Source organism: Coffea eugenioides, chromosome 5 (genome assembly GCF_003713205.1).
Source record: "Coffea eugenioides isolate CCC68of chromosome 5, Ceug_1.0, whole genome shotgun sequence".
In the NCBI taxonomy this organism is placed as follows: Eukaryota; Viridiplantae; Streptophyta; class Magnoliopsida; order Gentianales; family Rubiaceae; genus Coffea; species Coffea eugenioides.
In genome coordinates, this window is record NC_040039.1 from 35,306,349 (window position 1) to 35,378,437 (window position 72,089).

Here is a 72,089-nt window from a genome sequence, read left to right on the forward strand (position 1 = left end):
CAATAGAATCTTATGGTCACAAGCTCTGATAGGTGGTAAAGATACAGGCTGCTGGAAAACAAGTGAAAATTCTTCTAGTAGATCTTTGATATCCTTGGGTTGCTGGTTCTCATCTACTACATCAACTGCAATAGATGGGGTTAATTCTGCCCCAACCGTACTCATAGCAAAACACCATTTCTTATATTCCATGAAGTATCTTAGATCCTTGCCCCTTATTAAGTCTAATTCACAATCTTTAGAGCTCTCTCGTAGTTGAATCATTTCTCCTTGATACTCTATAGAGATCCTTAGGTTGTGGAAGTCGAATGTGATAGGGCTAAAATGTGTCATCCAATCTACTTACAACACAATGTGCCATCCACTCAACTCCATTACCTTTAAATCAAAACCAAACTTATGCTGATTGATTTCCTATCTGACTCTGGGGCAAATAGCTTTACTAGTTACACATGCCCCATTTCCCACAATAACAGAAAAGGGGGAAACCATTCTATAAGGAATATCCAAGGCAATAACTAATTCACTGTCAATGCAGCTATCGGAGCTACCTGTATCCACTAAGATCAGCACTTCCTCTCCATCTAGATGTCCAGTGAGTGTAATGGTTTTCCTTTTGAGAGATTCTGATAACGCATGTAAGGACATCTCTATTATAGGTCCTGGATTCCTTGTGTGCTCATCCTGTTCCCCAACTGCATCTTCAAACTTAGATTCCTCCTATTCTTCACCAATGAGAAAATTAAGGTGCCTTATTTTACACTGATGTCTAGGCTCGTATTTCTCCCCACACTTAAAACACAAACCATTGTTTCTCCTATATTGTATTTCTTGTGCAAAAATCTTCCTGGTGGCACTACTATCTAGGAATATTTTCCTTGAATTGGGGTTCTTGAATTGACTCATAGGGAGAACCTTGTACAGATTTCCCATAACTGCTTGTGAAGATTGGCTTTTGTGCATTCCAAATTTGTTTTCAGTTGAGTTTTTCTGTGTTTCCTTGCCCTATTTATTTTGTAGTTGTAAAGAATACTCTTGTAACTGAGCCATCTCATAGACAGCAGATAGTTCTGTAGGTTTTAGCATCCTGAGCATTGGCTTAATTTCTTCTTTAAGCCCACTGATAAAACTGAACACAAAGTAACTTTCATCTAATTGGGGATTTTTCATCAATATCAGAGGTTTGAGTTCCTCGAATTTTTCCTGATATTCTTCAACACTCCCCAATTGTTGGATCTTGTTAAACTCCTCTACTACATCTCTGCATATGTTATTGCAAAATCTCTTACATACTAATTCCTCAAATTCCTTCCAGCTCAAGTGTGTTTTTTCCATCTTAAGCCCCTGAAATCATCTATCTACTTTACCTTCTAAGAACATTTCTACATCTACCTTTTGACTATCAAGAATCTGATAATTCAGGAAGTATTTATAGCATTTCTTTAACCATTCCTGCGGATTATTCCCATAGAAAATAGGTATCTCCAGTTTGGGAGGGTTAGGTAAATAGATCTTACCTTCATCTTTCTTGAAGAAGCTCCCAGAGTTTTCTCCTTCTCCGTTAATTTTTTGCTGAGGCGGAGGTGTTGGCAGAATTGGCCTCTCTCTCATTTCTTCCACGGAACTTCTTTCTCTATTCATCATCATCTGTAGGAAGGAGTTGAATTTTTGCTCCAGTCCAATCATCGATGCTTCTAGTTTTTCTAATTTCTTTTTAGAGTTCTCTATTTCTACACTAATTTTGCTGCTAAAATCAACTCGAAACTGCTACGGAGAATTCTTGAATGTCTCCATAGCCTCTTGCAGCCTAGTTTCTTGTTTCTTGACCTGTTCCTCCAAGGATTTAAGCCGAGTACCTTTAGCCATTGCAACTTCCAAGGATCGAAAGCTCTGATACCAATTTGTCAGGATCTGAGCTAAATCAGAGAAGAATTGAGATAAGATTTGGGGAGAAGGAAGAAGAAGCAGGAGAGAGAAAGATAAGAAAGAAGAGAGAAGAAGATACAGATTTATTGTTAAAATTCAGTTATTACAATTCAGATGTCCTAACCAATCACAAGACTCCATTTTATATCTATAGTACCTGAATAACCACTTCAATAAATGGAACGACATCGTTGCAGTAGTTCATTTACACTTAGCTAAACGGTGCCGTCTTGCTTCCTTACATATCTAATCTCAAATTAGTGGATCAGTAGGCTCCGTGATTTTATTTGGTGCATTTTCATTGGTCAAAAATCAATTACTAAACTTGCTAAATAATTGGTCCGTACCAAAATAAAATTTCTCCTTCCATCACCCATCTCGCCTACTTAGCCCCCTTTTTTTCACTGCAAGTATATAGACTAGCCCAAAAGAGTGACTTGACAGCTCCTCTGAATGCTTTTCACTGCAAATAGGGTTTGAATCCTCGACCTACAGTGCAAAGAGAGACTTAGTCCCTTTTTGGTGGCCACTGAGGCGAAGTTCAATGGTTTCCTAATTAGCCCATTACAGTTGCCGTTTTAACCTCATCCTGCATCTCCAGTACTCCTCTATTGGGCTCCTCTTTAAATATTTCATTTTACAAAATTCATTCGTTGGAAATGTAGGGAAATAAACTAACAAAATCATACATAAAGAATATAAGGCTCATACTTTAATACGAAGCTGAATTTATACAAAATTACTGCAAAGTGACACAACAATGCAAACAAGTAAGTTAATAATTCAATTACCCAAATAATACACTTATACAACTTAACAAGAACCTTTGAGTTAGTTATTTGCAAGTATAATTATAAAATAAGTATTAGTGAACAGTATGGAAATCATATATGTCTACAATATCCTAGGAGGAGGATGGGTTGGACCTTGTATTTTTTTTTTTTTTTGTCAATTGTCATTATTTATATTTAGTCCTACTCGTACTTTAACCTATCCTAAGGGGGTGACTCAATAGGATCATGGGGAACCGACGGGATTGAACCACCATCAGATCATACGGATGCATTATGCACCCATATGGATGTAAGAGAAATCAACTACTTCTAGAGTAGTTGGCCATCACATGTCTTGTGGAGTAGGAGGTCAAGGGTTCAAATCTTGTCTCCCATTAAAATTGCCACTTAAATGTAGTTTCTCTTAGATCCATATCGGTGCGCGTTCAGTCCCCGTCAATTCGCTGTAACTCTGTTGGACCCCCCCTCCTTAAAATAAGTTAGAGTAGGTATAGAAGATGACAATTAATGAAAAAAAAAAAGATCTAAGAGAAGCCACATTAAATGGCAACTTTGATGGGAGACAAGGTTTGATCCATTGACCTCCCACCTTACAAGACATGTGGTGGCCAACAATTCTAGAGGTAGTTAGTCTAAAAAAAATGGTTGGATCTTGTACTGTTGAAGGTATGGAAATTCTCCCATTTCTCTACATGTCTAGGTCTTGTTTTGATTGTAGTTTACTTGAAGAAAAATTTTTTACATTTTTTGTGAACATATTTTTTAATTATCTTTTTATCTCACATACATGAAATTCCTATAATATATATTTTTTTACAAAAATTCAAAAAAATATCAATCCAAATGGGACCTAGCGTCTAGCAGGACGAGTGCCTGTGGCTTTGCCATCCCTACTTGTTTTATTGGGTAAATTTATTACCTAAACTACTCAGAAAGTTAAGTAAATCACTTTTCACTTGTGTTAAACATTGTCAGTCTGTTTAGTTATTCTTAAGATACTAATTGAATTGATCAGAATTTCGTAATCTATAATTACAATATTTTCATTTGCGATTGTGTAGAAAACAGATGCATGACTTAATTTTGAAAGGTCTAAGATGCAAATTCATTATCTGTAGACTAATATAAGAGTTATTCAACATTTTACGAATTAGAAAAAAATTATTGCTCTTGATGGTAAGAGCCAATTGCTAAATAAAAAAAGGTTATGGATCGATGTTCCTAAGTAAAATTTTCCTTGCAGCCCCAATCATGTTCCAATTTTGTAGCAATTGGTGATACCAGGATCTCAAAAATTGCACATTGAAATGTTAGTTTGTGATTCTTAGTATTTTCTTACATACAAAAAATTTTAGGAATAGTTAAAGAGCTTCGTAATAAAAAAAACTCAAAAATCCGAATTTTAACTAGATCTTGTAAAAGTGCAGACATTTCAAAAGCAGGATGACAAAATCCCTGCAGTTGTCGAAACAAAATATAAAAATCCTGTAAAGACTCCTGAAGGTTATTAATCCATAAACGAACAATTTCGAAATCGATTTGTTTTATAAACTTTTAAGAGCATATTGAAGTAGGGGACAAAGGACAGCGGCGGGTATGTCTACGGGTTTAAATTAGTGTGGATAAAAATTGAAACAATCGTTCAAAAGATTTCTCATATTTTGTAAAATGAAATTTTTTCACCCCTCATTTTTAAATTGCTGATGTTATATTCCTTCCAAAATCAAGTGGACCAAACTTAGTATCAATTAAAATTTTTGACTACTTTTTAATCTAAATTTACTGCGTGATTCACGTATGGTCTTTTTCTAAGGGGTAAAGCATAAAGCTTGGATCGAATCATTTGTTCGACTATAAATGGGATCTGATTTTATTTTTACCCATAAAAAAATGACCACATGTAGGCAACAACAAGCATCCATACTTCAGGGGCTTTGGCATCTTCAAAGAGAAACAAAGTTATACTCCAGCCATGGGTCATAAGAGAAACTTCAGGGATTTTGGCATCTTCATAAGAGAAACCTTTTTGCCCCTCATAAAGTAAGAGATTTATGGTTTGGAACATATTTTTGTGCTTCCTACAAGTCAGCGTTACTCAAATTATATCCATTATCCAATAATAACATCATCATTATTCTAACCTACCTAACCAAACTAGTTCTAAAAACAAAAAATCCAAACACTACCAGCATAGGTTTCTTTTTTTTTTTTTCCAAATTTCTTTCAGTAGATTAGGTTAATCATAGTGAATTTATTGTCAAACATATTACGCCTCTCTGTTTAATTTCAAGCTAAAATTAAAAACCAACTTAAACCCTCAATCCTTATTTTGCTTCATATAAATGATTCAACCTCATTTCATACGGACTATAATCCGCTCCCCATTGAACAAGTACAAGAATAACATATCAAAAGGGGTTTCTTTCATGCTGACAGATTAATGTCAGTACGTTCATAATCTTTCTTTGATTTTCTCATCAATCATTATTTGTGGGTTAGAAACGGTAATTTCTTGTAAGTGTTTATCTTTTTCTTGCCCCCCCCCCCCTTCCTTTTCCCCTTTTTAAGGTGCTTTATTTTTCCTTTTTCTTCCTTTCACTTTTTTAAGGTGCTTAAACTTTTAGTTGTTACGCAATTTTTTTGAGTACACCAAGTATTCATCTATACATCAGCATTATTTTATTGTTTGAACCACCAGAATTCATATCCAAATTATCAATGATATTAAAACCCTTATACTTGTGAACTTAAAAGGAGAAACCAAATGTACAACTTAATTATGAAAGGTTTAAGATCCAATCCATTGTTTATGCACTAACATATCATTAAAAGTTTAACATTTTACTAGCAAGAAAAAAGAACTATTGCTCTTCATGGTAAAAGATTTAGGATCGACAACAATTTTGAGCCTAGCAATAGTAGGGGAAAAAAAATGCAGCATGAGCATGCACGTGTTTGTTTTGCAGCAATAGATGATGCTTGGATGTCAAAAATTGTAAATTTATAATTTTTCGTTAGTAATTCACTAATTCTTAGTATTTGCACGCATAAATAAATATTGCACGTCTTTTGTCATAATAAAATGAAGATCTTTCTAGTCAAAAGTGGAATTTTTGTGTTAGATAAATTATTCATTTTTTTTATATGTGCCTACCAAATTGTGACAACCCAGGGAATTACAGCAAACAATAGAGGGTACGGATATTCAAGAATTTAAATGGTCTTATTAATTTGAAACTTAAAAAACTTGTGGTTCTTGTGAACTTTTATTGATTGCTGGAATAGTCTCATGTATCATATTCATTTGTGTTTTGGTTGAAGCACATAAATTTCTTTGTTGATTCGCTGCACCTGTGTATTTATCATCATCATTAGAAATTATATTTTGCTACAAATATAAGATTTTAATTACAAATTTCAAAGTTTTAGGTACTCAAAATATAAAAAATAATTGTAATTAGTATAAAAAATTTATTAATTGGTACTAATTTACTTTAAAGGACAAGAAGCGTATGATATAAACTATTGGTTTACTTAATATGCTCATATGTGGGATTTTGTAAAACTAAACAAGTGCTTGTTCCAAAAAAAAAAAAAAAAAGTAACTATTTATACTAGGTTGAGTCTCGTTCAAATCCGGCCCATGCTACCACTGAACCCATTTTAAGTCGAAAACTCGTATAGCCCATTTATGCAGAAAGCCTAATTATTAATTTCTTAGACCAAGCTCGGGCCAAGATGGGCCTTTTGACAGCCTTACTCACCATGTCACAGTTCAGGCTATTTAGATTATCATACGCTTTTCAGTATTTCAATTAGAATCAATGTGCTTTCACTATAATTAAAAAAAAAAATCTAGAGAGAACAAAAAAATTCTGTATAAATATCTCACATCCTTAAATTGGCTTCGATATCTTTTAAGAAAAAGAAAAAGACAAAACTCAAACCTATTTAACATATGCTTGACTTAGCAATAATTCGAGGAGTCAAATATTGCAAATTTCAAAATTTGTGACAAATAATCTGTCTACTGATCAGGGTTGAGATCCCAGATTCAAGAACTTTAGGTTCAAATTTCACAAGTTGTGAGTTTATTCTAACTTCGTGTTAAGCGTTTGTCTGACCAAATGTTGGTATTGGTTGTAAATTAGTTTACTATGAGTCTATGATCACTCAGTTATAAGTTACGTGAATTTTTTTTTTTAAAAAAAATCTTCATAAAAAATCCCTTAAAAATATCGGATTAGCTTTGTAGTTAAGGGTCTTCGTTTTACAATTTGAACTGCTCGATTCTCAGCAATGACTATAAATATGAGCAAATAGATGGTAATTATCTGTGTCAATGAGTATTCAATTATGGATAGGGTAAAAAATAAAAAAGCCCCATGTGGTAAACTAATACACATAAAAGTCCCCTATGATTTCAAAATATACAACACGACCCCTCATGTTTTGAACTAAATTGTAAAGGTGACAGAATCCGTTGAACTTAACGAAAATGGACAAAATGACCAAAATGCCCTGATACAATTAAGCAAAAGACAGCTCAAAAAAACCATTTGTTTTATACTCTAAATAGAGAAAATTGAGGGTTAAGGGGTAGAATAGGTATATTTGATAAAAATTAGGTATAAATTTTTTTTTTAGATTCCAATAAGTCATTTCTGTTAAGTTTAACGGATTCCGTCGCCTTTACAATTTAATTCAAAACATGAGGTGTCGTGTTGTATATTTTAATAAAGAAGCTGAGGATCTCAAAAAGTGTTATAGTAATATTCTTATAAAAAGGAAATAAATAGGTTATCTGTTTAATATAAAATAAATATTTTTTTAAAAAAGAAATGGCCCATAAAGTATTAATTCTTTATGGATTTCATCCATTAGATGAGTAAAGTATTGACTCTTTATGGGCATTTTATTCTGAATCATTTAATTTATATTAAATGTATAAATGTTTGTAACTAAAATTGAAAAAATGTTACATTAATATTTTTATGGAAGGGAAACTGATAGATTTTGTATTTAACAAAAATTAAATATTTGAAAGTACAAATATTTGAGAGTACTAAAATTGATTTGTAGTGCTTTGTTATTCATTGGACATGTAGTACAAAGGGCAAATCTAGTACAAAATTCTAATTTCACTTCATAAAATAATATTTTAATCATTTGGACTGAATTTGCAAAGGATTAGTAAGTTCAGGGGAGGTCAGTGCAATTTTTCAAACTACAGCTGAGGTCAGTGCAAGTGTCAGAAACCTCAGGAGAGGTTTCTGCAATTATCCCTAAAAATATAGTCGGGGGTCTAAGGGGCACGTGAATTAAGTGACGTGATAACAATAGAGTGATAAGACCCAATAAGGAGGCCTAATATAGGGTTGAGGATCTCAACCGCCGTCGAAGAAGGACAAAACCAAAGCAGGAGGGCAAAAAACATTTCTTGGGAAAGTTGAACATAAGCTGAATATAAAAGGATAGTGATCGTCATATTTGAAACTAATTAAAACCGGATAAGATTAGTTGGTTATATACCATAAATAATCACCATTGCACAACTTTTCCTTGTCCCATTAGGATGTCAAGAATGCTGTTTGATGTTTTATACCAGAAGATTCCAATTGCCTTAGCATCTAATTGAACTTTAACATTGACTAATCAATCACCAAATAGGAAAAAAAATATTGAGGAAATTGCAGAAATTAGTGCACAATTTACGGAATGATATTTTGGGATCTTTAGCTAATAAATTAGTGGATGTAATTTTGGTAGTTTACTATTGTATAGGAAATCTTCATTTGTACAGATATAGAAATTATATAGGTAGGATCCTTATTTCTGTATATAAATGCACCTTTGAAGTCAATGAGAAAGGTATCTCTTTTGATCCCAGTATTTCTGTTTTCTTCATGGTATCAGAGCAATGCCTCCCAAAGACGAAGGAAATTCTGGTTCAGATAAGAAAACTTCCAGTCCTTACGCTCTAAGCCCCAATGACAATCCAAGCAACATAATTACCCCGGTGCAGTTGAAGGGAGAAAATTATGAAGAGTGGGCACGGGCAGTGCGGACTGTATTGAGGGCCAAAAAGAAGTATGGTTTCATTGATGGAACTGTGGAATAACTGGCAGATGATTCGCCGGAAATTGAAGATTGGTGGACAGTTAATTCCATGCTGGTTTCATGGGTACTTAACACCATTGAACCCTCTTTACGGTCAACTATTTCTCTTGTGGACAATATTGGAGATTTATGGGAGGACATAAGGCAGCGCTTCTCAATTGGGAGTGGACCAAGAGTCTAGCAATTGAGATCGGACTTGACGAACTGCAAGCTAGAGGGACAAACCATAGTCAATTACTATGAACAGCTTAAAACCATATGGGATGAACTGAATAATTACGACAACATACCATTGTGCAGTTGTGATGGATGCAAGTGCAATCTCACAACTAAATTGGAAAAGAAAAGGGAGGAAGAAAGAGTCCATCAATTTTTGATGGGCTTGGATGAAGAACGCTATGGTACTGTGCGTGCTAATATTTTGAGCACAGAGCCATTACCCAATCTGAATAGGGTATATGCAATGGTCGTTCAGCAAGAACGAGTAAGGACAATGTCACGAACAAGGGAAGAGAAAGGCAACCCCATGAGCTTTGCAATTTAGGTTGGTGGATGAAATTCAAGGGGGAACAAAACTACAGTATGCTCACATTGCAATCGTGAGGGACACGATTCAAGCACCTGATTTCAGCTGATAGGGTATCCAGATTGGTGGGGAAATAGACCTCGCTCCAGTACTCCAGGATGAGGAAGTGGGCGTAAGTGCAATGGTGGTGGAGGCCATGACAGGGGTGGTGTACCACAAGCAAATGGGCTTTCCATCATATGACTGGGACAAGGGCCTACCTGAGAGATGTGTCTGACATTGTTCCATGTTCAGTCGGAATGCCAAATGGTGAAGCAACTGTGGCACTGAAAGAAGGAACGGTGCATCTTGGAGGAGGATTGAAATTGCAACATGTTCTTTGTGTGCCTAATTTAAAATATAACTTGATCTCTGTTTCACAACTTCTCAATGACTCAAATCTGGTACTGCAAATCACTAACAAAATTTGTACTATACAGGACCGAAATACGAAGAGGCTGATTGGAGCGGGTGAACAACATGAGGAGCTGTATTTTTTGAAGGCGGTGGCTTCGGCAAATGCTTGTAAAACTTCTGGAGTTTCAGACTTCAATCTTTGGCATAGGAGAATGGGTCATCCGTCGAGTAAGGTGCTAGAGTTGATTTCGGCAGCAAATAAATTTAGTAAAAATAATGATAATTTAAGTTGTGATGTTTGTTTTAGAGCAAAACAGACTAGAGAGATGTTTTATTCTAGTGACAATAAAGCTAAGAATTGTTTTGATTTAATGCATTGTGACTTATGGGGGCCTTATAAAGCTTTGGCTTCTTGTGGAGCTGCTTATTTCTTGACTATTGTTGATGATTGTTCTCGTGCTGTGTGGATTTATTTGCTGAAAGGAAAACATGAAGTTGCTTGTGTTCTTAAGAATTTTATTGCTATGGTTAAACGACAATTTGAGAAGGATGTGAAGACTATTAGGAGTGATAATGGCACTGAATTTGTGTGTCTACGAAAATATTTTGATGAAAATGGTATATTGCACCAAACTTCTTGTGTAGGAACTCCCCAATAGAATGGACGAGTTGAGAGAAAGCATCGTCACATCCTTAATGTGGCGGAGCTTTGATGTCTCAAACACTTGCCAATTGATTTTTGGGGTGAATGCATTCTTACCGCTGGTTACTTAATCAATAGGCTACCATCCGCGGTTCTGAAGGGAAAAATTCCTTATGAAATTCTCTTTCGACAACTTCCTTCCTATAATCATATTAGGACTTTTGGGTGTCTGTGCTATATGCATAGACAACTTAGAGATAAGGATAAATTTGCCAATCGAAGCCGTAGGTGTGTTTTTGTGGGTACCCTTTTGACAAGAAATGATGGAAAGTGTATGATTTAGAGACTTCTAAGTATCTTGTCTCAAGGGATGTGGTGTTTGTAGAAACAATTTTTTCATACTCTACAACAATGTTTACAGGTGAAAATTCCACTAAAAATGCAGATGGAGCTCATGAGCATAAGGATTGGGAAATTATTGAGGAAGATGAGGAGATATTAGAGAAATCTCCTGAAGGCTATCCTTCTACTGAGGCAATTGCAGAAATCAGTGTAGCTGAAAATAGGGAAGAAAATTCAGGAGAGGAGGTACTAGTGGGAGATCAGTTTGGTCGTGGACATAGGATTAAATAGTCATCCACTCGTCTGACAGACTATGTGACAAATAATGTGCAATTCAGCCCCTCGCAGAGTTCACAGCTTCAACTTGCATTCCTCAAGTATGTCTTATCCCATAGCCAATTTTGTTGACTATGATCGATTTTCTTCACATCGGTCCTTCTTGGCAAGCATTATTGCGGGTTCAGAACCAGTTTCTTATAATGAGGAAATGAGAGATGAATGATGGCGTGAAGCTATAAGAAATGAAATTCAAGCTTTGGAAGAGAATGGAACTTGGACGGTGGAAGACTTACCCGTTGGGAAGAAGGTTATTGGCAGTAAGTGGGTGTACAAAATAAAATATAATTCTGATGGAAGCATTGAACGATGCAAGGCTCGATTGGTAATTCTTGGCAATAATCAAAAAGAGGGTATTGACTATCACGAAACATTTGCTCCCACTGCAAAGATGGCCACTATACGTACTTTTCTTGTAGTAGCTGCTGCAAAGAACTGGGAACTACATCAGATGGATGTGCAGAATGCTTTCTTGCACGGAGACTTGAATGAGGAAGTTTTCATGAAAATGCCACCAGGTTTTGCCTCTAAAACTCTTGGGAAAGTGTGTAGACTACGACGGTTTTCGTATGGCTTGCGTCAGGCACCCCGTTGTTGGTTTGCTAAGCTGGCAGATTCTTTGAAGAAGTGTGGCTTTCATCAATCTTGCTCAGACTATTCATTGTTTGCCTTTCATGAATAGCATGTGCAAATACATGTTCTGGTCTATGTAGATGATCTCATTATTTCAGGTAATGATGCCACGGCTGTTTTCATATGAAATATTTGAACAGCTGTTTTCATATGAAGGATTTAGGACAGTTGAAATATTTTTTGGGTATAAAGGTGCAAGAAATGCTGAATGGATTTTTCTTTGTCAGCGAAAATACGCCTTAGATGTCATCTCTGAGGTTGGTTTGCTGGGAGCTAAGCCAGCGAAAACTCCACTGGAGCAGAATCATAAACTTGCACTTGTTGAAGGGGATGATGCTAGTGACCCTGCTCAATATCGTCGGCTGGTAGGCAGACTGATTTACTTAACTATTACATGACCTGAATTGAGCTACTGTGTCCATATTCTTGCTCAATTTATGCAGCAACCAAAGAAGGCCCATTGGGAAGCTGCATTACGAGTAGTTCGATATTTGAAGGGTAATCCTGGACAGGGAATCCTTTTGCGGGCCAACTCTGATATTAAATTGTATGCATACTGTGACTCCAATTGGGCAAGTTGTCCCTTGACAAGACGCTCCTTGACAGGTTATTTTATTTGCTTGGGCAGATCACCTGTCTCATGGAAAACCAAGAAACAACAGACTGTTTCACGCTCCTCTGCTGAGGCAGAATATCGGTCAATGACTACAGCAGCTTGTGAACTTAAGTGGTTAAAGGGTTTGATGCTATTTTTTGGTGTTGATCATTCTAGTTCCGCGCTTGTACTGTGATAGTCAATCAGCTTTATACATTGCAGCGAATCCTGTATATCATGAGCGTACGAAACACATCGAAGTTGATTGTCATTTCATTCGAGAAGAGATACAAAATGGGAACATTGAAACAACTCATGTACGTACGACTCTACAACTTGCTAATATTTTCACTAAAGCTTTGGGTACTAATCAGTTTCAATTTCTTCTTAGCAAGTTGGGCATCTCCAATCTTCATGCTCCAACTTGAGGGGGGGTATTGAGGAAATTGCAGAAATTAGTGCAGCAATTTATGGAATGATATTTTGGGATCTTTAGCTAATAAATTAGTGGATGTAATTTTGGTAGTTTACTATTATATAGGAAATCTTTATTTGTACAGATATAGAAATTATATAGGTAGGATCCTTATCTTTGTATATAATGCACCTTTGAAGTCAATGAGAAAGGCATCTCTTTTGATTCTAGTATTTCGGTTTTCTTCAAAAAAGAAAAAAAATTCTTGATCAACCTTGAATGGTATTTAGATACAAAACTATTTCAAATATTATTTTGCTTGTATCATAAATACAATTTCAACTCATATTTTTAAATTCTCAACTATCTTTTTATTTCACATACGTTATGTTACAAAACGTATTATAATAATTATTCAAAATAATATTTCAAATACTACCCTATCCAAACTACTATTTGTAATGTCGGAGATGACGATGCTTCGATGGCATTCAGGAGTTAAAACACTACTATTTAACTCTACTAATTTGACATACTACTAATTTCCATCACTACGGTGTTTTCTTATGTAGATTCTAATATTTGGAGTCCACTTACTTTGACTTGCACATTCTTTATTCACACCATAGGGTCCTCTCATCCAAATCTCCAATTCAATGATGACATGTTAATCTACATTGAAAAGTATTTCAAATGATTGAAACGATTCAACAACCTTGAATAATGTAATGATAATGTTATAATAAAAAAAGGTGGGGCTGATAATTCGGATGATTGTACCAAACAATTTCAATTAATTAAAATTTGTAATTGATTTTTTTTTGAACATCTGTTGTTTGATGAAAGAGAAGCTTTTGTGTTGAACAAAGTTTCTATCAAACTCCTATGGACTCTATTACCTTAATGGTAGGGATGTGAATTTAGAATAAGAAATTGTTGATTTAGCCCCACCTTAAAAAACAAAAGATAGTGTTATAACTAGGGATGGCAACGGGGCGGGGTTGGGGCGGGGGACCCCTCCCCCGTCCCCCGCCCCGTTGCCTATTAGTTCCCCCCGTCCCCCGCCCCGTCCCCCGCCTCCTGCTCCCCCCGCCCCGCCTTGCCCCGCTTCCCCCGCGGGTGCCCCCGCGGGGTTAATAAAATTTTATTATATAATTTTATTATAATTAAATTTTAATAAATAATCAAGTACTAAAATATCAACACATCACCAAATTATTATTCATTGTAATTTTACAATTGAAACTCATAAAAACAATCAAACATAAGTTATTTGAATACAATCCAATATGATGAAATAAATATAACTAAAATAGTCAAGTTTTCACTTTTAGTACAAATGCAATCACTAATTCATTATTGTGTTTGTGCTTTTTTTTGAGAAAAAAGTGTTATTCTATTAAGTGTAATTAGAAATTTAGTATAAATGTATTAGTAAATTTAGTATAACTAATTAATAAATTCTATTAGTAGACATGTAGAATTATTCATATAATTGATAATATCAATTATATTACATAAACTAATATACATTATATAATACATCTAACTAATAATATCATTATCATAAGTTTATAACTAATTAACTTACATATTATATATAATTATATATATACTTTTTTTTGTTTTGCGGGGGGCGGGGCGGGGGATGGGGCGGGGGTATACTCCCCCGCCCCCCGCCCCGTTTCTAAGCGGGGGGAAAAAATTCCCCCCCGCCCCCGCCCCAACCCCCGCCCCGAGAGCGCGGGCACCCGCCCCCATTGCCATCCCTAGTTATAACTTATAATAGGTCGATTGATAGGGAAACAAAATTTGGACATACTACTATTGCGTGCATGTGCAGCATGCACTATGTGCCCGATGTCAGAATCATATTTCGTCTTCCTGCCCATATATGTCTGGCAGGCTAAATTAGGTGTTTTCATTCATTGTTCATTTATAACGATAGACTTCTCTTGTTTGTGTTTAATTTATTTCAGACTGTGAATAAAAAGTTTTTGTTTGAAATATAACAGAAAAGTATTATTGGACCTAGAGTACTTCAAAAGTGATATAATCTGGTTTTCACTTGTACACAATCTTGTAAGTTTCATTTTTATTTTTGTTTTTTTGGTTCGGGATAAGAAAATAAAAATTCTGTTACAAAATTTGTTGAAAGTCGTCCAGCACAATTTGCTAAAAATTTGTTTGGTTAGTCTTGAGGTACGAAATGAACTCATAAGAATTTCGCAAATTTTGTTTCCAAAATTCTCTTAACTGATTTTGGAGAAAACAACAATAACTTAGAGTCTGGAAAGTATTTTAGTGGGAGCACAAATAAATTAGAACTATTAGAACTATTTTAATTATTTAAATGGTATGGAACAATAATAATATAAAGTGCTATTTTTTTTGTATAGAAATACTCACAAGTAAACTGAACTTCCTATAGCATTTGTGCTTGGAGCAATCATTTTTTTATTAAAAAAAATGCAATCAAATTACTCGTAGGTACATAATTGTATTGAATTTCTACTAATTATATGGGTAAATAATTTTTCTACAATACTTGAAATGTATATTTTACTTTAGTTTGTAGGGGCACATTGATAAAGTGATAGCAAAAATATATTATGTATAAAGTTTTATGCCTAAAATTGAAAATGGGACATATATATATATATTTAAAATTACAAATGTCAATGAAATATAGGATTTACTCAATGAAATATTCAGCGCATTTGGAGAAGAAGAGCTGCAGGTTTTTTTTTTTCTCTCTTTTTTTGCATTTCACAACTATATTTATCTATCTATTTATTTATTTATTTATCATGTAGAGCACGAGAAAAATGAAATAATTGAAGTTTCCATGATTTTTCACATTCTGACTTTTTTCCTTTACAATAAAATTTTCATTTTTCACATGCATGAAAAAATCAGTCTATTTTGAGTAAATTGTTTGTATGTTATTGAAGTTGAATTTTCATTAATTGCTGAGATTTTTTGCTTAAATGTATGTGTTTTATATATTGATTGCCCCTAACACTATAGAGGGTTTTATTTGTAAAAATGGTTTAAAGAATAGTATTTGCTTTTACCGTCTCTCTCTATTATAGAAGTAATTATTGGTTACAACATAAATTCTTGTCAACTTTCATTCCATTACTTTTAAAATGGTTCCAACTTAGTACTTTTTTTTTTTTTTCTGATTTGTAAAATGCTCATTTTTTTTGATAGCCTAAGTGTATTATGGGCACTAAAATATTCTCTCTCCTCTAATATGAATATTCTAATATTATTTTTGGATAGAAGGGCTGATAATTAACGCAGCCAAATATTCTCCCCTTTGACATTTAGTGGATTTAGTGACGTCACTTGGATGGAAAAGTTTTGAACGGGATTTACAAACCCAAATAAAATAAGAAAAAAAAAACAGAGAGATAAAATTTATATGGGCCCAAAGCAGTAGATTAGTTGACTATTATCATGGTTAACATGTTAGCAGCATATCCAGACGAGCAATTTTCTGTGGTAAAAGACAGACAAATATTTACAAAAAAAAAAAAAAAAACTAACAATAGAACAACTTATTTTGGATTTAATAAAAACAAGATTTTAATAGAAAAAGAAATTGATTACTCAAATGCACCCAAAAACTTTTGATAGAAAAAAAAAACCCCTTGAAAATAGTTATTTCATACTAATACACTAGTCTAAATAAATTAAATTGTGCTTCATAATTAACGGTCTTTGTTTTTCCATTTCAGAATTAATGAGAGCTTGAATATTTTCAATAAACATGGCGTGCACATCTAGATGATAAATCATGAACCTAGATGATAAATTATGTATGTTAACAAGTACTGCCTTATAAAAATCTTGGGTCTTTTTCTAACCACGTCTAATGTGCAATTGTTAACATATTTAAATTTCATATAATCAGTCATGCATATGTACATATAATTATTACCTTTCCTTGTATTTGTATACTTTTCTAAATTGATTTTACCCTTCCAAAAATCTAATACTTGAAATACATCTTAACCGGCGATTATTTAAAATAGTCTCTAAAATCTTTAGTAAACAAATTTTCTTATCATGATAGAATATTAGGTAAGAGCTTGTTGAATTGCTGGTCCAATAAGGAAATTGTCTTCATATATTTATCTTGCAAGGACGGCTTGACAAAACTAACTACGTAAAGGAATCCTCGTTGGTAATTTCCTCCAAGTAGCCGTTAACACATGCTTTTTTTGCCGACAAGAATTTAAAAGCTACCAAAATTCCCACACATTTCACACAAAAAAACACAGTATTCACATGCACCCCACCTCAATTCCTTCCCGTTATATTATATCACTACCTTTTCGGCCACTCTATATAGTATATATAATCACTGTGTGTACTGTGTGCAAATACTTTTCTGTTGTTTCTCTGATAAATCCCAAAATGCAGGATCCCACTTCAGGGTCTAACTTGTCCTAGAGGGTGTCGTTTTCTGAGCCACAGTCAAGCAGTTTTTTGAGTTTCTGTCTTCTCTTCAAATAGTCTTCAGTTCATCCTCAGAGTGGGAGGAGATTTCGAGGGCCCTTGACATTTGAGTATGAATCTCCAAACCCTTTTGCCTTTTATGCTGAAATGTCTGTTTTCTGTTTTCTTCAGCCATTGTTTGGCTATATCTGTGGTTAATTTGCTTGCCAGTGTGTGTTCTTGTGTTTGCTTTTTGTAACATGGTGAAGCAGAGTTTATCTTAGTGGTACTTGTTCCGTTTGGGATTACTCTCATGTACACCATTAATGTAATTAGTTTCCACATAGGGAGATTACAAGATTTTCAGTTAATGTGTTCCAGGCATGACATTTTATTTTGTATTCCAATTGAAGTTCTTGCAAGGAATTGTGGTTTCACTAATATTAGGACATAATAGAAGTAATATAGGTGTGGAAATCTTGATAATTCATAAATGATGCAACTAGTATTTAGGAATAAAAGTGTTTTATGTGGCGTTTTGTGGTGGATAATTAGAGTTGAATTGTCGGTTTAGGGGTTTTAGCTAGTATAGTTCTTTCAATTCCCAGGTCTATTAATTTGCCTTCAAGGACTTGGTTGTAATATTTTGTTTGAATGCAACAATAAACTGGACAAGTGCATGATTACATACACGAAACAACAAGAAGAATTTAGAATAGTGATATAGAAAATAGTGGTGGTTGGATATAGAAAATAGTTCAGGTATATCAATCATCTTCACTTGATATTAACTGTTTGAATTCACCATTTCCAAGCATCGATTTGCTTTTACTGCAAGATATATATTGCAAAGCCTCTATTGTATGTAATTTAGATATATGCTAACATCTTTCTAGGAATGATAAATATCCTAGCCAATGAGTACCTTTGTCCAGTTTATTCTTGAAATGACCTGTTGTTAAGTTTGGCCAATATTCTTTTAAAGGAGAGATGATCAGGGTGGAAATATAACTTGTTATTTTGCTATGTACATAATCTTTTGGTCCCCTTGTACTATATTGAATGGTAATGTGATTGAAAGCAGTATTTGAACTTGCTCTTGGTGCATAGCAGTTACGTATTTTTTTGATGTATGGGAAGGATGGTCAAGACCTGTTTGTAGTTCTGGTAACTGTGTATTAAACTTTCATTGTTTTTCCCTTTTGATCTAAAGTATTTCTTTCTCAATGTTGTGGAGATCTTTTTGAAGAATGCCAAATCTCTGAAGTCTTTCAGTATATACCTTACTTTGGGTTTATAGTTTTATCTTTTTGATTCAAGAAGAAATTTAAGATCTTTTAGAGATGAATTATGTCTTTCCCGGGATTTACGGTGCAAAATTACTGGAGCAAAAGGCAATTCGAGAAATGTAGTTTTTACATTGAAAACAATGTGAAAGTGTCTTAAGCGATGTGCATTTTTATTGTAGTTTGCTTTCTTAAGAAATCCCTCTTGGAAAGTGGTAGTGAAATGCTGAACATGCAAATCAGTACTCACACTTAGTTAAGAAAAATTAATGGAAGGGCCTGCAATTTTTGCCCTTGATTCCTCTACTTCAAACAAATTGCAGACAGACATGTCCTGCTACCTTGACTATCTCTGCTTTTCTTCCTTTCTATTGAACACTATTTTATTGTGTACATTTCTGTTCCCGGACTCTTTAGATAGTTTTCACATTTCATATGAATAGAACTGACTTAATGCTAGGTGCTTGCCTTATTAAGAAAGAAGGGTGTGATCTCAATAATTAGTTCATTATATTCTGTTTGTATCATTTTTGACATTTACATCGATAACAATATACAGAACCGCTCCAGTGTGTAAAAAAGTCCTTATTTTTATTAAATCAAATGTACCTTCTTCCTTGAATTTCACCTCAGATTTCTCTCATATTCAATCTATTGCAGCCTTCACCAATTTGCTTAGACCAGATAACTCCAAACCTCATAGTTTTATTCAGTAGTCTTAACATAACTAGGACTGCAGCTATCACCTGTTCGGCAATATCAGGTGAAATTATGCTTCCAAGCATGTATATGGGTGATTGGGTTACAAATGTAAGAAAATACAGACATAGATTTTCTTGATCCAAGTACATATTTTAAGGATGCAATTGGTAATTCAGGAAACTGTGTCTGCAGGATTTGTGTTTGAAGGGGTAAACTATATCTTTGTCCTTACCAATTTAAAAGATCATCTTTTAGAAAAGTAAATTACCCTTAAAAATGAAACTAGAATTGCTGATTAGGAGACATGGTTGCTCTCTCTTTCTCTTGATCTATCTATCTATGTACCTCTTCTGTGTCTTTCTGTGACTTATTGCATATGCACGTGTGAGGAATTCTTAAGCAGTTTTCTTTTGCAGGGTTGTATATAATCCTAATTGAAGCAGTATGGCGACTATTGCTGATATTTCTGTTGCAGCATCTATAAATATACTCAGTGCATTTGCTTTCTTTGTGGCTTTTGCGGTACTGAGAATTCAGCCAATCAATGATAGGGTATATTTCCCAAAGTGGTACCTGAAAGGTTTGAGAAGCAGTCCATTGCAGTCAGGTGCTTTTGTCCATAAATTTGTCAATTTGGACTTCCATTCATATTTGAGATTTTTGAATTGGATGCCTGCTGCAATGCGAATGCCAGAACCTGAGCTTATTGATCACGCAGGATTGGATTCTGCTGTTTACTTAAGAATTTACTTGACAGGGTACACTTCCTTTCCTTTGTTTAAATTCTAATAAGCATTGATTATGTGCTTATAGAGGCTGCCCACATCCCTGAGCTATGCAGGTGGAATCATTGAAAACTTGAAAGTTTTTTTTTTCCCTAACATGTATACTGAAGAAGATATGATAATTAGTTCACCTTTTATCTCACCATCTTATTACTCCAGTTGACGAATGGGTTGGTATTATTCTACAGACACAAAATTTATCTACCGAAGTAATTGAGTGCCATTAATTAGATAATATGTTCAGCACACAAGGTTGGCACTTGAAATTTATTTCATTATATACTTTTGAGGAAGATATTTTCACCACAAATAGACAGCAGAAATATCCACCAGTAACGTTAGAGCTTAGTCAGCATCAAGAATCCATATTTAAAATATATAGATTAAGATCTCGTTCACTATATTCCTTTATCATCATTCCAGCATTGATAGTTCATTTTGGATATTGGCTGCTTAATGATACTGACTTTGCTCTTAAATTATCAACTAACTTTTCTCTTTTCTTCTTTCTTTCTTTCTACCCTTCCTTTCCTTTTCACGCTGCAGGCTTAAAATATTTGTTCCTATTGCAGTAATTGCTTTCACAGTTATGGTACCTGTCAATTGGACCAATAGCACTTTAGAGCATTCCAATTTGACTTTTAGCAACATAGACAAGCTTTCAATTTCAAACATTCCTCATGGATCAAAAAGGTATCAAGTTGCCACACATGATTGGTTGCGGTTAACTTTTAATTTCTTTGTCTGATCTTTCCAAAGGAATTGCTTCAGATGATGCAGTTTGTTAACATGAATAGGATTTTTTCCTTCTCTATTTTTTACTGCCTCATTTACAGCATTGTATTTGTCAATTTTCACTAGCATTTATCTGACAATTTCTGTCTTTATATGTCTTCTCAATTCATTTTAGTAGTCACAGTCATCACGTCCAATTTTAAATCAACAGATAAACACAGGAAAAGAAAACAGTTCGTTACTCTGTCTAGATAACGCTTGATGACAATGGCTAATTTGAGGAAGAAGATAATTTTTTTCATGCATAACATTGTCTGCAGGAAGTTAAATTTGGAATATAGAGATCAACTATTAGATCCCTTACACTGGACTGCAATGGAGTCTCAACAATGATAGGCAAAAGTAATAAGTACCTCTGCAATGAGAGGTCAGATGCAGCGGTCTGTGGTGTGTGAATTACAATATGGCAATCCCAGCTTTGAGCAGAGAAAATTGACCAGCTTAGAAACATTCTATTTCAATGCTAAGTGTCCCATTCATTTTAGCAACTCTAAATATTGCTGAAGGAATAAGATTAAGCTGACCTCAAAAGATTGTCTTTTAACACGAATTTTGAATGTCTACTATTTTGAGTAGGTACAATTAAGTTTCAGGTGGACTTCTAAGGGAGTAAAACTATACTAAAATGTAGAGCCGTAGAAGGAACAAAAAGTCAAGAAAGTGTAGTAAAAGTTATATCTTAACCAAAAATCACAAAACAAGGATTATTCTAATAAGTCGTCTTAATCTTGTAGAAAATGATGCTCTTTCTTTATGAGTTGTATAATTTTACTTCTTGTCAGCACAGAAAGGTATAAAAAAAACTGTCTTTTTTATTTGGTACCTTGCTTGGTTTCTCTTGTTCATTTGGCTGGCTCAGAAAGAAACTGTAGTGAATTTTGACATCATCCATGATCTTTCAGAAGTAGTTAGAACTGAGTATAGTTTTCGTAGTGGAGCAATAAGTGCTGACATTAAGGTTTTTGCTTATAACTTATACCAGAAACTTTGCTATCTTAAATTTGACTAACAAAAAAAGAAAAGTTGCAACTACAGTGTCTTGCAGACCCATGATACATCCTCATTGGAAGTGTCAACCTGAAGATGCTGCAATCTAAGTTGTTGGAATTAGTTAAGAATTTGGAATACTGAGAAAGCATGCTTTGAAGTATCTCCTCAGCTTAAAATTTATTGAAAATTGCAGGAATCTAACATAAGAACCTTATATGAAGATGAATGAAGCAATCTGTTTAAGAATTGACTTTTAATCCTTAAACTCTGGGAATGGCATTTGCATGTACTATTGATTTTTGTGCCTTAAGAATCTGGATATTCAGATCTTCTTGTGCACACCCTTTTACGTGACTGCGAAGTATAACCTGTAAGATCTTAATTTTTGTGCCTTAAACTCTTGGAATGGCACTTGTCTGGAGATGCTAATGATTTTTCTGCCTTAAGAATCTGGATATTCTGATCTTCTTCTCCACACCCTTTTGCATGATTGACCAATACAACCTGCAATGTGCTCTTTGTATTTTATTTTATTTTACTTTTCCTTTTTCATTCTTTCCAACTAAATTCAAGTTCTCCAGCTAAGTTCTGGAAAATGAAGTAGATAGATGGTTAGTAGTTGAAGTTTCCAGAATAGTTACCACTACCGATCTCTTATTTATGGTAGATATTCTTCACAAGGTTTGCAAGATTGCTGAAGCAGCAATTCGTCATAGACTCTACTCATATATCCTTTGATTCCTTTGGTCCAGAATGAGGGAGACGAATTTTATATCCTTGCTTGTGCTTGGCTATCCTTGCTATATAGTCTCTCTTTCATAAGGGAAATATCTGTATAGGTTATAGGAACATTAATTTTTTAAAATTCAGTTATGTTGAAGCTTAAACACGGGCACTCAATCTGAAAAAGCATTGTGGTTTTGTTGAAGTAGTGCTTTTTATAAAAGTTCAATGTCCATGTTTGCTAGTTTTTTATTTTTTTTTGTGCACTGTGGACATCTAAAGTACTGGAGGATCTTGTCCGTGTTCAATGATTCATATATTTTGCTCTTTCTTTTCTTGAGCTTCATAAATCTTTTAGTGGCCTGGTTTATTTTGTTTACTCTTAGTAAAAATGTAGCTTGCACTTCTTTTTTATTGTCTTATTTTGACTGTCATAAAGTTTCATTTCTCATTTCACTCTTGCAGATTCTGGACTCACATAGTAATGGCTTATGTCTTTACATTCTGGACGTGTTATGTTTTGAAGAGGGAATATGAGACAATTACATCAATGAGATTGCAGTTTATTGCTTCAGAACATCGACGTCCAGATCAATTTACGGTAATAGACTAATATTCAAATAATCATATTTGTATTCTTGCTTAGTTATTCAGATATGGTCTTCCTATTCTGAAGTGTAAATTATATCACTTAATCTTAAGGTTGATTTTGATTCACATCTTCTTAAGTTTTGGAGATTTAATAGACTCAACACTCTGGAAATTTGAACTTCTAATACTTAAACTCCATCATGCATACTCATCATCAAATTTTGTTAACTACCCTTTGAAGAGAACCGATTTGAAATGGCTATTGTACGGAAATTTCAAAATGGATAAATACATGACATCTCAGGTTGAATGACTGAAATTTAGTACCTTGGATGAAGGTATTTGTGAACTGTACCAATCCTTAAAAGTCTTACCTTCAAGAAGTTTTACAATTAGAAACCCTTTTAGGTATTCACACAAGTACTAGTAATGACCTGGCTATGTAAAGGTGTAATTGACAACTTTCTTCCTGCATTGGTGTATGCTTACTATGAAGCATCATTGGATCAATTTCCAATCTTTCATAAGCATTAAAAGATCAACTTAAAATGGAGGTGATTTTCATTTTAGACAGAGTTGGATTAAGACAATATCTCAAATTTTGATGTCTTTTCTTTTACATTCCCATTTTGAATTTGCTGTTGCCAATAGGCAAGCCATCCTTTTCCATTCTGTTTTACTGTAAAGGTAAAAGATGTTACTCCATGGTTTCTTGTTAATATCTAACTACTCATATGCTTTATACATCTGAAGTGTTTTTGTAACTAAGGATGTTTCTTTGTGGTCATTCTGTCGGTCCAGGTACTTGTAAGAAATGTGCCACCAGACCCTGATGAATCTGTTAGTGAACTTGTGGAGCATTTCTTCATGGTCAACCATCCTGATCACTATCTAACTCATCAGGTTTTACTCCAACCAACCTTGATATTTGATGAAGTATCAATCAACTAGCTGACATCTAGCTTGCAGAGATTTCTGTAGTTTGTATTGGGGAACATCATGCATATATAGAATAGGGTCTGTGCAAATTAATTGGTATTGCCTTGTACTTTAGAGAGGTTCACAAGAAAGCTATTGCTTAAGTTATTTACAGTAATAGTTAATGTTGATATCCCACGAAAGTATGTCTTGTTAGCACAACACAAACTGCTGTGATATGCTGGACCTTCCTGTTTTGCAAAATTCACTCCTTTCAAGCAGTGGCAAGACCTTGGTGTTTGGATTATCCAACTTAGTTAACTATCTCTTGAAGCTGGTTGAAGCAAAGCTTCTTCTAAGTTTTACTAGTTACTTCATTTCTTTCTGACGTACCCTTTAATGTGCTTGTGTCATTGATATTGTTACATTTGCGAGCAATCATACTTGTTGGCTGATCAAATTTTCTGGAAAACTTGCATACTGGTCATGGACAATCATTTGTTAGAATACCTATTGGCTGCTCAATTTTTCTGGTAGACTTGGGTAGCATTAGACAATTCATAACCTCCACTTTGGTTTTTATCAATACTGAGCTCATTGTAGCTTGTCTTAGAGTAATTTTGAAGTGTCTCACCCAAGGTTGTCCAAGTCTTCGATATTTTCTAATCTGAAAGGCAGAAACTTAAAAGTCTCTCGGGATAAACTCAGGTGCATACTTATAGATTTGTCACCAGATTATGACTCTATAGCATGACTGACCATACGAAGGATGATACTGACTATACAAAGGAAATATTTTGGATCCTCTTATTGCTATCAGTAAAATTTACTGTGACTCTTAGAACAGAATAGAATGAACTTTGAATTAATTTTTCCATTTTATCACCATGGAGGTCCAAGTACAATTTCATAAACTTATGATGATTAATTTATAAATATTTTTTCTTGTCAAAATATCATTGTACGGCTTCTGAGATTGCCTCCTATATTAATCCATGTCTAATAATCTGGTATAATTTGTACATATCCTTAGTTTCTAGGTGGTTGTTGTTTGGGAGGGGACTACAGCAATGAAAAGCCTGCACGTTAAACCTTTTATGCCTTCTATTTTTCCAATTTCCTTCCAATCTAGAATGGCATTCAGAATGGATATTTATATAACCGACATATCATGGTTCTCATTGCTACTTCATTACTGCACATCCTAAAAGTCTAGTTCTAAGCATGTAAAATAATTATTTTTCTACTAATTGGCTTTCTTACTGCACCATAAAGTGATTTCCTGTTCATGCAGTTTGTTATGCATTAGTTAAGGAAACTATTGAGTCAAAAGGAAATGAAATTTTCTACAGCAACTGGCCTCAGCTTGGCCATGCAACATAAAATAACATATATCTTCATATTTAGCATGCAGGTTTTATTGTTAATAAGCTAGCCCTGCATGTAATAAGAAAAAAGAAAATAAATAAAAGCTAGCATTGCAGGTACCTGATAAACTAAGTAGTCTGATTTGCAGGTATTTAATTATCTGTTAAACAATCATGGTCAAGTTCTAAGTGAAAATATGAGCATTCTTCTTTATACAATATGATTGCCTAACTGATTTCAAAAAGTGGAGACAATTTAGTCATATATATGGGGGAATTTGTGATTTCATCTGTCTACTTGGTAGGCACGTGTAATGCTGTGAAAATTTTGTTTTCAGATTTTATTTAATTATCAGAATGAAAAATCTCTCGCTTCATTTTGCTTGCTGTTATACTACCTAGAGTTATGAGTATAGACATGATTTCCCAGAAATACAAGATTAGGATTCTAGTTGGTATTTTGCAAACCTGACATATCAGACAAATGACTTTGGATATTGAAGAAATGGCCTTAGCAAGCCCCTCTTCTGCACAGGATTCTTACTTACTCTTGTTTCCCTTTGCTAAAATTTCTCAGCAGATTTGTTTTATGTCTTTTATGCAGTTGATTGGCTGCTACTTGAGGAAAAAAAGAAAAGAAAATGGAGATAAAATGAAATATTACCTCTTTTGACGACTGTTTGTTATAGCAATATCTTCTATCCACTAATTACCTAAGCAGAGTTAGTCAGTTGCCATGCTCAATATATCTGTATTCTTCGCATGCTTTATCTGCAGGTGGTTTACAATGCAAACAAGCTCTCTGAACTCGTGAATGAGAAAAAGAACAACCAGAACTGGCTTGACTACCATCAACTGAAGTATGCTAGGAACCAATCAAGAAGGCCCACATCCAAGGTACTTCGATGTGATATTATTCGTTCGCCTCTGGATATGTCGATCATAAAGTAATAGTCCTGAACATCTCATACATCCCAAAACTAACACCTTCTGAGGAAAATATTTTGATTTGAGCAGAGTGGTTATCTTGGCTTTTGGGGTAAAACAGTGGATGCTATCAATTTTTACACCTCTGAAATTGAAAGACTTTCGAAGGAAGTAAGTGATTTGTTTCCCTTAACATGCTTTATACAATAATGTAAATGAGGTTGTTATCTAAGTTTTTTTGTTTGGTTTTACAACAAGACGAGGTTATGACCTTAGTCACTTAGCAGAAAAAAAGCCTATCTTAGTTTCAGTTTTGACTTTTGTTAGTCTTGGCTTAAGATCTTTCTTAGAAGATGAAGGATCATTTTCAGGAGCTCCATAGTTGTTATTTATGCATCATTCAATTGATGCTTAGAATTCTAACAACATGATATTCCAATTATTCATGGTAGAATTTCAGCACCACATACCCCAAATGCAGTTATTTGACGTTCTGATAATCGTCAATCTGAAGAAGTCTTCAATTTATATATTGGGAAAAAAGAATAGAAAAGTTTATCTTAATGTCAAAGAAGTTCAAAACGTTCTTATTGCGATACCTGTATACACATATTTCCATATTGTTTGCTTTTTCGTGATACAACACCATGAAATGCTAGACTGTGTAGAATCAATAATTAATTCGAGTCTATGTGATGCTTGAATTTTGTAGTGGATGATCAAGGATCATCATTGTCACGATAAGGGTGGAACAAAAGTTCTACCTGTAAGAGAAACTGGAAATGAGCTTATTATTCACATAGTGGTTAAAGGGTGTTTCTCCAAAGTCTTCCAGCCCCAAAGTTGGATCATCATCACAATTAGGGTTGAACAAAAACTCTACCTGTAAGAGAAACTGGACATTATTCACATAGCAGTTAAAGGGTGTTTCTCCACAGTCTTCCAGTCCCAATGTTAGATAGGTATGTTTTGCCCTTTTTGTTTGTATGAAGCTTTCTACTTTTTCTTCATCTACAAGTTTGAATTAACAATTTAGGAGGAAGCCAAGCTGCTAAGGGCTCTTTTATCACCTGATCTTGGCTGGTGGGTTTTTAACTTGTACAAGCTGTAGAAAGTACCAGGCATCATAGATGTCCAAACATATTGTGCACACTTGATTCTTTAATCCGTTTCTCTTTCCTATTAAACCCAATTTAAAAGCCAGCATGTGTTAGTCTCTTAAAATAACATACATGAGGGCAACCGTGCTGGATGAATTTTTAGCTAGATGCTAGTCTTTTTATTCATGGATACTAAACTGGATCTTATTACATCTAGTTGACCTTCCTGCTGTAAAAAAATTGGTTAACTTAGGCTGCCTTGTCAATGTATTAATCTCATTATCTGGGTTCCATCCCACTTGAAGTGTGTCTTTGAATTTTGGGCCATCTTTTGAACCACATGTGGTTGGAAGCTTATTCATAGCCTTGTTCTATTCATATTTCATATTCATCATGCTTAAAGTGCAAGTACTATTTATTGTCTTAACATAGGTCTTCAGCTTGCGTATGAGTTGTAATATTTATTTTCTTTAGTAGCCATGACATGAGTATTATAAGAATACCTCCCGATATATCAGACAGGTATCAATGTATTGTTAGACTGACTTAATGAGCTCACAAACTTATTGAATTGAGCCTAGGGCTTCTTGCTCCTTGAACCTCAACTTTGGCTGTTTTAAAGGACAAATTACTTGTATATTTTAAGAATATTCATGAATTCATTTGAACTATGCACACTTCACTGTGACATCCTTAAAACAACATTAAATTTCACATATTTCTCATTCAAATTTGTTCCTTTTGATCATCTACATTCACAACTGTAGTTTTTGCACTAATCTATTGGATACTGAAGAAATTTGAAATAAAACTTTAGTAAATTGCTGCTCAAAATAAAGTGTTAGTCTATCCAAAATATTAGCCAAATGTAAGTTGTGAACAGAATCTGTTTGACACAATCTGTATTTAGAACAAAAGTGGCTTATTAGTAGATCACAAAATTTTTTCCTGAAAGTAATGGTGAAATTAGGACTCTTCTTCTGTAAACATTTAAAAGTAACACTAAGTCTTATTTAAATCATCAAGTCCCTGTTGTTTTGTCCAATTAAGAGATTGTACGTTTTATCTCAAGCTTGAATAAATGTATCATACACTCAATGAAATAACTTAAAGCTCCTTATTTAGTTGAAAGGGGTATTCACTAATTGACACAAAATTAAAGCCTGCATTTAACATGTTGAGATTGTTCTAGCGTGAAACAGAATAGTATGCAGTAAAAACCCTTGTTAACTTTGTAGTGGCAATGCACGGACGGGTCTTCTTATACATTGATTCCAACATCCAAGACAGCTTGTGCTTATTAAAAATTGTGTTCTGTAGTCCATTCAAATTGCTTTAGCCTTGCAGATGAACAGGAACTCTTTTATTTGTTTTAAACTTTCGAAGATGACTTCAATTATCTACTTCAGCATGTCTTTGTCATAATTTCTGGCATATATTTGTTTTGCCTTCTAAAACTCACTGCATATATTTGTTTGATTCTAAAACTCACTGCATATATTTGTTTGATTCTAAAACTCACTTTTGGTACTTAACAAATGAATGTCAGATAGCTGCTGAGAGACTGAAGATTGACAATAATGCTAAGCACATAATGCCTGCAGCATTTGTTTCCTTTAAAACAAGATGGGGAGCTGCTGTTTGTGCTCAAACTCAGCAGTCAAGAAATCCAACCTTGTGGCTAACTGAATGGGCTCCAGAGCCCCGTGATGTGTATTGGAATAATCTAGCAATTCCCTATGTCTCACTTACTATTAGGAGGCTTGTCATAGCTGTTGCATTTTTCTTCCTTACCTTTTGCTTTATGATTCCCATCGCTTTTGTTCAGTCCCTTGCAAACGTAGAGGGAATAGAGAAAGCACTTCCTTTCCTGAAGCCAATAATTGAAAAGTAAGTATGCTTCTCCTATTTCATTTCATTGCCTTCAAATGGTCGGAAAGATCATTTTGTATTGCATTTTTAACATGACTTGAGGGCTTTTTGTGTATCTTTGTTTTAATTAAGGTGTTCTTGATGATGATTGAGGTCAATTTAATTTACTCAGTTCCTCAGTAATTGGTCACGAATTAAATGAAATCAATTCCCTTTCAATTCACTTTTTCAGGGAGGAAGTGGCTGTATTATAAAATGCAGTTTATTTTTGCTGCTTCTGATTTTAGTGTGGGAAAGATAAATTTTGAGTGAGCTTATTTCTATTTTCCACCTTCATAGATTTTACAAATTTCACAACGAAATATCAGTATTTATATGTGTGATTGCACAGTTGGAATAAAAATGAGGAGACAGAGAGGAATGACATCACAATCCATAGATCTTTCACATGGATAAAAAGCATGAAACTAGGAGCATTTCCATATTTAGATGGATATGCACTGCCCACAGATTTATGTGCTGCCATAGAATTTACTATGTGGGCGTCCTCAGTATCTATCCAGAAAATTCTTTCCTTATACTGTTTAGTCCATGCATATGTTCGAATAATCTTATTTGTGATGCAGGAAAGTCATTAAGGGATTCATCCAGGGTTTTCTTCCAGGAATTGCTTTGAAGATTTTTCTCATATTTTTACCATCAATACTGATGTTGATGTCGAAATTTGAAGGATTCAGCTCCATATCAGCTCTTGAAAGAAGATCTGCAACTAGATACTACATTTTTCAGTTCATAAATGTCTTTCTTGGAAGCATCATCACTGGAACAGCATTTCAGCAATTAAATAACTTTATTCACCAGTCACCAAATGAGTATGTTCTTTTAGAGCAAACCATATTCTATCCTTTCTGTTTCATTTCAAGTTAACTCATGTTTTACTGTGGGTATAGCTTAGCTGAAGCATTTTTACAGTCAACTTTTTGCTGCATTTAATGTGTGAACAAATATATGGTTCTGTGTTCATATTAATTAATGCAAGGATGCATGTAGAGTCATATGAACTTGTAGCATAGTTTGTTGGGAAGCAAAATTGGATTAAAAAGATACTGCTTGTGAAATATGGAATCAAAAGCATACAATGGAATACACCTTGTGAGAAAAATTGAGTGCAAAATTTGCACAACACTTCAGTGCATTATACATATTCATATGTATATGTATATTTTTGTTTAATTCAACAAACATGTCTCAGACATCCCACATGTCAGAAAGATATCAACACAGTGGTATTAAAGCATGTGTAGAAGTTTTAATAGGGCAGCTACATAAGTTTTTGCATTGTTATCCACCAGTTGACAAAACCAGTTTAATATCAACTAATTGTGGTTGTGTTCCATTTGCTTATTCTCTGGCTTATATGCCCAAAATGTAGTAGTACTGTAGTAGTTTAGAAAACTTTATTCTATTTGGAAATTGAAAACTTTATTCTATTTGGAAATTGAAGAGCTTCTTTTGCAGGATTCCAAAGACAATTGGTGTCTCCATACCTATGAAAGCTACCTTCTTCATAACGTACATAATGGTGGATGGATGGGCTGGAGTTGCAGGCGAGATTCTTAGATTGAGACCTTTAATTATCTATCACCTCAAAAATTTCTTCGTGGTAAAGACTGAAACTGATAGGGAGGAGGCAATGAATCCTGGGAGCCTGGGTTTCAACACAGGCGAACCTCAGATACAGCTGTATTTCTTGCTGGGGCTGGTTTATGCTGTTGTTTCTCCAATTTTGCTTCCTTTTATCGTCATATTCTTTGGACTAGCATATATTGTATACCGTCATCAGGTAAATTTGAATATTTGGTAAAATAAATTCTTCCTATGTAGAATGTTCTGTTGTAAACAAAAACAATCGATGCTTGGACCCTCTGGTTGTGAAGCAATGCTCTTAAAACTGTTTATTGTTTTTATGAGTGTGGAGACCATGTGCAACTTATAGTTTTGGGGTTCATAAATCACTTTGATTGTACAAATTTTACCTCAACAAGAAAAAGAATTTGATGCACTCAAAGTACCAAACCTTCCTTTCTTCCTCCTGTGAGACAATTTTTCCAAGCATTTTATCATATTTGGGAAGTATAAAACATATTTTACATATAAAGATCAGAGTGAAAAGATTTTTCTTATTGTTTTTCTGTTGCTGGTGATTAAAATTTATTACTCTGTATTCTTCCTATGCCCTTCTCTCTTGTAGGCGTGTGAGTCACTTGTATTGTTATAAGCTGGCACTTTTATATAATGTGTATGTCAGGAACTTCACCCGTAGTCAATTTAGAGGAAATATTGCAAAAGTATAAGCCAAAAGGCTTACTATTCTTTTGAGTCTACACTGTGAAGGTCTGCTGCAGTGTTTTTAAAATAGAAGGAGTCTCTCAATTTCTGAGCTGAAGGGATCAGAATCTGATCTAGTTTCAGCTGTGACTAATCTCAATTTATATTTGCATATCTTGGTGGCAAATTCAAAATGGAAATTATTGTAGTAGCTTTTCTTTGCTTTCTCTAGGCTCTATTAAGTTGGATTATTTTACATAAAAGCTTGGATTATACCTGAAAATTGTGGTGACAAGCCAAAACAGATTTTTTTGGATATTTGGTTTGTAATTTTGGCTCCTCAACTGCAACAAGCCAGTGGAAATAGAAGATTCATACTATAATACATTATAAAGTTTTCATATCTGAATATACTACTGTAAATGGAATTCCTAGTTGAACATTTTCCATGTTATACCTTTCGTGGGGCTTCATTAGACATTTTTGTGTAGATTATGAATGTCTACAATCAAGAGTATGAGAGCGCTGCAGCATTCTGGCCTGATGTTCATGGGCGCATCATAATAGCATTGATAGTCTCCCAATTGCTTTTACTGGGGCTGTTGAGTACAAAAGATGCTTCTCAGTCAACTCCATTTCTCATTACACTCCCTGTATTGACCATATGCTTCGACAGATACTGCAAAGGTCGTTATGAACCTGCCTTTGTTAGATATCCATTGCAGGTATTTATAGCTGTATTAAGTATTAACCTTAATGTTACTTGATTAGTTATCCCCATTTTGATGAAAAACTTTAATGTAAACAAGTCTTTCAGCTGTGCATCATTCCACAGATATGTTCATGCTATCTAGCATAGGATATTCCCAGCCAATTCCCTCCATAATGGAAATGAGAACTCTCAGATAATTGTCATCATCAACTAGCTAAGTCCCAGGTCCCAGTCACATCTTAATAACATTCACCTGTTCCTTGTATTTTCTACCTAAGTATCCATATGGAGGAAAAGTTAAATCTTTCATTCAGCCACATGCTATTAGATGTTGAGATGGGTTTGGCAGTCTTATCTATTTAACAATCTTTCAACCTGTGCAGTCATTTTCTAATGTGCACCTTGTGTCCATGTCTCTGTGCTTTGCTGGAATTTGCAGCAAGCTATGATGAAAGATATACTGGATCGTACAAGGGAGCCAAATGTTAATCTAAAGGATTACCTTCGAAGTGCTTACATCCACCCTGTCTTCAAGGCCGGAGATGATTATGAGAACAATTTGGTTAGTGAAGATGAGGAGCAGGAACCTACTCTTGTCCCCACAAAGCGCCAGTCTCGAAGGACCACCCCGTTTTCCAGCAAATACAGCGGTTCATCTCAGTCTTTCCCATATGAAGTTGATCAGAACTTGCAGCCCTGAGAAGCTTTGACATGAACCTTTGTTAGAAATTGAGCCTACTATGAGTTTTAGATATTCAGCTTGATATTTGAAATCAAGTTGGCAAGAAGCATGTCCTTTGACCAAAGTGTCTCATGCAATGTTCTTTCGCAGGAATACGGGTCTTTAGGAGTTGTAATTGAGCATTTGGCATGATCAATTTTGGCTGAATATTACCAGCCTGAGTTTGTATGGTATTTGGAATGACGAAATTTCTCTGTACATAGACCATTCTTTTACCAAGTATAGCAGCTAGGTTCCAGATTCTCTATTTACCATAATCTTTGTCATACAATCCCATGTGCTGCGAAATCCTTGTTATATTAATTCAAACCAAATAGACCAAGTTGTGTGATGTTTGTGCTTACTTTGAAAGAACACTTGTTATAAAGGGCAGTAGAAATACCACATGTGACTAACAAAGATAGCACAAATAGATAACAAATGATCCAACGATTAATGCTGAACACAAAATCATATTGTTTTGTAAATGAATTTGTTCTTTATTTCCACCATATTTCGATGCCATGTCGTTTTTGAGAAACTTTTTATTTTCGGTCAATTTTCATGGGCGCTTTTGATAGGAAAAAAATAAAAAAGAATGGAATCACTATCTAGTAGTTTTTTTTTTTTTTGTCTAATTTTATAGGATTGATGTTTAGGGCTAAGGGACCTATACCTCTTGGAAATTTCCTATTAAATAAAATATAAAATGGGGGGAGTTCTATTACTCTTTTGGATACAATATCAATAAGATAAAATTCATTGTTCAATGTAGAATAAGAGTTATCAACCGTTAAATGATTTTAAGAGTTCAAATTATTAGATAATACGGGAAGATATAAATAGACTAGCATTATGGGTACAGTATCCAAAATAGGGATTGCAGTATTTTCCATAAAATGGCCCTTTTTTTTTTTTATATAACTTCTTGGTCTTGGTGTTTATTATAACCACAAATTTGTCCCCTTAACTTTTTTTCACTTGTCCATTATAGATAAAACACAAGTAAAGTAATTTTTTTTTAAGAAGCAAACCCAATCCCAATGAAATAAACAAACTCAATCCCACAGCTAAACTTGTAATCAAATAATAAAAACACATTTTTTAATACCTAATATGTTAGAAAATAGATTTTATTTGTCTTACTTCCATTGAAATAAAAAAAAAAATTCAATTCTCATCACATAAGAATTGTACAACAACTCTAGACTCATGCAAAAACAATGACTTGTAGGTGAGTGTGAGTGGTCTTCTTTTACTGCCGTTGCTCCTACTCTTCCTCCTCCTTCTTCATCATCGTTGTCATCATCATCATCATCAAAGATAAAAATTTTAATGATTAATCTTGTGTATTTTTTACTTTTAGTTTTGGTGTATTTGGACCATATTGAATATCTTGAGATCACAATACCAAGACTAAATCACTTAACTCCATTGGACCAAAAGTATGTAGTGTTTTAATAAAGAATTACTTTTATGATAATTTGGCAATTATCTATTTTATTTCCATGCAATAAAATTCATTTTTTTGTGTCATTGAATATAGTAAACACGTTTTCTTCTAATACAATGATAGGAAAAATATAAAGTATGAGGCTAGACTACAAAATCAATGTTTCTGATATAATTTTCTAAAAATTTAAAAACAAATTTATACTTCATTAAAATGAAAACAAAACTTAAAACTTAAACTCAAGACATGCAATTAATCATGTTAGTGATTTTTCAGGTTATTCAAACTCAAATAAACATTCTACCACCAATCTATTCTCAGTTGGATGCCTCCTAGGATTAAAGGACAATTTTTTTTTTTTTTTTATTGAAGTGGGACAAATTTCATTCTTTAGGTACTAAAGTGTTCCACTTTAAAGTTTAGTGACCAGAAAAAATATTTGGGTATGGTTAAAGAGTAAAAAGAGGAATAACCATTTAATCTTGAGATATCTAACTATTTAAAAGGGGAAGTATAGTAAGTAAATAATGTTGTCCAATTGGTTAGTTATTCCATCCTTTTTCAATTTGTGATGCCTAATTCTATCTTTTTGATAGTGTGCCACTAGATTTCTTTCTATTTTTTTTTATGGATAAAAGAGTCAAGAACTAGTAGTCTATTATCAAGGGTTGGAAGTCTTTATTTCTAATACTTTAAAAAAAAAAAAAACTTTACAGTAGATTGGACTGGATTTGGAAATTGATATGCCAATTTCTTGATAAAGTGTCAAGTCTACAGTAACTGTTGTAGGAACGGAAGTATCATGGTCAAGAATTTGAGACACAAGTACCTATAAGCTCATTCGTTCCTACAATATTTGTATTTCTTGGTGATGATTTTCTCTTGGCTGCCTCTATCTCGAGAAATGCATGAAGAAAAAAATCATATAATGGCTGCCTCAATATTTGTCGTGCAATTTTCACTATCTTTTGTGCCTGATTCTATCCTGTCTGCTTATTAGTTCTTTGATCCTCTTTACTTGGTGGATGTATTGGTACATGTGTGTATGTAGGATGGAAGGTTTGTTGAATTAATGATGCCTCCAATATGCAGTCAAAGCTTTGTGTTGGAAGGTATAATTTATGTAACTGAAAGTGCGTATAAACGTGAAAGCGAGATGTTTTTATAGTCATTGGTGAGGTGGCATGGGTGTAGTTACATCTTTATCTATTTATGCTTTGTTTATGTGGCTAATGTATTTGATCTTTTGGGGATTTTGCGTGTGCATTTGTTGGACGAGATTTATTATGCACCTATTGTGCCAATTATGTTGGTCATTTACATTGAAAACTGATATGAATTTCATTTTGTAATTACGTAGTTACACATCGGACTAGTCTATTGGCTTGTTTGCTATAATAATCTCTAGCCATTATTTCATGTTGCATGAAACTGGTTATTGGTGGAATTTTTTCCCCATTCGCCATCATTATGTTTGTTAATTATTTTTTAAAATCATTTTATTTTAACTTTTTTTTATTTAGAAGTTCTTAGGAGTTCTTTTTTTCCCATTTTTAAAGTTCTTAGGAGTTCTTATTGTTTCTTTTATTTGGTCATTTTTACTACTTTGTTCAAGATAGTGTGGTTTTGATGCACTCTTAACTTTTGTTGGTTCTAAAATCCTTTTGAATAGGTAAAATATTCTTCTCTTTTATCTATTTTGTACCTTGATGTAACTATAGATGAGGAAGAAATATAAATATATATATTTGTTGTTAATTTTGTTTTAATGTTATGTTTTGATTTATATCATTTATGGTTGTAGTAAATGTCTGAGTTGTTATTGCACTTTTTATTGGTATAGTTGGTTCTTTTTTTGCTGTATTTATAGTTGGTTTCCCTTCAATTTATATAAGAGGATTATGGTACTTATTGAGTGTAACTATTTTTCTCCTCTTTTTGTTGTCTCTTTGCCACAAGCTTCAGTGAATTTTACTGTGCTATTATCTGTTATATTCTTCATGTTTTTTTGTTATGTTTTTCCTCTTTTATGTCTTAGTTTTTTCCCCTTTGTTTTATATGCCTTGGTTGTTTAAAATTTTTGTTATTTTTGTGCTCCTATTTGGTGTTTGTTAGTGTTTGTTTGTTGATTTTGTATAATATTTTTGTTGCTTACATAATTTTCATTTGTTCCATGCCTTTTGAATTATAACTTTTTAAGATTCAGGTTTACTAATGTGGTTGATATCTTGTTTTTCCTTTTGTTTAGAATTTTTTCTGTATTTTTATTGTTCAAGGTAAGTACTGGTTCAACTATTGTTCTGTATTGATTGCTTTTTAACTTTGGAAAAGACATATTCTTCATTTTTTTTTTATATAAACGTTTTTTTTTATATTTTTGTTTGTATTTCAATTATGATTTCTTTTAAAAGAATGAATAGTTTTTTTAAAGATATTAGTGCTTTTTTGTTTAATTATCTGTGAAGTCCTTTTGCATTCATTTTATGCTCTTAACAGGTATATTTGTTTTGTGATTGTTTTTTGATGTTTATCTTTTGATGTTTTTATTTGTGATAAATTATCAATAATTATAATAGGTCAAAAGAGGAAATTTGTGTGATAAGGAACAATGGTTGGAAAAAAACCGTCATAATCGAGAAAGATAAGCAACTCTTCCAAATAAAAAGGGGTAGAATTATTAATAAAGAATCATCTCTCGCGTTTAAGGACTAAACTGATGAAAGAATTCAGATCAACCTTGCAGTGTTATTAATACTATTGAATTAGGTACTGTTATTAATGTTATCGAATTAGACAGAATTATTAGAGAATCCATTTCTCATTGTGACATACTTATTAAGTAGATTGCTATAACTGTTGTAACTGAATAGACAATGATGTCAGAGGTGAGATTTTTCTCTTAATTCTATTTACTTATTTATTATTGTGTTTAATTGTGTTGATATACATATTTATTTATGTGATTATATGTGAAAAATATGTGTGTATATATTTATGTATAATATAGATGAATATTGATTCCTATATAATTTAATTTTTCTGGTTATCTTGGTCTTATTAAATGCCATAAAAACTGTCTTTAGCAAATTTTGATGTTGTTAGAAATATAGCAATGACTATGTATACTATGCATAATGATTATATAGATTGACATATCATGGTTGTCTATATAATTTGCCTGATTAATTAGACAATGATTAATTTTTTAAATTTGATTATTAGTTATTTGATTGTTTCAGATGTCCAAATGCATCCTTTGTTGATTCCAAATACATTATTATCTAATACTATTCAGAATATAGAGATGCTGATAGATCTATGATAAAATAATTAGCAATTTTGATGTCATTCTTGATTACTTAAAAGACAAAATAATGAGTGTTTTTTATGTTATTGTTAATACACAATATTTTCAGATATGCAAAATATGTTTCAATGAGTACAAATACACCAATGTCTGAGATGAGATTGATTTCTGGTATTCATCTAATTAAACAATATATGTTATTATTGTGTTTTCTATTATGTTTTATATAATTTACAAAGATTGTGTTAATTAAAATCCTTAGGTCTGGTATTTTATGTATTTTATTTTAATATATTTAAGAAAAAAATTAAGAAATAAAAAAAAAGTTAAAAAAACTCACCAGTATGATAGAATACATAGATACATTTATTACAAATAATCCTTAGGTAACCAAACTTTATCACATATGCATACACACACACACATAAACATACACACAATGAAACATATCTATATGTATACAAATACATACTTATACACACACATATATAAAACTCCTGTGCACTAATAAAACCTCCTATAAATATCATCTAATGCAATCTTTCATAACATAACAATTACTCTTTCTTATATGCATATCTACTAAATTTTTACTTCCCTTTATACAACATGAATAACTATTATATATTCCAACCTCTTCAACTACAACAAACTCCAACACACTCGTCAGGTGTCCAACATTGCACACCGCGCAGTGGTAATATTGCCCAACATTGCTAGTTAGGTGTCCGTAAAGATCGAATTATGAAGAGGATATGCTAACTGCAAAAGACTAAAAAACATAATTTTAAAAAAATGCCTAGGAAATACCAAAGCCATAGGCTTTTTGGACAATTATGAAGCGAATGACTTTTTTTTTTTATGCAATAGCTTGACATGAAGCCAGTTCAACACATTACGGCAAAGGCTTAACATATTTGTATGCCCCATACATAAACTAATTAAATAAGTAAGAAACTATTTAGTAATCTTACAAGCCTTGAGACCACGACCTAACAAAACACTAAACTAACATCAATGCCTTTTCGAACTATTTCTAAATAAACGTTTTTCTTTCTGTTCATCATGTTCAACAAAAATACTCTCAAAACTAAAAAAAACTCTCAAAAAAAATTGCTCCTTTACCTGTCATAGAAAATAAAAATTGCCAAATAAAATAAGTAATCTTCTAGTAATGTCTAGCAAAAAAATGTGTGGGGTTACAGTTAATAAAAGTCCAACCTTAAGTTTTCATGACTATTTACAACTTGAAAGGAATTTTGGATCCCTTTCTTAATTTGATTTTCCTTTTTGCCCCAACTTATTAAAATATTCTATCATTGATGAAAAGTTTTTCGAAATATTCTCAAAGTTTGCAGTAAAAACTTGAGTATGGCCTGTTAAACATGTTATTCAGTTTTATTAGTCTTATTTTTGCCTCCTCTAACCTACACGTAGGTCACAGCTCAGGAAATCGTGCAATGAAGGTTTGATTTTCTTTACCTCATTAATTAAAAAGCATAATCCACTGGGCCTGGTAGTTCTAAATCAATTAGTATCCACGTATTATACATGTAATGGAAGTGCGAAGGCCCCAATGTCACTAGCATGCATTGCCTAATAGCCACCTGATCAAGCTGCGCACGGAGATGCCTAGCATCACAAATGTATACAAGAACAATGAAGAAAATTTTAGTGAAAACAGAAACACATTTCCCGATTGCCTTTGCATAAAAATCCGCTTACATAGTCTCAACTAAAAGTGTCTGTAATACAATGGATAAAAATAGGCGGTAATGGGTAATAGCTTAACTACCATGAGCTAAAATAACATCAGAAGAGAAAATAACAGCAAACAAATGACAAGATGTTGCAAGCAATTACACAAACACTCACACAGAAGCAGAGAATATTGGATTCTTCGAATCAAGATGACAACAAAAGAGTCCATATGCAAAACAACAAACAAGAGCATAAAGTGCTCCAAACACATATTGAAAGCATCCTTACACCAAAAAAATAGCAAGCTACATCTCGAAAGAGGCTAGGCAACATAAAAAGTAACAACAGTAAACTTGACAGAAGTGGTTTTCCTAATATGATCAGATGAATGCTTAATATAGCACAAAAGCCTCTTTCCTTTGACCTCATTAGCAACGTGATAGCTCAATCTAGCATGTTGCAGAAAGAGAAGAATCAAACAACATCATTAGCATAAACGGAATCATAGATGCAAACATAGCAGAGGTATAAAAAAAACCAAGCTACACTACATCTTGTTCATCGAGTGCATAAAGATGAAAAGCAGTAAGACCAATAAGGCGCACAGCTTCATCGCCAATAACCAGAATATTCATAGAGTCAGAGTCATCTTTAATTGACAGAGCAATATAGACCCTGCAATCAACAGCAATCATGCATAAAGCTAGACCAACATCATGGACAAATAGTAGCAGGAGAACAATAGAACAAGAATATCTAGGGAAAATATACATTTCTCGACCACAACACTTGCACACAATCCCCAAAGTATCGGCAAAATCATAAGGCTGGTGACAGTGAGGACAGGCAAGAAACCACAAGCGGTCCATCCGAAGCCAAACCCGCACCTCTCCTCTAATCCAAGCAGTGCCCCCAGCCTTCAAATTCCAAGGCAAAAAAACTACTAAACACAGGTGCAAAAAGAAAGAAAAATAAGCAATATAGAAAAACATAGCCAAAGATTCTATTACAAATTTTGTGGAACAAGCAAAATCAGATATGGGAGTGAGAACAGGATCGCGAACAGGCGAGAGAAGCTGAAATAGATTATTGAAACTGTTCTCATAAACCTCTCACAACAGATTCCTTCCTCTTTGCGGCTCAGCCATATCAACACTCACTTCAACATTCTACAGCAAAAAAATCAGAAGCATAGTCATAAACTGCATAAGTATGAGTAACCAAATGTATTTCTAGTCTGCACACACTACTTATTCACAGCCAAAATTCAAACCATTGGCTATCTTACAATAATCAATTTAACAGTAAATCACATCCCTAATCAAACAAGATGAATGCCTAACACATGATCACCTAGCCTGACATTCTGAGGCCATGAAAACAGAGACATAAGCATAAACTACATAAGTATGAATAATCAAACAAAGATCATAAACATGAAAAGCAGCCAAACTAATCAATCTTTGGGCTCCATTCTAAAAAAGCAAAAAATTCACAGAGCTTAAATCAGGAAAAATCTCTTTTAGACAAAAAAATAATTGTCAGATTGCATAAAAAAGATTAGTCCCACAATGCAAACCATACACAAAACCAGAGCAATCACTAACTCATATCATTTTTTCACAATCCAAATTGTATTCATTGAATAAAAAGAGAGAAACACAAAAAATTTCAGTTTTATACAAAACCAACAGATAAGAAGCACAAAATTTCCTTCACATATCACAACTTCAAAACCAAAAGCAATCCAAAACGAAACAAAATAAAAAACTGCAATAAAGATTTCATCCTCATCAATCAAGTCCTACAACCACCAAAGCAAAATATCTTAAAAAAAAAAAGAAAAAAGAACCTAAAATGCACAGAAATGAGAAAAGAAGAAGGAACCAAGCAAAGTCAAGCTCACTAAAAATCAACTACTTGAAGTTGTCCCACAATTTCTTTGGCCTAAAAATGATACAAAAAGAAAAAAAAGGACGATTAAGACTGAGTTAGGTAAGATATAATTCTTTTCCCCCTGGAATAGGGACAAATTTTACCTACGCAAAGAGAAAGGGGGGAAGGGGTGGGAGATTTAACCTTCCTTTTAGGGGGTAAATTTTACCACTTGTCAATTTTAGAGTAGGTCTTGAAAAAGAAGAGAAAAAACATATGATTCAGAACAAGACGAAAAGAAACGTAAAAAAAAAAAAGAAGAGGAAATCCCAGTTACCATTCTGTAGCAATCCCAATTAAAACAGAAGCAAGACCACACCCCGCGCTGAACATCGGATTCTTAAATATATAAAGCCAAAATTCCGAGGTGGAGCTCATGGATCTGCTGCAGGGGAAAATATCATAATAATACCATCAACAAATATACAGTAGCAGTAACCAAAAAAATATAGAAATCAACAAACTATAGTAACCCAAGATATCAACTCAGGAAAGAAAATACAACAAACCAAGTCGTAAAAAACCACCAAATCAGTCCAAATGCAACCAAAAAAGAAAAGAGGATTAAACAAGAAACAGAACCGCTAAGTCACCAGTTCTAAGTTCAAATCAGAACACTAAAACCACAAATTAGAACCTAAGCTCAATTTAATGGAAGAAAAAAAGGAACAAAAGGAAAAAAAAAAGAGCAAGATCTGATGAAAAGAGATGGATTAAAGAAATGAAGAGAAGAAGAGGCCAGTCTATCTATGTTATCGGAGAGCAAATGCAATGGTGAGGAAGAAAAGAGATTACCGGCAACGGTAAGGAAGATGAGAAAGACGAGCCATCTGCCAAGTTTTGGAAAGACCTGGACCACAATTGAGATGGGATGATGAGATCCTTTTTGACTATTGCTTCAAGGGTCCTAAAATGCAGAATACAAATAACGAGTCTATCTATGTAAAAATGCACAATACAAAAGATAAGATAATGAGGGTTAATGAAATCACGCGAGAACCACCAAATCCTTTGGCTTTTTTTATTACTTATATGTAGTTGAGTTTGCAAAATATACAACAAAATCCAACCGCTCTTCAATTTTTCAATTATTTGATTACTCAATGAAACAATCATACTCTTGAATTTGCTGAATTGAGGAATGAAACATTTGAACTACTCAAATGCATGCACTAGACCCCTACATGGGCCATAATGCTCCAATCTCCCCTCTACATTCATTATCATATCCCAATTTTAGAAGCACTATCAGTATAGGCTGAAGCAAGCTTGCATGAAGAGAGAAGAAGGTGATCCCAAGCTTAGCAACAATAAATTGATGTATCCAACCATTATTATGCAAAAATCTAAATAAAGTTGAAACAAGAATTTTACTAATTTATATATACAATTGAACATATAACTATTATTGTATGTATAACAAAAATTAATTAATTCATTATCCAAAATATACTCAATAATAAACAAACTAATATATGCACATGAAAAACAACAAAAATATTGCTATACCTAAAAAAAAGATCAGTTTCTTTTTCTAATTGCATTGAACTATTAAAGCTTAATTATAAACTTGCATTATAACACAAAATAATTGCACAAAAAAAAAGAATCTAATATATTTTGATTATAACCATATCTTTTCCCTCTATTTCTTTACTAATAACATTCATCCATATATAGGCATAATAAAAACAACATATTGATGCACATATAAACCATTAAAGCACATACCACCCATTTTACAATTCTTGCTACACATATAATCTATTAAAATCTCTGCCTTCAGTAATCTCACATATTTACTTTTTATTTAAATAAAAAATACCCGTGTCGAATCTCTGCAATTAATAGTAATAAATGCATCAAAACTGTCGACACTAGTTCCATAGAGTTTCTCACATCCAAATTAAAACATTAGCTTTATACTGTCCATCAAACAAATCAAACCCTATGAATTACCTTTCACATGAACAAAGAAAGACTTTGCTGTTGTCAAAATTCGGAATAGAGCAATTAAAGGAACACATTACAGAGATCAAAGGTATATAATCTTTGCTTTCAATATTCAGTAATTTAGATTCAAAATATATTGCACACTATTCTTATAATATTTTCTTCAAAATTTTTTCCTATTCTCACAGTTTCTATACTCTTTAAAATGAAGCACAATATTTTCCTTCAGTGTTCATCAAGTAAGTCCTCAAAATTTTTTAATTCTTACTTTTCCTTACTAATTATTATTTCCATTCATTAGTAAATTTTTTGTTTTAATTAAATAAGTATAAATATAATGATTTTTTAAAACACACTATACTATACTATATATATATCATACTAATTACACTAATATATTTTTCCTACACCAAATATAACAATAAATAATATATATTAATTTTGATATTAATATGGAACATCAAAATATTTCAATTTTCTTACCCAATACCAAAATAAAACACAAATAGACTACACAATGACCAATATAAAAACTTAAACCATTTTAAAAAATGCATAATTTGCTAATGTATTTACTTTTTTTTAATAGGAATATCATTATACCTAAATCAATGGAAGTGAAAATGCATTGTGTTAATTGTAGTCTTAATACTAAAATTAGATATAGGGTTAATAGCTGTAATATTTTGAAGATCATTTTTTCGTTAGAATTTTCTACAATTGCATTTATAATATTTTTGTTTCTATATGATGAAAAAAATATTTAATTTAAAAATAATAAAAAAATAGATAAAAATAATATGAATTAAATATGAAACAAAAAGAAGACACATAGTAACAATTAGCTGCTTTTATTATATACATTATTCATTACATTTAATTAGCATACACCTAGACATTTATACTACTATTATTCATTATCCTTTTTATGCGAACCAAGGAGCTTTTGTGCCAACCATAATAGTACTTTAAAAATGTCCCATAAAAAAATCATCACAAAGTTTTTCAAAACTTTATATTATGCATGCCTTGCTATTTTACCATTTCTAGGCTGACACATTCATCCAATGCTCTATTATTGTTTATTTCATACTTTTTAAAAATAACCATAAAAACATATATTTCAACCATAGTTATTGAACCCGCCCCAGGAGGAACCCGGCAAAAGAGATGGGTCAGCAGGTTACTGGTTTAACTAGTGGGTGAGTGGTACCACCAGTGGATCACTAAATATATTTAAATATTATGTCTCATAATTTTTTATATGGTTGAAATTATAAATTATGCTATAATAAATGCTCGATCACTACAAGGAAAGATAGCCTTTTGTGACTTGTAATATTGTGGGAGTCATAAATACAAAACTTTTTATGACACCACTAAGCATGTCACATAAGAGAGGATAAAACTACGTGGTTTAGTAACCTTTTGTGACCAGCACCCATTCAGGTCATAAAAAATCCAGCTTTATCTATTTTTTTTGGTAAGTCAAAAAAAATCCAACAATAGAAATAAAGTTTCAAATTTTCACTTACCAAAATTTTCACTTGTAAAAAGCCAATGAATTTCAAAATGAAAACAATGGATGATTGGTTTTTAGATGACAACTAATGAACAATCAATTATTACTTTGCCCATGACTTCTTTGCCCATGATTACTGCTTCAAAAGACCAAAAAATAGAAATAAAGTATCAAACTCTTTGTTTCTGAAGCATTTCTTCTCCCCTCTTTCAATTTGTTGTTCTGTGTTTTGCCTTTTCCTTTCCCTCCGTATTAATCTCCATATCAACCTCTGTCAATTTTTCTCTTCTTCCCTCTTAACATTTTCCAATTTTCCTTCGACGAATTTCACTTTGACTTGAGCTGAAACCATTGCAATGGGCGTTTGGAAATTTTGTTTAATCTGAGAATTTTCCAGAATCTGGATAAGGATCGAGATTCTTCAGGTTTTTAAGCTCATTTTTTATTAATCTTTTTTTGTTTGTTTTGCTTTTTTTTTTTTCCAAGAATTTTAGACTGTTTTTCTTTACTTTTAATCACATTCTAAATTTGTAAAATAGGAATTTGTTATTTCCTCACAATTCATTTTTTTTTTGGATTTTTTAGTTCGATGATCTTGTTTGTTTATTTTCCTAATAAATTGATGAAATTAGATTTTTTCAAAAAAACTGATGTTATGAAACTAGGTCTTCGATGCATGCACAAAAAATTAGGTTTAGTAGAAATTCGGTCTTGGATCATGTGTATGAAATTAGGCTGCCAATGAAATCATGAGCTCGTATTAGTTATTTTTTATTTATTATTTTTTTAATAGTGAGTGCAGGTTTATTTGCATAAACTTGATAAGCTACCTCTGTTGACTACTCTATAAATTTATACTTCTAATTTCTGTTGGATGGATATCTTAAAGTCGGATTGATCAATTTGAGTGATTTCTCTAAGTTTAGTTATTAAGAACATTTGAATACTACTTTTTGAATAAGTGTATTTGTGTAATGAATGTTGAACTAATGAGAGCTTAGGGAGCATCTTACTATCCCATATATTTATTTTCCTACAATCTGTTCTCTTTTTACCAATACATAGCGAATTTCCAATTTTGAAGTTGTCTCTAGGTTAAAAAAGAAAAAACACAGACACAGGTTAGTACGGGTTACCCTTGAATCATAGTTAGTTCCACATTTGGGCTGATGATTTGGATTTTTAGTCCTGAACAAAAATGAACTTGGCATGAATGCAATTGCATCCTAATGCACTTTCTAGCCAATTCATAATTTAGTGCGCACCAATGAATCGAAATTGAGAATCTTATGTCTAAATTTGTTTGCCTTTTGCCTTAATCAATATAAAGTTCTTTTTTACTTATGTTTTCTTCTTTGATGGTTTGGTATTCAGTCGTATTTACCTCAATATTATAATTCTTTAGGGCTTATAAAAAGTTGTCTTCCATTGGTGCATGGGAGAACACAAAAAAAGCATAAGTAGAGGTGGAACTAAAACTGATTGGTGTAAAGGCTTTCGTGCTGTTAATTTCTTAGGAGGGAGTCATTTAGCTGCCTTAACTCTAGTAATTTGTTCAAATTAAGCTGATTCCTACCTTTTCAACTAAACTATTTTGGGCACTCTAAATATCTTAGCTTAATTTCAGTCAAAAAATACCTTTACAAGAATATGAACAGTGCTTAATATCAAAATTTGGAGTACCTTTTTAATATTTTTCAGAGAAGCTAAGCCTGAACAAGCCATGATACATGCTTCTTCTTTCATATTATATAAGCAAAGCAATGATGAGGGCCTTGGAATGTGGTAGCTCTTGTTTAGACATGTGTAACCATTCGTCGTGCATGAATGAGTAGGAAGAATATGAAATATGAAATATGAATTCTTGGAATTTGGCTAATAGTCAAAAGAGATTGACATTTCAAATGATATTCTGTATGAAATTCATTTGATTTTATAGTGTAATTTCAGGGTGTATGTTCTTTTGACGTATGGTTGTTGTCCTTTAGGATGGATTTGCTTTGCTTAGTATGCTTTTATGACTAATATAAAGGGACTATATGTTTGATGGAGCTTGGGTCAAATATGAATGCATCATTGGGGAAAAAGATCCACAAAATTGATTCAGCTTTAGTAATTGCTTAATCTAATAGTTCTTGGTGGGATGTAGAAGGATATCAATGTTGCGGTAGGAGTAGAGTTTGTAATCTAAAATTCATCAAGAACATTTGTTTTTGCTGGTTTATGGGTTACATCATATTTGCAATCCTTTTTTTTTTGTTTTATGCTTGCATATTGAAAATAACAACTCTATATTTAATACTTATGGTAATTTTGCTATATTTAATACTTATGCCTTATGCTTACATTGATTTACCTTCATTTTTAGATTGAACAGGACAAATTAAAGTGCTGGAATTTCATATACTTGGGTGGTCATCCCGACTCATATCTAACTACCTAAGAGAGTTCTGTACTGGTAAGTTCTGTACTAGTGTGTTTATTACCTAATTAATAATTTCAGCTTGTTAACTGATCAAAATTCAGTTCCATGTTATTGCACACAAAGTTTTTATTTCGAAGATTTGGTCCACAATTCTTGTTCTGGTTAATTTCTTTGAACATACAAAATTTCTTATGCCATGTCCAAGATGATAGAGCACTGCATATTCTGGTCTATGTCAAATTTGGAATCAATCATGAGGCCTTTTTTTGTTTGTCTGGGATTTGGATGTGGTATTGCTGCAGTTGTCTAGGATTTGCTATCATGGGCGGTTAAAAAAGAGCAAAAAGCATCACTATGGCTGATGTGATACATAATTAGGGAAGTGCACTTTTCTCTAATGCTTCTATATCTCAACCTATTTAGCATCATGTGATTAGATCTCAGTCTCAATCGAAGATGCTTACACTTCAAGTTGGACTTATGCATAGCCAATTATAATCATTTTCCCAGGCCTCATCTGGAAATGACAATAATAATCTAGGTATGGAAAAAAGTTTCAAATCAGGTTCAACATCTTTTTTTGTGTTTCTAGAGGATGTGTGATATAAAATGGCTGATTACAAAATTTTCACTTCTATGTGAATGGTTCAATCTGAAAATACTAAACAGGAGCTAGCACAAGTGCAAGTGCATCCTCAATGAATGAGATGAATGAGAATAAAGGTGTAAGGGGTCCAGCTAAACAGTCCAACAAATGGAAAACAAAAGAGAAGCATATTGTGTATTTAACTGAGGATGGAGAGATTGTAGGACCAGTTGAAGGGTCATTATATAGTAACCTTGGAATCTTGGCCTGAAATGGCTATAGGGTATCTTTGACTTACCCGTCTTGGATAGAAGTGTATTCTAGATGATCTTTGGAGGGAGGTGCAGGTCAGTTTAGTTGTTGCTTTAAAAATGTGTGAATTTTCAAGTCTTTAGATAAATATCTATTTAATAACATATTTTATATAGGTCAATACTGATTTGCCAAATGAAACTAGATAATTGATTTTAAGTATTGGCATTAAGTGAAAGAATTGGAAATACCGAGTGAAGCAAATGTATCTAGCAAACAAAGACAATATTGAGAGAATAGCACAAGTACCTGATGAAAGGATTGAACCTCAACAATGGAAGTTCTTGATTTCATATTGGAGAAAGGAGAAAATTCAGGTTATTTTAATGTTCAGCTTTTGACTCACATTTTAGAGTAAATAGCTTATGTGTACATGATTAGTAGTATGATAACAAATCTATGCAAGCAACTACTATTAACAAGTAATTTATGTGTACATGATTGCAAACATGTAAAAAAGAAATAATTTGGAGCAGAATATGGTTATTTTATAAGTTAATTACTAGTTTACAATGTATTATGACTATTGCTATTGAAAATCTATGCTGAAAACTACAATCTTTATCACATTCTAATATTTTTCTATTATTTTCCCGTTGGCATTAAATTGGATGATCATGTAGGCACTTGCAAGGAGAAACAAAGATAGTAGGACAAAATTGTATTTTCCTCGTAGGACGGGAAGGACTAGCTTCAAGAATATAAACAGAAAGGTACCTTGTTAGCTGTTGAATTTCATGTTCTCTATGCATTTGCAAATGGTGTTCTAAATCATGCTAGTGGCCTAGATGGAAGTCGAAGGTATGGATACATCTCTTGTGAGCCTTTTTTGTGTTACATGTGAGCCTGCCAAAGATGAAGATACACGTAATCTAATTGTAAGATTACCTATTCTTTTGTCATCATTTTCTTGTTTTTTTTGTCAGCAGTGACATTGTTTATTCTTATGGATTTCATGTTTTAATGAATTGCTTGTAGACACAACTTAAAGACAGCTTGTATCAAGTGCTTGAGGAAGAGCAAACTGAGACATTCAAGAACAATGTGTGGGTTGAGCATAGGGGGCTGGACACACGAGGTTACGTTAGACACATGGGGAAGTATACCTCTGTGACCCAAAGGCATGTACCAATGAATGATAGGAAGGCAATTATTCAAGAAATCAAAAATCAGATTGTTGAGGAGGTACGAGAGGAAGTATTATAGCAAGTTAGAGGAATGACACCGCATCAATCGAGAGAAGAGATAAGAGCAGATTTTAGTGCACAGTTTGAGTATATGCAGAAAACCATTAGTTTCTTAATGTCACATTTGGATGTCAATGCCTTACACATGTTTCCAGATTGGATTTTTGGTGCTTTTCCTAGTCGACAGGTAACGAAATTTGAGAAAGTTGTCATGGTTGTATTTCATTTCATTGATGCATCTAATATAAACTAATATCTTGAAGGGTCCAGCTGAGTCTACTAATTAAGGAGGATTAAACTTGTGATAGATTTGGTAAGTACTTTTGGCTTTTCTCTTCCCTTCTTCATGACTTTGTTGCTGAAACTTGCATAGAGTATTGGGTGAACGAATGAGTAGTTGATCATTCCAATGTGGCAATCGCATTGTTTATATGCTCTTCGCATAAAAAGAGCATTTCAGAGCTTTGAGTTGATGCAAATCACAAATAGATTCCTGGGAAATCCCTCATGATTTTTGAAGCCTTTTTTAGTTTCACAAATTACTAGTTTTTGTATATCAGGAAAGCCGTTAAAGACCTCCCTGTTGCAACTTGCTGTTCTGATTGCTGCAAGTGTTTGAAGATTATGTAAAACCAATGATTTCCTTGCATGATATCTTCTACTTTCTCAAGATCAGGCAAATAACTAGCTGCACTCAATTTGAGATGCCTTAACTGAGACATCAGCCAAATCTCTAGCAGCAAAGTTGGGTACTTTTTCAATATCTTGCTTGTCCAAGGACCATAGACTATGATTCTCTACAGATTCCAGTGAGTGCAGAGTACCTCAAGTTTATCAGCTTCAAGAACACGTGAAGCAAATGAAAGATTATAACTTTTTGAGTGATTGTTAGACTAGCTTCCTCAATGATAACTAATGCAGCGCATGTTGCCTGTGTCGTTTGGAGAAACAGTGATTGTTTGACTTTTGAGTGTTTGCTTTGTTATGATATGTATAGTTTGTTTCATTATGGTAGACCAGCCATAAATTTTGCTGTAAATAAATTTTGTCTTTTTCTTTGTCCATCACGTGAGACTTATGAATGAATTTCTTTCTAGTTTTGGGCTTTCAAAAAGAATAAAAATAAAAACAGGTTGAAAAAGGAAAAAAATAGAGAAAATGTTTTTGTGACTTACAATCTAGCTAGTCACAAGGCTTTTAGGTCTCACTCTTAGTAGGTCCCAATAGAACTTATGACCAACAAAAATGACACAAAAGATCTTTTATAACTATTATTTACATGTCACAAATACATTCTAGTTTTTTTGACTTTTTATTACATTCAAAATGCAAGTCATAAAAAGTATTCTTGCAAGTAACAATTGATAATGTGACTTTTATATTCAAGTCATAAAAAATTTGTGACTATTAAATCCGTGACTCTTATATACATGTCACAATGTAGTCACAAAAAGTTTTGTGACTCTTTGGACCTTTTTATGACTACCATTAACAAGTCACAAAAACAACTTTTTTGTTATAAAATAATTAAAAGTATGGATGTCCCTTTGTATTCCCAAGAGAATTAATTCTTGATTTATGATTACATTATGTATAGAAGTTACAATCCATAAATCTATTCATGTAGTGGAGAAATCGTTTCATAGATTTTTTCATATTCTTGTAGTAGTGGGTGTTTAATAGAATTGATGTACCTTTAATCTTGTAGTACCTATATATAGAGGTACATTGACACCTTTGGTAAGACCTTTTGTATTAGTTGGAATCATAAGAATATTATTCTCCATTTCTCTACATCTTTCTCTAATATCTCCATTTATGCTATAGTAGTTTATTAGTTTTATAACACGTTATCAGTACGAGTCTCTACTTTTGAGTAAAAGGTGAAAATGAAGCCTCTACCTTGAGTAAAAGTGAAATATGAGATTCTGCCCGTGTTTTTTTCAGCAACTTCTATCTACTGATTGAGGTAAATCTCTGACCTACAAACTTATTTCAATTTCTTATGGCTAACATTTGAATAATCGAAAAATACAAGTGCCTATTGCTGAGCAATCACTAAACACAAATATATACTGTTTGACATTTTTGAGGTAATATTTCTCCTTTTAATTCTCCTTATTTATCTTTTGAATTATTTGTTATAAATACTTATATTCTGATGCAATGAATTTTGGAGATACTATTATAGAAAATTAATTATATTTGAGGATCTACTTGTCCTTTGAAATATTTAAAGAAAAAGTTTCGATCACCTGAAGATGGTCGTTCTTTAACAAAAAAATTTGGCTACCAGAAGATGGTCATTATTTCAAAAGTCTGGTATGATAAATTTACCTATGGCTACAAGAAGATAATCCTCCAATTTTCAGAATTACTTCTTAGTTGAAATTGTGTCGAAAAATTTTACTCATAAGATATATTGAAATTGATATTCTTTACAATTAATTTCTCGAATATGCTCCTGTAGTAGCAATATTGAGAAAAAATTTGAGAAGTATTTTGTACTTATTATATGCTAGTTCTAGTCCATTCCCAGAAGTGAATGTGACTAAATTTCAATTTACTAGTTATTGTTGATGCCATGACTATAATTTTGGTAAATATGTAATTTACCATGATAAAAGAAAAAGTTACCACTTGAAGTGAGATAATAATGATGAGGACAAAAAAGTAAGGATCCTGAAGATAAATGTCTCGAAATACATATAAGGAATCAAAATTATAATAGCATATTTACATGGCCAATTTCTTTAAACACCCTGAAGGTGTATGATGCTTGATTTAATTTATGATAGTAATTGAATTTTCTTTCTGAAGAAGAAATGGATGTCAAATATTTGGAATTAAATAATGGTGATGATGATATTTGTTTCATTGATAGTGCTACTACGCACACCATATTGAAAAATAAAAAATATTTTTCTTGTTTGAAAATGGGAGAGACAAACGTTAATACCATTAGTGGTAGTGCAAAATTGATTGAAAGCTCCGGAAGAGCCATTATATTTCTCCCTGAAGGGACTAAAATTATTGTAAATAATGCACTATTCTCTTCCAAGTCTCAGAGAAACTTATTGAGTTTTAAAGATATCCGCGAAAATGGATATCATATCGAGACAATGACTGAGACAAATGGTGAATTTTTATTAATCATAAGTATCATTTCTAGGCAAAAATGCATATTAGAAAAATTACCTTCTTTTTCTTCTGGCTTATATTATGCACAAATTAGTGCAATTGAAATTTATCACCTAGTAGATCAGAAGTCTACACATCCCAATGATTTTATGGTTTGGCATGATTGTCTCGGACATTCTGGATCTATAATGATGAGACGAATAATTGAGAATTCACATGGCCACTCATTGAAAAATAAAAAAGTATTAAAAGCCAATGAATTCTCTTGTGTTGCTTGTTCTCAAAGAAAATTAATTATTAGACCATCACAAGTTAAAGTTGGGACTGAATCTCCTACATTTCTAGAACGAATTCATGGTGATATATGTGGACCTGTAGATCCACCATGTGGACCATTTCGATATTTTATGGTGTTATTTGATGCATCAACTAGATGGTCACATATATGTTTATTATCTACTCACAACCTGGCGTTTGCGAGATTGCTTGCTTAAATAATTAAATTGCGAGCACAATTTCCAGATTATCCAATAAAGAAAATTCATCTAGATAATGCTGGTGAATATTCGTCATATACTTTTGACATTATTGTATGTCCATTGGAATAACTGTTGAACATCCTGTAGTTTATGTTCACACACAAAATGGTCTAACCGAATCACTTATTAAACGGCTACAATTAATTGCTAAACCATTGTTGATGAGGTCGAAACTTCCTTCATTTGCTTGGGGACATGCCATTTAAATGCAGCAACACTTGTGAGAATTAGACCGACAAGTTATCATACTTATTCTCCCATACAATTAACTTTTGGTTATGAGCCCAATATTTCTCATTTACGAATATTTGGTTGTACGGTATATGTCCCAATTGCACCGCTCCAACGTAGTAAATTGGGCCCCCAAAGAAGATTGGGGATATATGTCGGATATGAATCACTTTCAATCATTAAGTATATGGAACCATTAACAGGTGATTTATTTACTGCGAGATTTGCAGATTGTCATTTTGATGAATCACATTTTCCGACATTAGGGGGAGATAAAAATCAACCTAAATAGGAAATTACTTGGAAAAAATCGTTAAATTTCCTTGATTCTCGTACTAAAGAATGTGAACTGGAAGTTCAAAGGATTATACATTTGCAAAAAATTGCAAATCAATTACCGGATGCATTTAATGACTCCAGAAGAATTATTAAATCACATATTCCTGCTGAAAATGCTCCGATTAAAATTGATGTCCCTGAAGGACAAATTACAAGTGCTAATGAGTCTAAAGCACGCTTGAAGCGTGGGAGACCTCTTGGTTCCAAAGATAAAAATTCTCGAAAGAAAAGAGAAATAGATGAATCAACAATTAGTGACAAAATTCAACCTCCTAAAGAGGTCGGTCCTAAAGAGCCAATTCTTGAAGAGAATGAAATTATAGAAAATTCAATAAATTTTGTCACTTCAAGGAAAAGTTGGAACCGAAAAGAAATAATTATTGATAGTATTTTCGCATATAATGTAGCACTTGATATTATGGCAGAGGACGAAGATCATGAATCTAGACCGGTTGATGAATGTCGATATAGAAATGATTGGGCAAAGTGGAAAGATGCGATCCAATCTAAATTGAATTTATTGATTAAAAGAAAAGTTTTTGGACTTGTAGTCCAAACACCTAAAGGTGTAAAGCTAGTAGCTTAAGGATTTTCACAAAGGCCTGAATTTGATTATGATGAAACGTATTCACTTGTAGTGGATGCCATCACATTTAGATATCTTGTGAGTTTTGCAGTACATGAAAACTAGAGATGCGTTTAATGGATGTTGTTATTGCATATTTATATTGAAATTTTTGAAAATGATATTTATATGAGAATTCCCGAAGAATTCAACATGTTTGAAGCATGCAAATCAAATCTTAAAGATATTTATTCTATTAAATTACAAAGGTCTTTGTATGGATTCAAACAATCTGGACATATGTGGTATAACCACTTCAATGAATGTTTAGTTAAAAAAGGTTATACAAATGATTCAATATGTCCATGTGTTTTTATCAAGAAAAATGGATCAAATTTTGTGATCATTGCTATATATATATTGATGATCTAAATCTTATTGGAATTCCTGAAGAGATTCAAAATAATGTTGAATATTTGAAGAAGGAATTTGATATCAAAGATTTTGGAGAAATAAAATTCCTTGGTTTACAAATTAAACATTTGAAGAGTGGAATTTTTGTCTACCAAACTGCATATATCCAGAAAGTATTAAAGCAATTTTATATGGATAAAACATATACATTAAGTACTCCAATGGTCGTCAGATCATTAGATCCTAATACGGATCCTTTTAGATCGCGAGAGGAAGATGAAGAGATACTTGGTCCTGAAGTACCATATTTCAGTGCAATTGGTGAAGAATATTGGAATGCGATGATTAAAAGATCTCAAATAATGTTTGCATCAGGGGGAGAAATTAATACACAAGAATATTGTACTCTTTTTTTCCTTCACTAGGGTTTTTGTCCCGATGGATTTTTCCCTGGTAAGATTTTAATGAGGCATATTCTTTGTGTAATGGACATCCAAGGGGGAGTGTTATGAAACAATTAAAAGTATGGATGTCCCTTTGTATTCCCAAGAGGATTAATTCTTGATTTATGATTACATTATGTATAGAAGTTACAATTTATAAATCTATTCATGTAGTGGAGAAATCGTTTCATAGGTTTTTTCATATTCTTGTAGTAGTGAGTGTTTAATAGAATTGATGTACGTTTAATCTTGTAGTACCTATATATAGAGGTACATTGACACCCTTTGGTAAGACCTTTTGTATTAGTTGGAATCATGAGAATATCATTCTCCATTTCTCTACATATTTCTCTAATATCTCCATTTATGCTATAGTAGTTTAGTTTTATAACATTTTTCTAGTAGTGGATTAGTTTAATTTATCATAGAATCATTGAGTTTGTTTGGACAAAGAAAGTTTGCAAGATTTATTTCAGATTTTGTTTTGCTTACATCACACACACAATTCCCAATCACCTTTTTATCTCACATACATCACATCACAAAAAATGCTACAGTAACTGAATCAAATAAATCATCCAAATAAATTCTTATCCAAACAAACTCATTAATTCTTATAAGAATTAATAGCCAAAATTTAATTAGTAATCCACTAAATTGCAAGTATAAAATTTTATCTAAACAATTATCTAGTTTATTTATGAATTTTAAGTGCAAAAGTTTATTCAGAATGATATTTACCTTTAAAATGCATTGTGTAATATGTTATTTTTTAAGTCAATTTCATAACTTATAGAGTTTGGGGAATAATAAAATATTATTAAAAGATTCCAAATAAATTTTGTTTTGGAGAGATAAAATAAAAATAATAGTCTAATAAATAATATAAGAAGGATAAAATCAACAACAAATGGGTGGTTAGTCCATTGGTGATTGCATTATGCTTTTTTGCATGAGATCTCAAGTTCAAATCTCCACTCTAGCATCTTCACAAAATTTTTCCCTTAACATGTAGCTTGGTTCCTCACAAAATCGGTTGGTTTTCTGAGTTGGCCAATTGAGCCGTTGGTCCGTTTGACAAGTCAAATGACTCAAATCAGTACATATTTATCACAAAACAAATATAGTAATTTTTACACATATTGCAGCCCAAATGAGTGACACTGATTTCAACACCGGGTTAAACACTGATTTCAACACATGCATACCCAAATCAGTACATATTTATCACAAAACAAATACAGTAATTTTTACACATATTGCAGTACAAAATGAGTGACAGAGTATAGCAATGTTGGATGATAAGCACAACAACCAACTCCGACTAACAACAAATCCTCAAGTATTACTTTTTTTTATAACAAAACATATTTCATTAACGAATTGCTGAAAATCGTCTAGCATGATTGATACACATCGTTTCCCTAATGGCAGATAAAACATGCACTAAAATTATAGATCTACAATTTAACAGATACAAAAGACCATATAAATTAAGAATAGATGTAAAAAGTACCATCAATTTTAAAATTATCTCCTCATGGAATAAATCCCTGCATCCCACTTTGTGCATATTACAATAATCAGATTTGCTAATCAATAATTGTAAGCTTTAATAAAGATGATGAGATATGCTGACATAGACCCAAATATAAAATAAATTCAGATCTGACAACTAGATCTGAAGTAAATTCAAATTTAAACAACAAAACAAGGAAAAATAATACAAAATCTTACTAGAACTCCTAGAATAGCAAAAATTCTCACTAGGAACTTTAGGAGAAATAGAGATCTCCCACTAAAAAATTTTGGAGAGACTTTATTAGGAAAATAACAAAAATGAAACCTATGGGAGGGACCTGGTCTCCCTCCTGAACAGGAAGAGATTCAAAGAAAAGGAGCACTAGAGAGGAGTTGAAGAAGAGAAGCAGTAGAGAGAAGTCCTTAAGTATTACTTGATTGCATTGAATGGTACCAAATATCTTGTTGCAATAGTCCGTGAGAGAGATCCAAAACACTACACATACAAGTCAAACCAACAGTTTCATGATAACAATGTAGAGCTAATCGAAAATGCAGGGTTGCCAGAATTGAGTGACATAATGTTCATACCAAACTGGTTAGAACATATTTTGTCATTTTATTGTTCTCCAATACTAAGTACAACAAAGAATCAATTCTATGCATACTATTTCACTATTTAGATACATTGCTAGTGTTATTACTAATTCTTATTGCAGGGCAACCTTTTATGCATAATAGACCAATTGCATATCCTCCAGCACCATGCTGTTTCACTATCACATATGCCAAAAACAGCATAATGGCAAGCTGTACTTATATAGCCAAACATTTATACAAAAGCACCTCATCAAATCATTGCATTTTAGGGCATTCCACCAGATTTCATCGAATCAGTAGAGATACATTTCCAGGCATTTATAATAGTCAAAGTAAAGAACATCCATTGGACTATCCAACTCAGCAACTATATATTTGGTGAAGGATAGAATAAAATTGCACAAGACCGCGACCTGTAGAAAAGTGATACCATTTTATTTAAGCATTGCGCAAACATGGAATTTAGTACAATCATCTTTGGAAAAAAAAGTTTGCAAAATGACTTTGGTTGGACAACAAAACTCTCAAACAAAGCCTAGCCAAACCCATTTGAGGGCATGTTATATGACCGATTAGTCTGCATTCATCGAGAAATCCGTACTAGAATGCCACTGAATTTTGTCCAACATCTTACCGACCTAGCATTCATAAAAAAGGTTACTTCATATGAACTATGAATACTGGTATAATCATCTTGCTAAAATACATCTGTTACATTTTTATATCTTCTAATAACTAATTATATCTATTTTATAGAGACTGTCTATTGACATGCCACCACCATTTACAAAAAATAAACAACCACCACTGATATTGATAATAAGGCACAACAAATTCAACTTTTTTGATGTGAACGACAGGCTATTTGATGATACATGGAGTGCTTATGCTCAATAACAAAACATAATGGTGAATGATATTTTGGTATTTATCCCCCAGAATGTGGTGGAATATAGCATGCTGATTTTCAAAGAAAATGGAGTAGAGAAGATAACATCAGATGATACAAGAATAAAATCATAGAAGGAAAATTGTTAGAAGACCCTTTTCTTTTTGTTATTCACCTTTTTCCTTCACATTGTCTTGTTTGGATTGAAGTTTTTTATAGAAAATTTTTTACGTGATCACATTTTTCAAATATCTTTTTATATCATATATCTCAAATTGTTAGAGTATATTTTTCTCCAGAAAAATCCAGAAGACCTTAGATTTCTCCTTTTTCCTTCATTGGTAGAAGACTTTTTTTAAAAAAAAAATTGTCTTCTACTCCTATTATGGTGTGCCAATTCTAAAAGCAACGAACTAAAAAAAAAAAGCATTTTTCAAGCTTGAATATTAACAACTATTTTCTAATGGACAACATTTAGGTGTTATCAATCATTATAAGAAATTAAAAAGTAAATATTTAGCAGGAGATACTATCGTGAGGGCCTAATGTAAATGATGGCCTAGGAGATAGGAAGCGTAAACAATATGTGGGAATGGTATCAACTATCATCGAAGAGTGTAGATCTTATCTGTGAGCAATAGATGATGGCATGATGCAGACGATTTCCTTGGTAGGGCCAACTGCATGAACTAGAGCTGGCAAAAAAGTCCAATGTCCAACAACCCGTCCAACCCGCTCATCAATATTAAAGGATAGGTTGGATCAGTTGAGTTATGAATTTTGTTGGGTTGGATAAGAACAATTAAACTTATTCATTGGGTGGGTTGGATTTTTTATTTGGGTACCCAATACCCAACTTGTTTCAAAGTAATTCAATGCAATAAATACAAGATCCAATATACGTACGCCTAACTACTTGCATTTGGACATGTGTTAATAATTCATTGACCAATTTGTATTCAAAATTCTCATATATATATGTTTTCAGTAAAATTTTTTAATTTTTATTTAAAAGAAAAATGAAACTTGAAATAAAAACTCATAATTATTTTACTTTTATAACAGTAGTTAAACTTGCTCAACTTTTATAATAATTTATATGCCTTTTAAGAGTATGTTGTTTTCCTCCCCTTTTTTCATTTTTTTTTGTGGTTGTACTTAAGTTGCTACTTGCTTTTGTTTGTTAATATTTCATGTATGTAAAATAGAGTTTTAAATTTGTTCTAATTGCATTTTTTTAAATATTTCGTGATTGTTTTTGTTTGTTAATATTTCGTGTATGTATAATATTGTACAAATTTCTTTTTTAACCTTTTAGCAATATATAATATCGGATTCTTCAAATTTACAAACAAAAGCTTACTTTGTATTAGCCTAATTTTTCGTTAATTCAAAATAATGCGATCCCGATGTGGTAAAAATGTCAGAACATTTCACGAATTCTCCTCTCATTTATTTCTTAAAAAGTTTGGGATTTTCCTTAATAATTTTTTGGGGTCCAATTCCAGTACCTTTTACAAGCATATAATATTTTCTGCTTTATATCAAAACTGTGGTAGTTCTAAAATATTAATATGACCATAGCATCAAGTATGATCCTAGATGATTCTAATTAATTAGGTGACGAATTATCTAACTTTATCAAATCAATAAAAAAACCTTCTAATATATATTATATGTATATAGATCATGATTTTAATTTTGAATCAATATAGTTGACTTGGAGATTCTTTTTTGTTTTGATTAATTATGGCAACTTGGGCATGACTAGTCCAACAATTGATTTTGATTTCGTCCAAAGTAAATACCTCCAATATTCTTCAATTTCATGAGAAGCTTACAATCAGTAAGACAATTAATTTTTCTTCTTAATTAGCGAGTTGAAGAACCAAAATGCAGTATTGTCCCCAGTCATTTAATGGAAGAAAGCAATTTGTATATTATCCCCATAATGGAGTTCTGATGCATGGACCTTTTACAATAGTTTGCAAAATTTCTAGAGTCATGAATCATAAAATTTTTTAGAATATAAGGACTAAAGTACAAACTTATTTTCTATAATTTCAATATTATAATACAACAAATTATATGTTTCTTACTTACATTTTCAAGTATAATATAATCTAGCATTCTATAATTTAAATATATAGAATATTATAACATATTAGGGGTGGCAATTTCCGACACGACCTGAAAACACGACACGAACTGAAAATACGACACGAACCTAATACAAAATTAATGGACTTGGGTTGAAATTTCGCGGGTTCGGGTCAGAATCGGGTCGAACCCGATGAACCCGAAAAGAGAACGAGTTGAATTCGGGTCAACCCGTGGGTGACTCAATAACCCGTTTACGAATTAAAAATAATTTAATAAACATAAAATTATTTTATCTAACTAAACTAAGTTATTCTTTTTTCCCAAAGGCATTAACCACTTAATCCTAAATGAATTTATTTAACTTGTGTGAAGTTGAAATTATTATATTTGAAAAAATAATGTATTATATTATTTTTTACTTTTATACTGTTTTAATTTATTTTATATTTGGTTTGGGATAAAACACTCTTACGGTGTTTTAATTTATTTTAGATTTGGTTTGGGATTATTTATTTAAAATTTTATTACTTGATTATATAATTAGTCTTGTGCAAAATTGACTTTATTAGAAATTATAATGGTAAATTAATAAATTAAAATTAAGTTTCGGGTCATTTCGGGTCGACCTGTCAACTCGAAATTTTTGGGTTCGAGTCACGTATCCCGACCTGTTTGGGATTGTCGGATCAGCGGGTTTTCTGTTATACCCGGGTCTCAACCCGATCTGGACCCGATTGCCACCCCTACAACTTACAATAAAGCAAATATGGATAGTAAAAGTGTTAATAAGTTGTGACAAAAGTAAGTTTCAATCAATTAGTAGTATTAAAAAGTATAAAGTAAACAATTTTTTTAACTAATCTATTTAAATGTGTATCACAATACAAGCAATATAAAATATTATTTTATTTATGATGTGTTTCCAAGGAACTTAAGCAGTGAATGTGTGTTTGTGTGTGTGAAAATACATTTATGCATGTGAAAGTGTGTTTATGTGTGTGAAAATTTTTTTGTGTGTGTTAAAATATATGTGAGAAAGTTTATGCATTAAAATGTATTAATTAATATGTTGAGTTATATTTGGGTCATGGGTTTGAGATAACCCGATATGACCTAATCCAAAATCAACAAGTTGGACGAGTTGGATATAACCTAATAAATGAAAATCCAATAACAACCCGTCCAAAACCTATCAAATCCGCCCAATTTCCAGGGATAACATGAACGCAATGTTGATTGAAACTTTGGCACGTAAAAAACGGGGGCTATGATGTCCAGGGATTCACGGTTAGAATGGAAAGGCAACGTGTTTCTCTTCCCATCGTTGTTGAAGCTCCTGATGAGGAGGTATTGTTTGTTATTCTTTCTGTTGGCCTGGCTATGATGCTGAGTGACGAATTTAGGGCTTTTGATGAATGCACAGTAGGATCTGCTAAAGCATTTGAAACGGATCAACGATTTCACCTGCAATCTCATTAGAATCTCTGTCAAGATATCTGCAGGTAAATTATTCAAAGCGCTGATGATCTCCATGTTGTGAACTCAGTTGCCTTTTATCTGGGTTGACAATCTCCATGTTGTGAATAAGTTGCCTACTAAGTTTTATCTTGGATGATGATCTCCACAACTATGCAGTTGTAGTTGTGGGATGGTTGGGAAGATAGGGAAGAAATGACAGGTGTGTGTCTGGAAATCGAGGTTCACTTCATCCCACCGAGTAATAAATGGTTTCCCATATTCAAGCATAAACTGGGAAAGATGGCTTCTTAATTAGTTGTAGACTATTTTAACCTACCTCCATTCTTGAGGTTTTGATCACTACATGAATGGTTATAGATTTCATATCTGGATTACAACACACTGTTTAAATAGAATTTCATTGCCTTTCTGTAATACTAATTAAGCAGAACTCGGTTTGAAAAAAGTTAATCAAGTCCCCATTTCTTGTTGGTTCTGTTGTGTTCATTTTTCGATTTTGCTATAAGCGGGGAATACCAGCAAATCACTATGAGCCCCATGGTGGTCCTTCAGGGAACAAAGATCCACACCATCATGAGCCTTATTTTTTTTTTTTTTTTGAAATTTCCTACACAATGTCCATTTGAACATGTTGTCCTTTCATTTTTGCCTAAATATTCCTTGTCATTTCTGGATTTAAAGAACTATTATATTTCCTTCTTTTCCACATCCTGGACTCACAATACAAAAGTTCTCATAACAGTATCTTCTACACAAAGTCTCAGGCCTGAAGTTTTAGACCTCCCAGCTCAGACTAGCTTGGATGGGACATGCTTGCAAGTTGCAAACCATTAGTAGTTTAAAACCAAGCTACTACTTGAATTGTTTTCTTTGTTCCAGCAAGTCATGATCAAGATATAGCTATGTAAATGAATTCAAGAATTATTTGGTGGAGAAGCTGAAGGCAGCTGTTACAAAATTGGACGATAAGAGCATGTTGTTCTTATTTTCCCTACAGACATCCTAAGTTGAGCACTCAAAATATATATCGCATAGTTGAGCATCTCCTGTGTTGTTCTCATATTAGAAAATTTTAGTCCTACCTGTGAGTCTATTCACCATCAAGGGAAGAAAGAGGTCAACTCACATCTTTCCATGGGAATACATCATGAGTCGATTCTGAAGCCAACATCAGCCTCAAGGATGTATCCTACTATGCCAACTTCACCAAATTTTGATAGACATGCTATTAGAAATACATCTTTTGCTGGGAATTCCTCTGCAGGACCTTCTCCTGCATCATTCTTAAGATCTGATGTAAGATATAAATAGGCATTTTAGTGCACATCAAGTTAGTCTCCTGACTCTCCTCGCTATATGCAAAACTAAAGTTTAAATATCAAGAATATTGCATCACAGACAAATAACTAGCATGGTTAGTTCCAACAATGAGGGATGTAATTAATTTTTACCTGTAGTAGAATAAAACTGGCAACTAATCTCTTCAAGAAGAATTCCCCATTCTTTCCTCAATGCCTTTGCTGCTTCTTCAGCTTGAGGAACTTGTACAGTTGGCATTAACTCTTGTTGGACAACAGAGTGCAGTCTTGGGGCTGTATCTCAAACTTGCTACACAAACCTGTGTGATAACTGATAATCAAGTTGGTTCAGATATTTCATTGTCATAATAGGAACAAATACATCAGTTACAGCAGCAGATAAAATATGTGATCATTCACTGCAGTTGAATATAGCTAGAAAGATCTACTACCCATGTTAATTCCAACATGTTTTACAGCCAAGTTGACAGTTTGTCTTCCTGAAACAGTGACGTTATCTAACTGGAACTGCACTTCAATTCCAGCATTGCTTGAAAATAAAAAATTACAAAGAGGAAAAAAAAGGTTTTTTGATATGTTCACTATACTGAAACTAAGCCTTCTTGCTTCATCTTACTACAGAAACAAGTAATATTTGTGAGTAAAAGACCATGATGAGAATATTCTCAATCTTCTGCAGGACTGATTTTTACTTGTATGGTACAGAAAAAGTAAATTAACACCCCAGAGAGAGAGAGAGAGAGAGAGAGAAGTAAAGCAGAAAAAGATGCTTTTCTAGGAGTTGAGACTTGAGAGACATTAGAGAAGAGGCAAACATGCTTGCAAGACCATATAATAAGCTTGAATTTGTGTGGCTTACTGGAGTGGTGCAGAAACCTAGAGCACCTCTGCAGATAGTCCTTCTTATCTTCTCTGTTCAATTAAAAACTTGAGCCTCTAAGATTGTATACATCTGAGATTGAGTACTAGATTTATGCATATGTACCAGAACAGCTATATACATATTTAAATTTTCTTAAATCGTTGAAATTGCAAAGCACTTTCTTTTGACTACCTCTAGGCACATTATTTTGTCCAACTATATATACTTCAAGATAGTTCAAACGTGGCCATCAGGATACTGTGATGTTTTTATAGCAGCATGTCATAGCATTACAATATCCTTGTGGCCATGTTTGAGCCATCTTGACATTAAAACATTTTCAATACGATATGTCTAGACTCTAGATGTACAAGGTGCACCCTAAGGACCGTTGTTATATACTTGAATGTGCTGAGTTGAGAATAACTTCATGTGGATAACTTTCTGGTGAACATTTAGTGCATTGTAGTTTAATCATGCAAAGTATGGTTGTCATAAAGAATTGCATCCAGATGATTTTTGGTTATGGTAGTTAAAACATTCAAGCAGGCCATATGCCTAATTAAGTTTATCTACCTTAGCTAAAATATTCAAAACTAAAACAGAAAAGTCATACATGTTCGACTTTCATGAAGAACTCCGAGCTTTGGCTTCCAAAGTCCCTATAACAAATTCATATTTAGGTACGGGAGAAATCGTAGCCAACTAGACAAATTTGTTGCAAAAGTGTTTCAGTGATTGAAAATGCTGTAGCCAATATCGTTGCAAATGTGCTCCCAATAATTAGATGATCAAATGTCTGTAGAGCCTTGCTCCCAATATTTAGATAATCGTATGTAAACCTTGTCAAGGGAAGTTGACAATCAATTGGAGGTGAAGATGTAGCTCAACTGATTAAAGATTGCTTCTGTACAAAACAGTCCCGGCCTGACATGAAGAAGGGAACTGCTATCGAAGAAAAGCACTTTGTTCTGATGTTCACAAAAATGGTGCAATGAATATTCATCTCCTCTCACTAAGTAGAGGTTTCTCTCTCTCTAAGTAGAAGTGCTCTCTCTTGGGATAGGAGCTTCTTCACCTTTTTGGTGGGAAGGTTCTAATTTCAAACTTTTTCATAATCTCAGTCTCATACATCCAATTTCCCGCATTTCATCACACATGAGATCCCGAGATAGAGGATTCATTAGCTATGGCGGAAGCCATGCAATTGTCAGGAGTAATCACTGAGCGACGTTCTACATGGATAAAAGAAGCCCAAGCGACACAAGCTTCAGAACTTGAGTAAGCTTTTGCCAGGTTAATGCGGGCCATGGATCCAGTTCCCTTAGCTCTTTGTGTAGGTAACGGTGTTCATAGCAACCTTTACAATGTCTTTCATCTTGGTGGGTCTTTTTCAGTTTAATCCCTTCAGTTCTCCTTCTGGTTTATTTTGTACTCTGTTTTCCTTTGTGTACTCTGTTTGTTAAGCCCTTTTCCCTGAGTGTGGAGTTGAGATTTACCTTTTAGAAAGGACTGTTTGCCCATGGAGGGAGAATTAGCGGATCTTCTGCAGAAATTTTCTTTGGAAGGGAATGAGCTCTTAGGAGCGGTTCTGGAGGTTGAAGACCTTCAACATGGTGTGAGAGCCTGCGAAGATAGCATCATAGGTAGAATTATAGGAGAGAAAGTGTCTAACTTTACAGGAGTTAAAAGCTTCGTGGCTTCGGCTTGGGGGTATCCGAGAAACATGACAGTTATAGAATTGGGACCGAATGTGTTTCAGTTTAACATCCCTAATGCTGATGAGAAGGAGAAAATTGTTACTGGGGGCCCTTGGGTGATTGATAACCAAATTTTAGTGTTGAAAAGATGGTCAGAGGGAATAGAAGAGGACTATAGTGCTTTTATGGTAGCACCCCTTTGGGTGCAGCTCTGGAATGTGCCGATCCATTGGCTCTCGAAAGAGGTAGGAAAAAAGGTAGGATCAGTGTTTGAAGGTGTTAGTGAAGTGATAGTTCCTCAGTCAGGGGGGAAAGAAGGTAGACATTTAAAGATTCTAGCTCAGGTTGATTTGTCTAAACCTCTCTTAAGAGGTACAATGGTCAAGATTGCTGGCGTCCTTAAGTGGGTAGGTTTTAAATACGAAAGGTGCCCTGATTTTTGTTATAGTTGTGGTTTCGTAAGCCATAGTGAAAGGTCTTGCAAGGAGAGGCGTGTTTTAGGGGGAAGCTGCGTAGAGAACCAGTATGGTCCTTGGATGAGAGCTGGGACTTATAAGGCTTCACCACAGAATAAACCCAGTAGGCCTTCAGTGGTAAATGACAGAAGATATTGGTCCTACCGCAATGGCGATCTAGTTGAGCAGGAAAGTAGTAGGACTAAGTTGACTAAATGCCTGCTGGAAAAACTCTTGACCACTGAAAATGGAGGAGTGAGCTCCAGAGGGAATAGTAGTGTTAGAGTAGAGGATGGGATGGTGCAAGAGACGGTTGCACCTTTGTTCGAACAGGAATGTAAGATGGCCTCGCATAGTGGTCAGGAGAGTCAGCTAAGCTTAGGCAAGGAAAACCATGAGCTATCTCTAGTGCCGCAGGCTGCAGAAGCAGGAAAAAATCTTGTTGAGGTAGAGACTATGGAAGAGGATAGCGAGGCAGTGGTTAAGAGCCTGAATCAAAACCAAGAGGTGGGGTCAAATGAGGAGACAGAAGGCACTTTTGTGATTAATCAGGAGAGCCTATGTGTGGAAAGGGTGGGGGTAGAGGTAGTCCAGCAAGCTAAGAGGACTTTTAGAAGGTTGAAATCCCAAAACAGAACCAGGATTCCTCTGACAGAGCTTAACGGTAGAGGTGGTAATCACATTAAGGATGGAAAAAGGAAGTGCCTGGTAAGAGATGAAGAAATGGAGGAAGCTTCCAGTGAGTTAGTGCATTGGAAAAAATCTAAGCCTCTGGAGGAGCTGTATTCTACTGAACTGAGAGGAGAGGAGGAGGGGCCCTTCCTTAAAGGGGCCCCCATAGGAGTATGAGGGTTTTGGTGTGGAACTGTCAAGGAGTGGGGAGCCCCTTGACAGTTCCCCAGCTGAGGGAGGTTAACAACCTCTCCTCTCCAAGTTTGATTTTTTTAAGCGAAACTAAGAATAGGAAACCTGTCATTGATAGGATTGCTAGAAGGCTCAGGTTCGAGAATTCTGTAGTTGTGGAAGCTATGAATAGAGCTGGTGGTATGGCTATGTTCTGGTCTAGGGACACTAACATCTTAGAAGTGAACACTACTGCTTTCACGATAGAGGCTAAAATTGAGGACAGTGACAGTAACTGCATCTGGTGGTTTGTTGGCTTATATGCTAGCTGTGATCCGTTGATTAGGAGGGAACAATGGAGGATGATCAGTAGAAGGAAAAGGTTGTGGGGAGACAGATTCCTTATAGCTGGGGACTTCAATGACATCTTATCGAATGAAGAAAAGTGGGGAGGTGTTGTAAGAGAGGAGAGAAGTTTTAGGAATTTCAAAGATTTCATTGATCAGAACAATCTTGTCGACATTGGCTATGATGGTCAACCTTGGACGTGGAGTAACCATTGGAATGATGAAGGAGAAATTAGGCAAAGGCTCGATAGAGGCCTTTGTAGTATGGGTTGGTTCCAAGTTTTTGAGCAGGCAAGGTGCCAGCACTTGACCACTTTGGCTTCTGATCACTCCATGCTGATGATAGACACCATACCTGCTACAGACAGGCATAAGAAAAGGTTTTACTTTGACAAGAGGTGGCTTCAAAAGGAAGGGGTGCATCAAGTGATTGAGAGGACTTGGAATATAGAGGAGCAAGGCTCTAGGATGTTCAAAATTACAAAAAAGATCAGAAATTGCAGAATTGAACTCTTGAAATGGAGGAATTCTTTCCAAGCCAATTCAAGGAGCAAAATTCAAGATCTTAAGAAAGAACTGGAGGAAGCCAGAATTTCGGAGTCTGCTAACAGGTGGCAAAATCTGAATGACATTAAGGATAAGCTGAGCACTGCATATAAGGAGGAAGAGCATTTTTGGAGACAAAAGTCGAGAATTAGTTGGCTTAGGGAGGGGGATAAAAATACCAAGTTTTTTCACACCTATGTCAAGGGTAGAAGAGTGCACAATAGAATCAGAAACTTGCAGCGTAATGATAGTTCTTGGACTAGTAGTGAGGATGAGGTTGTGAAGGAAATTTCTGATTACTTTAAGGATCTTTTTAGCAGTGGTGGGAGAGGTGACATGTCTGATATTCTAGATGGTATTCCTAACTCCATTACTCAGGACATGAATAATAATCTGACCAAGGTAGTTGAGGAAAAAGAAATTCATGATGCTCTCTTTTCTATGAATTCCGAAAAATCTCCAGGACAAGATGGGATGACTCCTCTATTTTTCCAGAAATTTTGGAGCATCATCAAAAAAGACATCATCCCAGCGATCCAAGCTTTCTTCACTTCAGGCTTCATGCTCAAATCCATCAACCATACAATCATATCTCTTATCCCCAAAATCCAGAATCCTATCAGTTTAAAGCATTTCAGGCCTATCAGTCTTTGTAGTGTGCTTTATAAAATCATTTCAAAAATCTTGGCTAATAGACTAAAGGTAGTCCTGCACAAATGCATTAGCAAGACTCAATCAGCCTTTATCCCAGGTAGACAAATCTTAGATAATGTAATGGTTGCTCATGAATACATGCATTACTTGAAAAACAAAAGACAAGGGAAAAATGGATATATGGCTGTTAAGCTTGACATGGCAAAAGCTTATGATAGGGTGGAGTAGCATTTCTTGCTGGCTATGATGAGCAAAATGGGCTTCTGTACTAAATGGATTGAATGGATAACAGGCTGCCTAACAACAGTCAATTATTCTTTCAATTGTAATGGAGAAGTGAAAGGTTTTGTCTCACCAGGGAGAGGTATTCGTCAAGGAGATCCATTGTCACCATACCTGTTCGTAATATGTTCTGAGGGATTCTCCAATCTGTTAAGGCAAGCTGAAGAAAGCAAGAGGATCACAGGCTTGAAAATCAGCAGGCAAGGTCCTCAACTTACCCATCTTTTCTTTGCTGATGATTCGCTTATCTTTTGCAAAGCAAATAAGGAAGAGGCAGCTGAAATAATGAAAGTCTTAAAAGTCTATGAAGCAGCCTCAGGACAGCTGATCAACTTTGACAAATCTGCAGTTTTCTTTAGTAAAAATCTGGAAGTTGTTCAAAAAGGAATGATCTGCCAAGCCTTGGGAGGGATGGTGGAAGCTAAGCAAGGTAAGTACTTGGGTCTTCCTATGGTGATTTCCAGAACAAAGAATCAGATTTTCGGTTTTATTAGAGAAAACATCAAGTGCAAGCTTCAGAATTGGAAAAATAAATTTTTGAGTTTAGCTGGAAAAGAGGTCATGCTGAAGGCAGTTGCAATGGCCATGCCTACGTACGTTATGTCTTGCTTTAAGCTGCCAAGATCACTCTACAAAGAAATTAGCACCATGATGTCCAATTTCTGGTGGGGTGGATCTGAGGGAAGGAACAACATGCACTGGATCTCTTGGAACAAAATGGTAGTACATAAGAACATAGGCGGCCTTGGGTTCAAGGATCTGGAAGCTTTCAACAAAGCACTCTTGGGTAAGCAGTTATGGAGAATATTAACCAGCCCAAATCTTCTGGTCAGCAAGGTCTTAAAATCCAAGTATTTCCCTCAGGAATCCATTCTACAATGCACCCTCCCTAAAAATGCATCATGGATTTGGCAAGGATTGCTGGGAGCAAGGAGCTTAATAGAGGAAGGCCTGATTAGGAGGATTGGAAATGGTAGGAACACGAAAATCTGGGACCACAAATGGTTACCAGAGACACCTACGGGGAAGCTTTCAACATGCAGAACAAGTAACTGTGAGTTAAAGATGGTTGATGAGCTAATCTGCCAGCAGAGATGGAACAGGAATGTGATCTTCAGATATTTCAATAAAGAAGACGCTGAGCAGATTCTCCGTATCCCTCTAAGCTTATCAGGGAGGGAAGATAGCTTCTACTGGAAACCAAAAGCTGGAGGGGAATACACAGTCGACTCAGGATACAAACTGTTGATGGAAAAAAGCATGAGCAGAAGAAGGAGCAACCAGGAGGGAGCTGGAACAAGCATCTCAGAAGGAAGTCAGCAAATGGTTCAGATGTGGAATACTTTATGGAAGCTCAACATCAAGCATAAAATCAAGCACTTCATCTGGAAGTGCATTAAACGAGCAGTACCAGTCAGGGAGGCAGTGAGAAAGCGAACAGGAATAGGGGACCCTATTTGCTCAACCTGTGGTGAGGCTCCAGAAACCATAGAACATATGTTACTCAACTGTCCACATGCACTGGAAGTATGGAAATCAGCCCCCATTCAGTGGGATGGAGCAAATGATCAAAGGGGTGATTTTAAGAGATGGTGGATGAGAATTACAGAAGCAAGAGCTAGACAGGAAGGTAAGGAGCATATTGGCCTGACAGCAAATATATTATGGCAGGTATGGAAAGATAGGAACAAGAGGGAATATGAGAACTCAATTAGATTAGCTCCATTGAGATTAGTAGAACGGGCGCACAAAGAATGGATGGAACAAGGGATTGAACGTCAGCAGGGGGATAAAAAGAGTACAGAAGAAACAGTTCATACCAATGTTCTCCAAGGACAGAGCAATGGAAATGAAGGGGCCTTAATCATACAAGTGGCAACAGTAAAGAAACAAGGGCAAAACGCTTTTGGCATAGGAGTCACAGCAAAGAATGCGGCAAACACTAAAATTGCAGATTGGATGCTGACAGAGAGAAGTTTGGGGAGCAACATCTTAGATGCAGCTCTGGCAGTAAAATTGGTTCTATGCAAAGCTGTACAGCAGTAGTGGAGGGAGATACGTCTCAATTTCTGCAACAAAGAACTATGGAAACAACTAACACAGCAACGGCCAACAGATAGTAAGATGGCTACATTGCTGGAGGATATTCTAAGTCTGAAGAGACTGTTTTGCATGTGCTCTTTTGGTCTGGAAAGTGAGGAAAATATGTTAGACAGTAGAATACTGAGTGTGGATGCTTTAAGCATAATTGTGGATGAGGAAAGAAATTTCCTCAGTGTTCGCTGAACACTTTTTGTGCAGTTACTTCGAGCCGTTGCTCGTACATGTAATATGGTTTTTAGTTAATGAAATTTCCTATCGTTTCGACAAAAAAAAAAAAAAAAGACCACCGCAAATCTTCTGGTGCAGCAAAAGGTCTTAAAATCCAAGTATTTCCCTCAGGAATCCATTCTACAATGCAAACGCTCCTAAAAAATTTGCATCATGGATTTGGCAACGGATTGCTGGGAAGCAAGGAGCTTAATAGAGGAAGGCCTGATTAGAGGAGAAATGGTAGGAACACGAAAATCTGGGACCACAAATGGTTACCAGAGACACCTACGGGGAAGCTTTCAACATGTAGAACAAGTAACTGTGAGTTAAAGATGGTTGATGAGCTAATCTGCCAGCAGAGATGGAACAGGAATGTTATCTTCAGATATTTCAACAAAGAAGACGCTGAGCAGATTCTCCGTATCCCTCTAAGCTTATCAGGGAGGGAAGAATAGCTTCTACTGGAAACCAAAAGCTGGAGGGGAATACACAGTCGACTCAGGATACAAACTGTTGATGGAAAAAAGCATGAGCAGAAGAAGGTGCAACCAGGAGGGAGCTGGAACAAGCATCTCAGAAGGAAGCCAGCAAATGGTTCAGATGTGGAATACTTTATGGAAGCTCAACATCAAGCATAAAATTAAGCACTTCATCTGGAAGTGCATTAAACGAGCAGTACCAGTCAGGGAGGCAGTGAGAAAGTGAACAGGAATAGGGGACCCTATCTGCTCAACCTGTGGTGAGGCTCCAGAAACCATAGAACATATGTTACTCAACTGTCCACATGCACTGGAAGTATGGAAATCAGCCCCCATTCAGTGGAATGGAGCAAATGATCAGAGGGGTGATTTTAAGAGATGGTGGATGAGAGTTACAGAAGCAAGAGCTAGACAGGAAGGTAAGGAGCATATTGGCCTGACAGCAAATATATTATGGCAGGTATGGAAAGATAGGAACAAGAGGGAATATGAGAACTCAATTAGATTAGCTCCACTGAGATTAGTAGAACGGGCGCACAAAGAATGGATGGAACAAGGGATTGAACATCAGCAGGGGGATAAAAAGAGTACAGAAGAAACAGTTCATACCAATGTTCTCCAAGGACAGAGCAATGGAAATGAAGGGGCCCTA

General features: G+C 34.0%; 1 protein-coding gene and 2 long non-coding RNA genes across 4 annotated transcripts; 2 read left to right on the plus strand and 1 right to left on the minus strand.

Annotated features, from left to right (window-relative positions):
* Positions 1–17,155: 17,155 nt before the first annotated feature.
* LOC113770831 (CSC1-like protein At3g21620) lies at positions 17,156–33,260 on the plus strand. The gene is made up of 12 exons (XM_027315426.1): positions 17,156–17,306; positions 19,580–19,921; positions 20,495–20,641; positions 22,922–23,057; positions 23,849–23,950; positions 26,110–26,229; positions 26,350–26,430; positions 28,909–29,249; positions 29,858–30,103; positions 30,750–31,074; positions 32,051–32,284; positions 32,711–33,260. The coding sequence occupies exons 2-12, from the start codon at positions 19,608–19,610 to the stop codon at positions 32,969–32,971; spliced, it is 2,307 nt and encodes a 768-aa protein (XP_027171227.1). The 5' UTR covers positions 17,156–17,306; positions 19,580–19,607; the 3' UTR covers positions 32,972–33,260.
* Positions 33,261–39,632: 6,372 nt separating this feature from the next.
* On the minus strand, positions 39,633–42,376 carry LOC113770883. Of its 2 annotated transcripts, none has more exons than XR_003468436.1 (3): positions 42,184–42,376; positions 41,666–41,770; positions 39,633–40,622 (listed from the first exon to the last, which is right to left on the minus strand). It is a non-coding gene; the product is annotated as an uncharacterized LOC113770883 (long non-coding RNA). The 2 variants fall into 2 exon arrangements; XR_003468435.1 differs by having other exon boundaries at positions 41,666–41,773; positions 42,184–42,373.
* A 2,686-nt stretch (positions 42,377–45,062) lies between these two features.
* Positions 45,063–49,640, plus strand: LOC113772440. Its single transcript, XR_003468543.1, has 5 exons — positions 45,063–45,288; positions 47,232–47,321; positions 48,810–48,899; positions 48,975–49,064; positions 49,165–49,640. It is a non-coding gene; the product is annotated as an uncharacterized LOC113772440 (long non-coding RNA).
* The last annotated feature ends 22,449 nt before the right edge of the window (positions 49,641–72,089 follow it).

What these genes read in the sequence shown, in the direction of transcription:
- LOC113770831 (XM_027315426.1), top strand. Translation starts at nt 19,608, where the DNA reads ATGGCGACTATTGCTGATATTTCTGTTGCAGCATCTATAAATATACTC. An exon ending in TTAAGAATTTACTTGACAGG is followed by an intron (nt 19,922 to 20,494) that starts GTACACTTCCTT and finishes TTCACGCTGCAG; the next exon opens with GCTTAAAATATTTGTTCCTA. An exon ending in ATTCCTCATGGATCAAAAAG is followed by an intron (nt 20,642 to 22,921) that starts GTATCAAGTTGC and finishes TCACTCTTGCAG; the next exon opens with ATTCTGGACTCACATAGTAA.